Consider the following 72,089-nt stretch of genomic DNA (forward strand, 5'->3'; position numbering starts at 1 on the left):
GGCTCAGTCATTAAAGCGTAGTTAAATAGATTAAATGTGGTTTTACTTTTCATTGCGCCATGGGTTCGAATCCACCTGCGGTAAATACTTGGAAATATCTGATTTTCTTTCTTTTTTCACCCTCAAAGTGCAGTCAACACGTAACAGGAATAGGCACAGATTGTCTTAAAATAAGCAGGACTCAACAGCCACAGTTTTCCATTAAGAATACCTTCCTTTTACCAGCGGTCCAATCTGATCAAGATGATAATCCAAAGGTGATGCCAAATGATGAGATAACTATTTTGTGTACAAGCTCATTTGTGTCTTCTCCCTTATTTAAATGTAGGGCACAGTAGCACTATCATCTCTAATAAAAATGACATCTCCTCTATAGGCCTACATGTTTTTTTCTGCTTTTTTATTCAAAGTTTGAGTGTTTGATGAAACATCTCCACATGAAGTTGCCCCTTTTTTCCAAAGTATTCCTACTTTGGTTTTAGGTGTTACCTATGTTGCTGCTTTATTCTATGGTGGATATATATTTGTCAAATCAAGAACATGAATTAGGCCTACCAGAGTAAAAAGTGAAAACCACCATCACATTATACAAAACCAGGCTATGTTGTAGCCTCTTTCTCTCATATATATATATATATATATATATATATATACACATATATACACACACACACACACACACACACACACACACACACACACACACATATATATATATATATATGCATATATATGTTTATACACACATAAAAAAATGTCTTTAATGGGTTTTGAAAAGCTTTATTTCATCAAGATTGATCTCCTCTGGGCCACAGTAGTGTGACAAACTTCAGGGTGAGGAAAAAAAAGTCATCAACCACTGCAGTTGTGGGTTATCCCTAATCGGTGTCAAAAACTTGCCCTCTGACAATGAAATTTTCAGACGTGTGCGTGTGTACGCTCAGACTAAGTGCTTCATTAAAAGAAAATAAACACGCATTTAAACGGTTGGCAATGCTTTGCCAGGCAGCGTCTCGAGCTTTATTTATCGCAACCGTGTTGCCTTTTCTTGTGATAATCTCCCTGTAGTCCTCGTACAACTCCGTGAGAAGTTTCTGCTCCGCCGAAGAGAAATTCTCCGCTCTGTTTTTAGACATAATATCATCATTTCGACGATCGACACGTCTGGGCTTTTTATCTCCCCCGGACGAGCGCTTAGCCTGGCTTGGATCAGCCTGGCTTGAATAAGCGTCTCTGAAAAGGTAGTTGCTGGAGGTACGGACCCGTACTTTCCATTTGCCAATCAGATACGCGAGATCTGGTCACGTGACTCCCGGTAGACGCTGGAGGTACGGACCCGTAGCATTGGTACTACAGGTACGGACCCTAAACCTGACCCTAACACTAACCCTAACCTTAACCTTTGCTTACCTTTCAACAGTTTGCAGTGGTTAGCAGCTTCTTGACTCGCGAGACTCGCGTACGGGTCCGTATCTGTCTGGCAAATGGAAAGTGCCGTATCCGTAGCCCACAGGCTATGGGTACGGGTCCGTATCTGTAGACACTACCCTCTGAAAAACAGCTGAGCCTCGTTCGTGGAACTACTTGCAGCTGAGATTAAAGTTGCTGCTTGTTCAAGCCACGCTTACCGGCGTAAGCCCAGCCTGTTTTAGCCAGCTTCGTGGAATACCCCCTTGGAGATCAAGACAAAGAGGAACAAAAGACCAGTCATGCAGATTAAAAAATAACTATTTGATTCATGAGTTAATTAATTAAAGATTTGTTATTACAATTTTCTCGGTCGTTTTGATACATTTCTCAAATTATCCTAGACATTTACAAAACAGTACGTGCATTTCTCAAAACAATTCGTACGAATATCAAAACACCATGGATTACCTGCAAAAGCCATCAAAAGTTTTGATGACAATTATTGTAAATTGTAAGTTAAACCTTAGTGTATGTGGGAGATAGACTGGACAAGAGTCACATTTACGCTTTCACTGTTTGTGTTGTAATTTGTTGACAGACCATGTCGTTGTGATGCAGAAAGGAAATCAGTGCTGCATAGCACAAAGAAAAAAACAAAAGTAGAAATATGAACATAGGACAATCTCCTCACGGAAAACTGGACATGCAGTGCTGTAGGAATTCCAGGGCAGTCTTCCTACACGTCCTGATGTTTCTGTCTGTTGGGCCACAAATCCTCATCCACATCACGAATATTTTCTCTTGCATCTTTGAGCAATTTCCAAAAAACCCTAACTCTTTATTTCTTAGAGAAATTCAAAATTCACCTGGAAGCAATTCTCCAAGTCAGAAATGTCTAGAAATATCCTTTACATATTATGACAACTTGTTCAACCATTTTGCATGTAAAGACTTATGCGATGAGCTAATGCCTAAATGCTGTGGGGGGTGAGACTATTCAACAGAGACCCATTACATTACATTTTGATCAACATGACATAAACAATGGATCACGTAGGAAACAGCAGAGAATTATACAGAATCATTTGCATGGATGTACCAAAGCATTTGCAACATGTTCAAAGCAATAAGAAGCTGCTTTTTTGATGTCCACAAGTGACACAGTGATGTGAAGATTGAAGTAGTTTTGAGAATTTCAATTCTGATCCAAGAAATGTACCAAAGTGACTGAGAAAAACTGTAAAACTGCAATTACTGGCAAAGACATAGCATTTTTAGTAAATTGCGTAAAATATAAAGAAGACAGAGAAAGTTAAAAATCCATTATTAAAATATCAAACAGTTAAACAGATGATAATCTTTTGCAGTCTGTAATTTTTAGCATGAAGAACATTTTTGGTCAAATAAAAAATCCCAGGACTGTGAATAATTTGGGGTTTAAGTTGAACTCGATGCAATGGTTTAAATAAACTGGAGTTTTCCCTGAAAGTAAGTTGTGATGGTGTCTTTACTACAAATTAGACATCAGATAATGTCAAATCGGTGTAATAATAGAACAAGGTACAATATAAGGATTTCTAATCATACACGTGTCACCCCTGTATCTTTCCCTGGTGGTCTAGTGGTTAGGATTCGGCGCTCTCACCGCCGCGGCCCGGGTTCGATTCCCGGTCAGGGAACTAATCTTTTCTTCATGTCAAGATAAGTTTTTGCTTTTGAAAACAGTCAAGCGATACATGCCGCTAGCAAAACGGATATGTCTTTCATAATTTATTACGAACTTAATTAAAATTCTGTTTTCTGAACCGCATTCACTCACAGTGGGAAAATACAGAAGGCATGGCTGTGAGATTATGATAGAAGCAAATTAATCTTTGCTAATGCACGTGTGGAACTTCTGAGGTGGTGAAATACGTGTATCCTTTGAGCCGGATATAACTGGTTTTCAAAAGAAAGGCCGGCGAACGTGACTGGTTCTGAGAACGATGATTTGGCTGATGTGATTGGCCTCCTCTGTGCGGACGAGCGGGTGATCGGAGACGGGTACGTTCACGGTCTTTATTTTTTCAAGGAACAAAGTCAACTGAGCGAGTGGCCAGTTCCAGGTGTCTGTGTGTCATATTTATTCAAAAATTGAAGTCTTGTACCAGAAAGGGCTGCTAAAAATCCGACCAGCACACAAAAAAACACTCCTTCGAGCCGGATTCGAACCAGCGACCTAAGGATCTCTGCAATAAACGCCTACAGTCCTCCGCTCTACCAACTGAGCTATCGAAGGGATACATTTACAGACTTCAGTAGACGTTTTTTTTCGAAGGAGAAGACATATACAATCACAAACATACACGTCTAAACATACAAGCCGTGTATGTTGTATAATGTATATTAGTCAGAAATTCAAACCAGTAACGACGACTGGTTTCATTCATTCTTTCTCTAATTTTTTCATGGATTATTCATTTAGCCTAGAAAACATACATACATACATACATACATACATACATACATACATACATACATACATACATACATATATATATATATATATGGTAGGACACATTAGATACATATATATATATATATGTGAAATGTTAAAAGAAGGACATATGTGTCTATTTAGAGCCGTGTTTTAGAACTGGTGATGAAATGTGTGAAAATGAGAACATCCTTCGACCCGGATTCGAATCAGCGACCTAAGGATCTCTGCAATATGCGCCTACAGTCCTCCGCTCTAGGGGTGCATCCATTTTTTTCATGAAAGGACAAGTGCACAGCTATCTGTGTGATCCCCTTGAACCCCCCGAGTCATAAGGTAAGTCTCTCGTCTTACCTTATGATAGAGGTCGTGTCATATTTTTTTTGCCTTGGGGCAGGCCTGTTCCCAGCACTTGATGGCCAGACTCCTGTGGTGGAAAATGACCTCAGCCGAGATAGCCACTCTCTGTCATCCATGGCCTTGTGTGTCTTTTTTGAAGCCATTTTCTGAAATAACAGACCGACAAGGCAAAATATCAAGCAATCAAAAATGTGTGATATGCAGCAATGGCCAAATTAGTCCAATGTATTACCTCTGCAGCCTACAGTTTCATAAGAAAACAATAGCTAATATGCTACAGCAATAGTGGAAAGCTCTTTATATCTCAAATCAGCAATCCATGACAGCAACGAATTACAGTATGGCGACATCAGAAAGAAAGGGTAATTCACAATTACATTTCAGGGATGTGTAAGTTAGCATGCATAACACATATATAATTGAAGACACATCAGCATAGTTGTCCGAATTATCCGGGCAGTTGGTCAAACTAGCAAAACTTCGATTTGCCGTTCTGTTTAGAAAAACAGTTAATGCCACAGAGGTAACAGTATTAGCGTTCCTTTACTTACATTTACTTACAGGCAGCGACCAAAATGCACATTTTCTGTGAATTTAGACGCTGACATACCGGGCTTACCTTATCTCTCGAAAACTAAGGTAAAAAAAAAATAACGGACAGTTGTTTTGTTTTTTTGTCGCTTTCAGCCGCCTTGTACTTTTCCGTCAGTTTACTCGAACGTAAACACAGAACGGGGGGGGGGGGGGGGCGGGGGTGTGATCGGACGGTTCTGATTTGTCTGGAAAAGACTGAACAGGCAATGTGAGTGGTTTTCAAAAGAAAGGCCGGGTGGCGCGAGTGGTCGGGAAAAGATGATTTGGGCGACGCGATTGGCCCCCCGTGTGCGGACGAGCGGCCTCCAGGTGAAGGGGTGCGTTCAAGGACCTAAGTCGGCATTTTTTTTTCATGAAAGGACCACAAGAAACATCATTTTATACAAACCTAGATCCCCTCCTTTCTTTGTGTTGTATTTTAGATAGAAACTCATCCTTGTAACGGCAACTGAGTTTCTTTTGAGTTATTATTTTTTATTTGTTTTTTTATTCATTTGTTTTTGTTGTTGTCATGCATCATTCATGGCTGCATATACACAAGTCACCACTGTGAAATGGTATAATAAGCATATATGTATTCTTGTAGAGCAGAGATTGTATCAAACTAATCGTAAAACTTTTTATCTTTAGAGGTGAAAATACCAGCCTCCTTCGAGCCGGATTCGAACCAGCGACCTAAGGATCTCTGCAATATGCGCCTACAGTCCTCCGCTCTACCAACTGAGCTATCGAAGGGGTGTGTTCATGTGCATCTGTAAACTTCAATTTTTTCTTTGAGAGAGAAACTTGTTTTTCCACTAATTCTAATGTGCCCTACAAGTAAAGGTGACTAAAAATTCAACACAAAAAGCAAGTTTCATCCATTCTTTATTTTTTTAATTGTCATGTATTAATCATTCATACTCCAGCAATTATTTTTGCAGTATTTACACTTTGCTTATCATGTTCTGATACTCTGTTTCTCCTGTACCAGCACCCATGGTCACATTACTCCCACCCTCTCCTCACAGACATGCTGACATAGAGGGCCGGTGTCCCCGGACATTTGGAACCTCCAGCCAGGATGGGACAAGGTGATGGCAAAAACAAATGCACATTTTAAACAGAAATGTTGAATCGTAGCTTAGTCGAGACCCACTTTAAGAGAAACAGCAATAAAACTAGTGATATTTTATTTAAAGCCATTCTTTTAATAGCAAAAAGACAAATTAGGATCAATTGGATGAACTGATCATACAAAATCAGTGTTTCTCCACTTTCTCTTTGGGCAGTTTCTGCAAGAAAACTGCAACAACACAAGAGGAAGTTGTGATTTTAAAAACATTTTACAAGGTGTTTTTTTATTTTTTTTATTTGCTGGATGTAAAATATCCATCTACAAAACTTCTGTGGAACCTTCCAAGGTCGCAAAGGCTCCGTGCAGAAAAGATTAACAGAACAGCAAGTGTCTCAGGGTTTGGCTTTCTATTGTAGTTCAGTACATCTCACACTCAGATAAAAGTCTACCATCAAATTCCTTTTCCAAAGAAAAGACGATGCAAATCAGCTTAACGTCTGTACACAGAGAAAATTAAAGACACGGTATTTAATAATACTGTCTTTGTAAACAAACTGTAACAAATGAAAAAGGGCATAATTATTAAGACATAAATGTACAAAATGAAAAAAGGCAATTTATTCTATGATAGTGTCAAAAATATGCTAATAAAAAGCAAAAGTGTGACTACATTTCATAAAGAAGAACATAATAAAGAAGGGAGTACCATCATCATCATCATCATCAGTGGAGGGATGAGTACCAAAGTAAAGCCTGGACTGGGAGCTTGTTGGTAGTAAACACGGTGATAAAACATCATTTACTGACCCGACTCAGAGGCTGGGCGGCGGGTTTTCAGTCGGTGGGAGCAGAGGTAAGAGCAGGAGAGTGGATGACTGAAGAACATCGATCTGCTTATCGAGTGGTGATAAATTAAAGACCTCCTAATGTGAATCTTCTAAATTCTCATGAGCAAACGTGCACTTCATCAGAACAGAAGTGATAAAGGCTTAAAACCTGCGTTGTCAGAGGTTTCAGACACATTAAAAATACAGAAACTGTATTTACATGCAATTTATTCAACTTTTTTTCCTTGTCAGATATCAGAAGATCCAATTTTTCCAGTTGCTGTGGAATGCACCATTGCTTTAGCGTTTTGCTCTAACAAAAAAGAAAAAAAAAGTGTTATTTTGGACAAATTTGGAGACCCTTTCTACATTTTGCCTTTTTTGGATCGATTTTTGTAATTTTAGACAAGTTCCAAGTGATTTAGAACAGGTCATTCTGAGCCGTTTTCAACCAATTTGGACTCACTTTGTCCTTTTAGATAAGCTTCGAGTAATTTAGGACAAGCTTGTGTCATTTCAACTGAATTTTGAGTTATTTCAAATAATGTTTGAGTCATTTTGGATTATTATTTTTTCATCAATTTAGAAAAGGTTCAAGTAATTTAGGACAGATATTGGTCATTTCAAACAAATCTTAGCTTCATTTTAGACAACCTTTGAGCCTCTCAGGTCAGGTTTTTGTCATTTCAATAAATTTTAAGTAATTTAAAACCATTTTGGACTCATTTTGAATAATACCTGCATTGTTAGATATGTTTCGAGTCACTTACGCCATGTTTTTGTTATTTTAATAAAACATTTTACTTATTTTGGATAATTTTTTTAAATCATTTTAGACAACCTGTCATCTCAAATAAATTCTGAGTCTTTTGTCATTTTAGACAACTTGTGAGCCACTCAGGCCGGGTTTTTGTCATAAATTTTAAGTAATTTACAACAAATTTAGACTCATTTTGAATAATTCCTGTCAACATGTTTTGAGTCCTTTAGGTCAGTTTTTTGTCATTTTAATAAACCATTTGACTCATTGTAGATAATTTATTGTAATAAGACACAAAGTTTTAGTAATTTAGGACAGGTTTGTGTAGTTTACAAACAAACTTGGAGTCATCAGGGAGATTTTGGCCATAATATACAAAGTTGTGTCTCAATTTCATTGAATTTCCACAATAACGGTGAAGACACAACAGACACATTGTTACAAAATAAACCAGAATAATCCTTTAAAGTTGGATCAGTCCCAGTTTTTCGCAGTTTTTTCGTGCGAGTTTCTCTGTTTGTGTTTTCTCCTGCTCTGGATTTGTCCTCTCCATCCTCTTACCACCAAACTGTCTAAACCCACTGCTCAGTCTGAGGGGATTTCTGGCAGAGAAACCAACACCAACAGCACCTCCATCCACTGAAACATTCGGCGGCGACTTTGAGTTTGTCCAAACAGCGAAAATAATAACTGCGGTTCTATGTGGGAAACAGAACAATGGAGGTCTTGACAATGATACTAGTGAAAACTGCTGCTCGACGAGGACATTGACAAGGCGGAAAATTGGCATTCGTTGTCCTCTCAGAGTTCAATCAATCAGCATCGAGCCCCACACAACAGTTCTGTCAGGGCTGCTCAGAGGTACCTGGAGGAGGTATGTTTATTCCCCCATGAAAACAGCCTCTTCCTGCTGTTGGAACAAACTCAAAGGTTCGCGCCGCTCTAGAAAGTTCCTGCAGTGGAAAACGGCTTCATCAAAACCTACAAAATCAAATAAAGAACACTGGTACCTGTGCATCTAAGGTTAACTTGTACCACAGTGGCTCAACAGTAAGACTCCAAATGGGCCCCGAAAGACGAGGCCTCGGTTTGGTCTTTTGTCATTTCACACACAGCCATAAACATAGAGCTCATATAAAACCCAACGAGAGGTAAAGTATGGAATGACGTTAAATGAGGGTTATAGTAACGATGATAAAAAAGTAACACAGGTGGATAACTCAAAGGGATAGTCGTGTTTTTTCCAGCAGCTTGCAGGCTGATGTAGTTAATCAGAAAACCCACAAGAGGGCGCAACAACCACAAACAAACAGGTGGTTTGAACAAAGCGAGCTCTCAGTCTGTCTGTCTGTCTCCTTTCATGACTCTTTGTGTTTTTATTGATAGCTCAAGTACCTGGAAAGCACCATACAGGTTAGTTTTACTCTACTCCTATCCTACATTACATTCATACACCATCTTCCTCTCTTTCTGCTCTTCTCTCTCCAGTTTCCTCCCCCAATCACTCCCGACTTCTTCTCCTCTTTGTCCTTTCTCTCCCTGTTTTTAATGAACTGCTCTAACGTTATTCCACCTTTTTAAATCATTCTTTCTTCCAGTAAAGTAAACTTGTTTTTGTCCTAAGTATTAGTACCAATTCACTCTCACAGTTGTCATTTAGTACCTAGCTAAAACCTTGTTTTTGTCTTCTGGTTTTTCTTTCTGAGCTGCTGCTGTTGCTGCTTCCTCAAACTTCCACCCACTTCTGTTGATGCTTATAAAACTGCGGACAGACTCGCATTGACAGGCGACCCCGGCAATGACGTCTCAGTAAGTGGTTGCCTCTGCAAAACAAAATCTTCTAAACGTCCCTCTAAGTGCTGGCAGAGAGTCTCTCAGTCCAGGACCTCCTCTTTTTCCCTGCTCCTCTGCTTCCACTCTTTGCTGCTCTCTCGCTGGCGTCTCCTCCGTCTCCGCTGGTCGTAGCTTTCACTTTTCCATCAGGCCGTCGTCCTCCGTGATGCCTTGAGCTCGGAGCTCTTCCAGGACGTTGTCGAGGTGTCCGGGGTCGGGGAAGCCGTGGCCCGTCAGGTTGGAGCCAAACTCTGTCTTATGATGGACCTGAGAGAGAAGCCCAAAGAGTTTCAGTCTTCAGTTTACATGCAATTGAAAATAATCTAACTTAAAACACACATTTTTAATGCAGATGAGGTTAGTGTCCATTAGCGCTAAGACCATGAAACTCCGGTTTGAAAGTCACGTCAGCCTTTTATAAATCGCTAAAATTACACCATATATCGGAGCCAGAAACAGTAAAAACAGAAAGAATCATCAGATTTTCTACTTTTCTATGGCCTTGAACTACTAATCTGTGACTTGTAATTTCATTAAAAATGTAAGCTTGACATTGTGATATTTAATCAAAATCCGTTTAATCTACATGTCTCATTAAAATGTCTCCAAAATAAAATGTCCAATCAAACAAGATCCCGTAAAAAAAATAAAAAAATTCTGGACTCCTTCGCACTAATGGGAGGCCATTTCATGATTGCTCTGTTTCCATAGAGGTGCAGGACTTTATCTTACAATGAAAAATGAATACAAAGTGAAGAAAAATGCGGCAGGATGAAAAATACATGCGCTATCGGCTGCAATAAACAGACAGGACAAGGCCAAAAACTAAAGCAATTGTTTGCCTCTCGTCAAAAAAACAAAATAATAATAAGTTAACAAAACAAAGCTCATGAGGACTTTTTTTAAAATGAGCATTTCATGACTAATGATTTCATGTCAGCTGGCTTCAGTCATGTTCCAGAGTCTGTAGAAGCAGAAGAAGCTGAACCACAATTTATTCACAAAAAGATCATCATCAAGTCTTTTTCTCAAACCTCTTGAGGCAAGCACAAAAAGTTTCTCTGAATTTTGCTCTTTCCATCAGTCGTTTCTAAAGTGATACTTCAAATGCGATGATGGAAAATTTACCATACTAGTCAGTCTGAAGTTACCTCGTTCCAGATGACGGTGTCGGACTCTCCTGTAGTGCTCGAAGTACCAACTGAGAAGATCAACCGGCGGTCCCACGCTACCAGGAGCAGTCTGAGTACCTGACGGCGAGGTTGGTAAGAAAAACAGGTTAGTTTACAAGGGAATGTGTCTTACAAAGGAGATGTGTGTAACAGGAAGGCAGCCTGTGCTCACCTTGCGTCCTTTCTCGCTGTCTGGGAGGTAGCAGTGTCGGGGAAAGCCTCTGGCAGTGAAGGGCTTCCCTGGGTTCGGATGCTCTGGTCCCTGAAATGACAGGAAGAGGATTAGCGAGCGTTCACAACACGTTACAATAGATGGGCTGCAGCGATTATTTTCAGTCATTGATTATTGGATTTGTTGTTTGTCCTTTAAAATGGTGAAAAATACTTTAATAAAGCTCAATATGACAAATATCTTGTTTTGCACACAACCCAATGATATTCAGTTTACTGTCACGAGGAAAGAAAGCACAAAAAAACGTAATAAATGAAGAAATTATCCACAAGCAGGGATGTTCTGCTCCAGTCTCAAAGATCGGTATGTGGGCCTTAGTCCAATCCTTTGTTTACATCTGCTGTCCCACAGGTATCGTAAAGGGAGAGCACAGTTTTTGGTAGCATGTTAGGGATCCTAATTTTAAATAATCTTCATAGTTAATTCATAACACACATCATTTGTATTAAAAAAGCAGCTCTGTCACATGATGTTGAATCCAGAAATATTGACTGTACACGAGCTCTGGCTGGAGGTCACTAAGCAGCACTGAAGTCTTTGTCATGGTGGCCTGTTGCTTGCTAAACTGTCATGAAGCCATTGGGACTGGGACTTCTTAGTTGCAGATACTAAATATTAAATAACTGAAAAAAAAACTTGACTGGGACATTCCTTGTTGGAATAAACACTACTGTCAGTGAGCACTGTTGATTCTATTCGCCAATAATCAATGAGTTGTTTTGTCTGCAAAATAGTAAATAACATCGTTTCCGCAAATGCCTTGTTTTGTTGAAGATACTAAGCTTATTGTCATCTAGTCAAAAAGAAAGCAATAAATATACACCTTTAAGAAAGTGCAATCAGTGGCGGTTTTTGACAGTTAATCAATTATTCAAGCAGTTGTTGCAGCTGCACTTCTGGACAAAGACAATCATGTTGTGGCTGTTGACTGACTCCAGTATCGATGTGTTTCTGGCCCTGTTTTCTAACCCTAAAAAATAAAGAATAATACTGAGATGGGATACCTGAATGCCTGGTGGGATGTTGTAGATGATGCGTATGGTTTTGCAGTCGGGGTGTCCTGGTAGAGAGTGAGGGATGACGTGGTACTCCATCTTCCCCGCCGGCTGGTTGCCCGTCTTCACGCCGTAGATGGTTTTACAGGTGGGACACTGAAGACTGAGAGGAGAGGAGGAAGATGGAGCTGATGTTCTTCTAGCGTATGGGACAAAGAAGAAGAAGAAGAAGAGCCTGTTTCTGACTCACCTGCCGTCCTTGTTGCCATTATTGTACATGGCCACCAGACACTGGAAATGGTACTGGTGTCCACACTGTGCTAGTCGTCCGACGGATTCCGCCCTGGAAACAGGCCCCACCCCTGGGCCCTTATATCCAGACGGACCCCCCAGTGGCTCCATACAGATGGTACAGTCCTGAGAAACACAGAAATGGAATATGAAAAGCTTATTCTGCTTAATCTTTGCCATTATTGTGTAAAAGACACACAGACTGGTCGTACCTCCTCTGGTGGACTTTTCACTTTCTGCAGATACTTCTTTACCACCTCCTCTGGAGTTTTACCTGCACACAGAAAGAAGATATGAGGATGAAAGAATGGAAAATGGATATGCTAAACTGAGGTTTATTTATTTTTTGGGTGTTTTTTTTTTACTAGAAAGCAGTTTTGTTTTTTCTTTACTTTGTTGAGTTCTCTCTCCTTCTTCATGGTTGTGCTATGTCCAAACAAGTACAGGACTTTATATTGTAGTGAAAAATGAGCCCAAAATCAGCCTCATAACACATTAAAGGAAAGGGGGAAACCAAAGACAAGAATATGGGTTCTTTCACTGACTAACTTCCTGAGGCTGAGAAAAGTTTGACGTCCGTGATCTCAAAGTTACCCTTGCGAGCCTGCTTCTTGGTGGTCTTTCTGCAGCAGTGGCCGAAGCCTGGCACCGGTTTGATGTCGCTCTTGCTGACAGGTGGAGGATGCAGCACGAGCTTCGGAGGCCTGGTCAGACAGACGGGCAGAGCGGCGGCACTCATCAGGATTCCCGTGATCCCTGAAACGCAGCAGAGAGAGACTGAGCGGCCGAGAAAACCGTCTCTGGTTTCAAACCGTCTGCTTTGTCTTGTCTGTGCTTGGTGTTAGCTTTGAACTAGTGACTTCTTACCGGCCAGTGCAGGGTGAACAGGGCTGGATCCATTGAGGTTCTTCACTGGGACGGTGGGCACACTGCAGGAGAAGTCACACACTGATTAATCCACAGTAGGGCTGACACAAATTGTTTTCTCAGTTAATTCATTAGTTGTTTGGTCCCTAAAATGGCAGAAAATAGTGGAAATGTCAGTGTTTTCCAAATGTTTTGTTCACAAATGTTAGATAATAAGTTTACTGTCATAAAAAGTAATCAGAAAACGTTCAGGAAGCCGGTATCAGACATTTTAGATTTAGACGAAACTACTCAAACATCAATGCTGCTCGAATATAAGATGTTGGAGAACACCAGCACAAATACTCACTCAGGAAACCTGATGACAGTCATTTTCACACAGTTCAAAGCACCCAAATTCACACAGCGACAAGAAAAGCAGCTGACCAATTAAGGATCTTCTCGATTGTTTATCTAGTTTATAAAAAAGAGGCAAAAATCTGCTTCTCCCGCTTCCTTCCTTGTCTCACAACTTTGTTTGAGGGCTGAATGAATGACTCTCCCGTGCTGTGTCTGTGTTTATGTGAGCTAATCCACGGAGTTTCCATCTGCTCAGTGAGCTCAGAGAGATGGACGTCACACAGCTGCTTGCTGGGGATTACCTGCCTCGTCACAAAGCCCATAATCATCATCATCATCTCTAACTGCTTGAAGCTCACGTATCACACGTACAGATTCAGAAAGGTGGTTTTAATGGACTGTGCAGAATGCAGATTTTCTCATCTGTTAATAAATCAGTGTTTTATTCTCAGAGGTAAAAATGTGCATGTGGGTAGTGAGGAAAAAAAACAGCAATAAGGTGGTCTGTGAGAGCTTCTATATGTGGTTTTATTGAAGTCGGGTGACAGCAAACAGCCGTTCAGCTGGGGGTCAGTGACAGGTTAGTCCATTACAAACTCCACTTAGAGGCACACACATGAGATGAGATATGTGTGGAGTCTTTACCGTGTGGTGGAGCAAATAAAACGCCGAGGACGCCTGGAGGCAGCATTGAAGCCCTTATTAACTTAAACTGGAGAGGAGCTTCAAAAGGAATGCATGGGTGCTGCCTTGTAGGTGAATTATTAACCTGCTGAGCAAACAAAACAGCACCTCCTTCGAGCCGGAGTCGAACCAGCGACCTAAGGATGCCTGAACTTCCCACTACAGTCCTCCGCTCTACCAACTGAGCTATCGAAGGGGCAGAACTGAGCTCCTCTTATCACCAAAACAAACCCACGGAGGCCTGACAGGAGGGCAGGCGTGATTTGCTGTTTCCTGTTGCTGCTGTTTTCAGTCAGCGCTGTAAGCAGCTTTTACTTACAGCCGCTCAGCGACACACGACAACACATGAGTAGATGAGTCACTGGGATTTATGAATGAGGGCGTGTTAGCTCACACGTTTCAAGTAAAAACAAGATGAAAAATGTGAAGAGAAGAACTGTGAACTTACATGATTGGGTAGAATCACAGATAATAGAAGGCTGTGAACTCAGATAGATAGATAGATAGATAGATAGATAGATAGATAGATAGATAGATAGATAGATAGATAGATAGATAGATAGATAGATAGATAGATAGATAGATAGATAGATAGATAGATAGATAGATAGATAGATAATGACACTATAAAAATTGAAAGATGCATCAGATTTTTTTCCCAGATGGTCTTAACTAATCATGAATGTGTGATCGTGTGGGAAAAATTATCCAAATCTAAACCTAAAAACTTGATACTCTCATTAAAACCACTTTTTTCTACATGTCTGATTCATATGCTCGCCAAAAAAACAACAGTCTGGATCAGATCCTGCAAAAAAACCCTCAAAACTCTGAGTCAGCTGTGACCAGCAGACAAAACTTTTCGATTTTTAGGTTGAACTGCAGGCAGCGTTTTCACAGAGCAGAGAGGAGACAAGAGAGATTGAGAGGAAAAATAAAAAACAATGAAACAAAAACAGCATGGCTCAAAAACGGTACAAAGGGAAGATACATTCAGCTGGATGAAAAAGTTTATATATATCTATAAAATGTGGCACCTCCCATTGTTTTGCAGTATTGGGGACACCTGTACATGTTGAGTCCAGGTTCTTTCAGTGTTTCTAAAATAAAGAAAGAAATGCCCTTTTTCATTTTTCTTAATTATGGCCTCACAAATTTACCATACTAAACAGAAGACATTTCCGAGTTCTCTCTCGTTCTCGTCATGGTTGTGCTGTTTCCACAGAGTAGGACTTCGTAATGCAGTGAAAAAATGAATCGACAGTGAAGGAAAATGTGACCGAAGCAAAAAACACCTCTGTTGATTGCTGTCCATATCTTTTTTTAAGATAATGTCAAAGGGATCACACTGGAAGGGGCAGGGTTTCACCTCTCTAAATACACACGTGGACAAAATTGTTGGTACCCCTCAGTTAAAGAAGGAAAAACCCACAATTCTCACTGAAATCACTTGAAACTCACAAAAGTAACAATAAATAAAAATTTATTGAAAATTAAATAATCAAAATCAGCCATCACTTTTGAATTGTTGATTAACATAATTATTTAAAAAAACAAACTAATGAAATAGGGCTGGACAAAAATGATGGTACCCATAACTTAATATTTTGTTGCACAACCTTTTGAGGCAATCACTGCAATTAAACGATTTCTGTATTTGTCAATGAGCGTTCTGCAGCTGTCAACAGGTATTTTGGCCCACTCCTCATGAGCAAACAGCTCCAGTTGTCTCAGGTTTGATGGGTGTCTTCTCCAAATGGCATGTTTCAGCTCCTTCCACATATGTTCAATGGGATTCAGATCTGGGCTCATAGAAGGCCACTTTAGAATAGTCCAACGCTTTTCTCTCAGCCATTCTTGGGTGTTTTTGGCTGTGTGTTTTGGATCGTTGTCCTGTTGGAAGACCCATGACCTGCGACTGAGACCAAGCTTTCTGACACTAGGCAGCACATTTCTCTCCAGAATGCCTTGATAGTCTTCAGATTTCATCGTACCTTGCACACTTTCAAGACACCCTGTGCCAGATGCAGCAAAGCAGCCCCAAAACATTACTGAGCCTCCTCCATGTTTCACCGTAGGGACAGTGTTCTTTTCTTCGTTTGCTTGGTTTTTGAGTCTATGAACATAGAGTTGATGTGCCTTACCAAAAAGCTCCAGTTTGGTCTCATCTGTCCAAAGGACATTCTCCCAGAAGCTTTGTGGCTTGTCAACATGCATTTTTGCAAATTCCAGTCTCGCTTTTTTGTGAGTTTTTTTCAGCAGTGGTGTCCTCCTTGGTCGTCTCCCATGAAGTCCACTTTGGCTCAAACAACGACGAATGGTGCGATCTGACACTGATGTACCTTGGCCTTGGAGTTCACCTTTAATTTCTTTGGAGGTTGCTCTGGGCTCTTTGGATACAATTCCAACGATCCGTCTCTTCAATTTGTCATCAATTTTCCTCTTGCAGCCACGTCCAGGGAGGTTGGCTACTGTCCCGTGGGTCTTGAGCTTCTGAATAATATGAGCCACTGTTGTCACAGGAACTTCAAGCTGTTTGGAGATGGTCTTATAGCCTTTACCTTTAAGATGTTTGTCTATAATTTTTTTCGGATGTCCTGGGACAATTCTCTCCTTCGCTTTCTGTTGTCCATGTTCAGTGTGGTACACACCTTTTCACCAAACAGCAGGGTGACTACTTGTCTCCCTTTAAATAGGCAGACTGACTGATTATGAGTTTGGAAACACCTGTGATGTCAATTAAATGACACACCTGAGTTAATCATGTCACTCTGGTCAAATAGTTTTCAATCTTTTATAGAGGTACCATCATTTTTGTCCAGGCCTGTTTCATTAGTTTGTTTTTTTAAATAATTATGTTAATCAACAATTCAAAAGTGATGGCTGTTTTTGATTATTTAATTTTCAATAAATTTTTATTTATTGTTACTTTTGTGAGTTTCAAGTGATTTCAGTGAGAATTGTGGGTTTTTCCTTCTTTAACTGAGGGGTACCAACAATTTTGTCCACGTGTGTATGTCCATCCATCCTCTATAAACTGCTGTATCCTCACTAGGGTCGCGCCCTGGACACCCTGGACAGGTCACCAGTCTGTCACAGGGCTACAGATACAGACAAACAAACACAATCACACCTACGGGCAATTTAGAGTAACCATTTAACCTCAGCATATTTTTTGACTGTGGGAGGAAGCCGGAGTACCCGGAGAAAACCCACGCATGCTCAGGAAGAACATGCAAACTCCATGCAGAAAGATCCCGGGCTCAGGCCGGGATTTGAACCGGGGGTCTTCTTTCTGCACGGCAAAAGTGTTAACCACTACTTCCCTGTGCAGCCCTCTCTAAATATGTGTGTTATAAATTTATTCTGAAAAGCCATCACTGCCTCTTAAATAAGGCGCTTGTACGGATCAATATCACACTATTTCAATCACTAAACCTTAACGAGCAACACTTTTTCTGGTTTCATCACACGGGACTGGAGCTCCCGGCGACCTCACAACCAAGTACAACGAACCCACGTCGACTACCTCGTCTTAATCACATCAAATTTCCATCGACGTTGAGCAGATCAGCCTCGCTCCGTGATAAGAGAGCTCTGCTGTCACATGCACTCAAAGTAGTTTAAGATCTTAAACTTGTCACCAACATTTATTTATGACAACAAGCGAGGTGCTGGTAGAAATAGCTGGCCTGCTGATGACGGAGGGGAAGCACCTCTTTTAGATGGAGTCAATGAGTGACGACGACACCGATCACACAAACACACACTAATCGCTCACCACCTGTCACCGGCTCTATTAATATTTAATAGGCTGCTGTGTTGGCATGGAGGGCTTTACGGTTTGAGGTAAGGAAGCGACAGGGGAGTGTTGAGTCAGGTCTGATCCTGGATAAGCTGCACGTAGCTCATATTAACACACTTTCCGGCTGCCCCACTGATGCGCTGACGACACACACAGCGTTTCACACACCTTCATTAACCTCAGTATGTCAGTTATCACAGTGACTTTTGATTTCTGAGGGAAATATTTACTTGTCAATGTAGCATAAATGCACTATTAGTGTACAGATAATGTAGTTTCCATCACACAGTGCAAATACGCAGCTGGAAAGCCAGAGGAGTGACTTTGAGGATTGAGGATGTTTCTACAGTGTCAGGTGGTTTAAAGACAGCAAATCTACTTTTCAAGTATGGACCCATAAGAAAAATGGCACTGAACTGGTCCTGTTCTTCCTCCTGTATCTTCTAATAATGAGTCTGTTGGGTCTCTGTGGGCCATAGCTACTTTGCACTCTCCACCCACATAATTATGAGAGATAGAGGACAGAACAGTGTACAGGGAGTCATCCACTTATGTTGGAGTTCTGTTCCAATGGATCGACCTAAGTTGATTTCGCCGTAAGTCAGAGCACCGGCGAAACTATAAACAAAGCCGTTACGTGCATGACGATATTGATCAGTTCTTCTGAAAAGTTGTGAATACCAACAACTTTCATGCATGAAGTCTCACTCATTCATCACAGAGGGTCACTACAATATGTTGCACTGTTTTTACAACTCGCCCTGTTCTGAGCGTTTTGTTATATCTAATTTCACTTCCATGGAGATGGCTTTCCTTTTCTTGGAACCACTGCCATCAGAAGAGTCTGTCTTATGCTTGGGTGCCACAATGAAGAGCAAAAAGTTAGTCAATGTAGCACAATCCAAGGTGGCGTAGAACCTGCAACAACGTATTCACATATCCGCTCCTCTCGCCAACTAGTTCCACGTAGCTAGTTTCGACGTAACCATAAAATGCCGTAAGTCAAAGACGCTGTAAACGAAGGACCCCGTATGTCTGAGCATTACGTGTGATCTCCCTGCAGTTTTCCAAAAAAAACGTGGATTTTTACACAAGTTATTTTTTGTTTGTTTTCAGTCTGACCAAAAAGAAACTTAACTGCTTGGAACTGATGTTTAAATAACGACATCAGAAATCTAAATCCAGACATACTCATTCGCCGCTTTGTTTTGACGTCTAACTTTCTGAAACTTAGCAGATCAATGTAGATTGATCAACTTGTGAAACATTATGAGGACAGTTGCACGTCACGCTGGTCTTCATGGTCGACTGTATTTATGAAGCCTATTAAAAGATGGCAATACGTATTGAAAGACAGGGTGTATCTGATCTGTCTAATCTGGTGGTGTTCCTGCGGTCGTTGCTCTGCTGCCGAATGAGGAACAAAACTGTTGCCGCAAGCTCAGCTCTCCATATGTTCAGTAAAAGCTAATACAGTAGGCGAAAGACACAGTACAGTCTAACATTTTTACTAGCTACACCTTTGAACAGGGGTATTTATACTGTACTTGGTTACATATTTTTTCTGTTCATGTCACAGCTCAGTTCCTTATGAAAAAGAGGTGGATGGCGAAGTCCTGCCAAATCAAACCAACAATGATGAAGTATTTCCATGTCACACCACCTGATTTCCACATCGGATACACCTGCATTTCTTCCCTCTATGCCTCTTTTAAAGCCTCCTCTCTCCTGGAGGTGCATTTGAGTAATTGGGAGATCTTCCATGATGGTGGAGGAGCTGCTTAAAGGTCCAGTATGAGATGAATAAGTATCTTTTATAATTGTGAGTCATTCAAAGCTACTCAAATTGAATCAAATAATTAATAAGAATAATATCACTAATAATTTATGCCAGAATAAAAACACAGAGCTTGAAATGAATATAACAGATTCCCATGTTTTCTGAAGCAGCAGCGACTTCTACAACTAATACCAAATACACATTCTTAATAGTGTACTAAGGCTACATACCTATATTATCTAGAATTACCTTTAGGGATCTTTAATCCTTCAAAATCTTAAATCAGAAGAGAAGGATGTATGAGAAGATATACTAGACAGAAACCAGCGATGAAGGAGAAAGGCCTGAGACATTTTAAAAAACAAAGATCCCGTCCCTGCCTGGGGGTGGAGAACCTGAATGAAACCCCAGTCTCTTGACCCCGTGCGACCTCAAACCCTCCCTCCTCCCCACCACATCACCACCACCCCCCACCACCCCAGCTTTGTCTCACACACCACCTCCATCCCTCCCAGCCTTGGCTCCTCCTATTCCCCCAGGCACAGATGGACATCAGCTGGACTGATTTAGACGCCAGACAATAATACACTCCCACACATTCTCACACACATATTGTCACACACACCCACAGCCTAACACACTCCTACGTTTCTCGCACACAAGCAGACTTGCTTTGCTCGAGGAGAAAATAGGTTGGCGTGACATAAAGTGACAGACAAGTTCGAACTTGTGTCACAAAATCACACCACATTTTAAATCCCAGCTGCGTTTGGTGAACAAAGAAGGGCAGACTTCATTAGCAGAATTTGTAGGTTGCAAAAAGTTAATTATGAAGTTGTGTGGATGTTTGGAGGATGAAAAGAACTGACACCAGATCTGTAAGGTCATTGCTCCTTATGGCTATCGTCTAACATTGACGAATATCAAGCGTAAAGAACAACACAATCTAATTTGCTTCATGTGGATGCTGTACGATTCATGCATGCAACATTTAACATACTTTTTTTACCTTCACTACAGGCTCTACATTTATATTCACCTAAATGTCAATGTAGGTTTGTACTGTCGAGGTTGATTTCTCAGTTGGTGGGTGGATACGCTCTCAATCAGTAACATTTTCATTGTTCGGACAACTGGCGGTGTTTCTTTCACACAAAGAAAAGCTCTACAAAAGCAGCCTTCCAGGATTATTCCGTTATTTTTGGAGGCAGCAGGAAGGACTTACTTTACTAAATATTTACGTAAAGTTGCCTCCAACCTAACGGACACCATGCAAATAGGTCCAGTGATTTATTTGCCTACATTTTGCACCAGAAAGTGGAATGTAAACTTTTAAAACAGCAGTTTGCAGCTGAACAACAAACATGAAGGTCATCTAAAAACAGCAGCTAACTTGTCTGTGTTTTATGATTTTTGATAGAACTGTAACAATGTGGAACTGCAATGGTCATATCATATCAACAACAGCAAAATGACATTTTTTGGAAGAATGAGAAACAACAGATGCAAACCTCCTTCAAAGCACATAACAAAAACACAAAGTCTGGTTACATTAACAAAGTGGATGTGTGCTGCTTTATTTATTTATGTAAACGCGTTTGTTTGTGTGTTTTTCATTGTTGTGTTCACCTTAGCAACATTACTGGGGCATCTCGTGTGATTAAATTCAATATAACCCTCTTATCTCCTGGTCTTTATTAAAAACTGGCCATTGAAATGATCAGTTTGAACTGAAATTAAACAGGTTATTGCGTGTTTTTTATTAAAAACTGCAACCCTTTCTCCTTGATTTTCATCCATTTCAGGTGAAAACAGCCATCACTCAGGCCCCTAGTTCGAGTCCGGCTGGAGAGTTTTATTCTATGTTACTGAAAAGTGCAATGACGTGCACAAACTCAGAGACAACACGGCAGCCATTAACAACACACGGTGGAAACTGTTGCTCTCAAAACTATTTGACTGCTGAAGCATGTGTCACAACCGTAAGCCCATAAATGTATTATTTTCATTTGTCTCGTGCATTCAAGGATATCAGTTCGGTTTCAATGTGCATGGAACAGCAACAGCTGAGGTTAATCTGTGGTCACAGCTCCCCCTACAGGCGGTAACACCTGCAACCTGTTGGTGAACAAACAGGTGTCGGCTCATTCTCCTCCTCTCTCACGGATTTCTCTCTTATCAATCCTGTTTGAATTTGCTTTTCCCCAGTATGTGGGCCATGTACCCCCCACCTCCTCACCTCCTCACCACCCCCACTACCCCCCCACATACCCCACTCATTCATTCCCTTTGTCTCCTTTCCCATAATCCCCCACTGGAGAGAGAGAGAGACGACACATTCTTCACTGCATGTCCTGTTAGGATCGTCAATATTTACTTTTACTGCGTGAGAGAGAAGGACAATGTGGATGTGTGTGTGCACATGGTAAATAAATGCCTTCACGACCGGGCAGCGATGTGCATGAGTATGCACGTGTGTGTGTGTGTGTCGCCTCCCTCTCTCTCTCTGGCCTGATTTCTTGCACCACAGTGTGATCAATCTTTGACAGTTTGCTGACTCGTTTCTTTGTCTTGGGCTCCCCCATCTCTCAGCCTTCGTCTCGGTCGCTGTCTGAGATTGTCTGCGCACACGCACACATTTGTACATCTACACCCTCCTCCCGTCAGGTCTGTGTAATTGTCAGGGGCAACAATGCTGACTGGAACTGCACCATTGTCTACTACCCCCACCCCAAAAATATTCATCATCAACATTACCTTTATGAATATGTTGCATATGAGGGAGTCATTCCACCACATCCACAAAAAAGAAAAAAAAAAAGAAGTGCCGTAACGGCTTTAAACTGGGACTTTTTTTGAACAATTTCCTGATTTATTAAACTGAATATCAAAACTAGTAAAATCATAGAGGAAAAATGTTCAAATACAGGTTAAAAATTGGGCAAAAATTGGAAATAATATCCGCATTTTAAATCATGGTAGTTCAATCACTGAGAATGTACATCAAACTAGTCCTACTGCCACAAATATTGATATTGTTAATTAAAAGATTAAAAAAATCTGCTATTAAGGATTGAAAAATGGTGAATAATTACAGATTTTCTTCGGTAAATTACACCTACTATCTAGTATACATCACAGAAAAAATAGCAATTTACATGTTTCTTTTCAAAAAATACATGCTAAATTGTACATAATGTTTACATAAAAAATCTGTTTTTCCACATAATTTCTTCTTTCACAACGTTTGACCTCAAATTACCCATTTTTTTTTACGGCATTTAAATCAGCAAAACTATTGCTATTTTACAGATATTTGCTGTTGATTGAGGAAAAGAAGTATATTAAAGTGGTAAATAATTCTTAAACTGTTTTATTAACTGTTAAAATACAGATAATACTGAGTACAATCTCAGAAAAACTGCATTATTACACACATGATTGAAAAAATAGGCCAAAATTGCGTATGAAGTCAAAAATCTGTATTTTTAATCTGCTTTTTTCTTTTACAATGTGTAACCATAAAATCCCACTGTTTCACTGTTTTTGTACAGTCATCTGCTGCTATTTACACAGTTTCTATAGTGTTTAAATGTGACAGTATTCCATTGTCTTGTAATGTATTTTAGATGGCACCTTATGGTAAGATTTTTCCTGTTTTTTATGTTTTACAGATTTTTTTTTTCTTTTACAGTGTACTCACCTTCTGTCTGAGGCTGAGTTTGTTGTATAAAGTTTATTAACTGGGATATTAAAAGTAGCCCAGAACTCGACAGGCAGAGCAGGAGAGCTCATCAAAATCAAGAAAGATGCACACACATGAGGAAGGTAAAGGATATAAAACTGGCTGAGAGGGGGAAGGAGAAGACTGCAGAAAGTAGTGAAGACTAGCAGAGGCTCAGCATTGTGCTGCTAATGCAGTCCAGGCTTGGGTAATCCAACAAAGGTTACTGTGGAGACCAACAATGAGGCTCTGAGGGGCCCAGACTGCTGAGACGAGACGGGAGAGGAGGGAGGAGAGGAGCCAGGGAAGTAGAAGAGGGGGAGGCGCTACCATAAAATCTACATCTCAAAACCATCTGACCTCGCTTTCAGTTAGAAAGTGATCATGCGCAGGAATCCCTTTAGCCAGTGTGATAAACTCAAACTGAAAATGCATCACTTCCTGTGCAGAGGACGGCGTTTCACAGGAAACCGATACCTGCTGTTTGAAATGAAATGTTGTGTCACTGTTAGTTGGAATGGAGTTTTTTTTCCTTTCCAAATGCAGTTGCGAGGAATCTGTCAGAGGAAGTTATGACTGGAAGCTGACTAAACTCAACCTATGTGGTTGAATGAGCAACACTTTCCCCTACATGACTGAAACAACTGCAAGTTCAGGTCAGACAAAGATCTGCACACTTTCAGGCTCCAATTCATAACGTAATTCTCTTTACCACCCCTGAAATTCAAGCAGTTGCTCTGGCACATTTTCTTTTTTTTACTGCAATATATAATCCTGCACCTCAATGGAAACAGAACAAACATGGCTAGAAGAAGGACTCAGAAATGTCTTCTCTGCAGGATGACAGAATGACAAGTCATAAAAAGAGTGAAAGCAAAAGTTGAATCTCTGATTATGTTTTGCAGAAATGAAAAAAAATGAAATTAACGTGAACAGCTTTTTTCCAAGTGCTCACATGTGACCAAAAAGAGACATTTCCAGGACGATGTTTCACCATGCTGAAAGCATCTTCCAACAACTTTCTCCTCTGTATAGCATTTTAAAAACCATGGCACATTAATTTTCAGCCATAAAGAGAAGATAAGTATGGAAACAAACTATAAATGTAGTTAGTAAAATATCTATGGCTTGTAGAGTCACCAATTTTCCAGAGTTGGAAACACCTGTGGACACTTTCAAAAATGTTGGACATGTCGATTCCTTTGGTTCTTTCACTTAATTTACCAAAAAAGCAACATTTGTGTTCCGCTTTTCTCTGTGATTTCTGCCATCACAACCCATATAATGCTGAGTTCTCTCTCCTTTGAGCCAAGCTGTAACTGTTTCCATAGAAGTGAAGGATTTCATATTGCAGTGACAAATCACCCTATATTAAGGAAAAATGTGACAGAAGCAAAAACATAAGGAAACAGCTTGGAGTTCAGACGGTTGAATCATTTGAAGCTGTTGTTTTATTTTGAAATAACAACAACAGACTGTGAACAGAGCAGCAGCACTTATTCACAATATTTCTGAAAATATATCAGCCGCTGATCCAGCACAAGAACTGCTGAGGAATACAACACAGACAAGTTAGCAGCTGCTTGTAGAAGATCTGCCATGTCTGTTTAGTTCATATACCGATAATGTGCTGGTGATCGGTTGATGAGCTGGTTTCATTTTAGATTTTTAGTTAACTGCAGCTACGACCTCTGAGTAAGATACTCGTGTTTGGAGAGAACAGGAGCCTGCAGGCTGCATGCATAAAATAGCTTCAGGGAGAAGGAGGCACTGCTGACCCATGGCCTTCACTCTCCCTCTCCGTCTTCTCCCATAATCCCCCTCTGCTCTACAGATGCCACTTCACAGATGGACAACTCTCAGAAGGCTCAGCTGATTTCTGACACACACACTTCAACATACAAACACTGTTCACAGGACTCCAAGTGAAAGCCAACGAGGTCAGACTGCCTTTTCTACCGACAGCTTCCACTTTTCATGAGCATTCTTTGTATTAATCTGATTTTAGTGTGACTTAAAATGTACACAAATCAGTGTTTCATATTTTTAGACATCTGTGTTCACATTCACACAAGAAGGCTTCATTAATGGAAAATTCTTCCTCGCTGGCTCCTGCCTGTTACCTTGTCCATCACCTTAAGGAGGAATAAATTAGCCTGTGTTAACCGTGCATCATGACCTTAGTCGCCCTCTAAAAAACATGAGCAGCTTCACACATATCCTGCATCAAGTCTTAAAAGCACAAACACATGAAGTAAAATCAAGCCAAACAGATCAAACATCTCAGGATACAACCGAACAACAATGAACAGAGAACAAGGTAGGAGTGGATGTAAATCTGAAGAATCACAATTCTGAAATGAGTCACTGACACTCTGATATGATTCATTACAAGATAACTCCCAGAGAGAATCAGTGCTATACAGTATGAGTATATATTTAGCGCCTCTTGCAGCGTTTTTTCATGTTTGAACATGCAAGTGGGCATGTGCAAATATGGAGAGCATTTCTCAGTGCATGTCTGTACAAACTTAATAAATGTTTGTGATTGCAGGACGTGGGAAGCTATTGTGACGACAATATAAGAGGCATGTAAATGTTCAGTTTATTACACAGTGTTGTGAGCATTAACCCTCAGAACTCCAAATCCAGCCATTTGAAAGCGTTCTTCTCACTTTAGATTTAGATCAGCTGTTGAACTGTCAAAGTCCGTTCCATGAATGTCTGTTATTCTGATACTGCAGCTAATATCTATGGTTGAAAGCCATACTTCAATGAAGATAAGAGGTATGGTATTTTATGCAAACTGAGAGTTCACGGTCACTACCCTCATCATCCTCTGATCATGTAAACAACTGTAGAGTGTGTCTATGTCACTGTGTGTGTTTCATCCACTCACCCTGATGCTATGAGCGCTCTGGACTGAGCCATAGCAATCCTCTGTAACGCTGGTCTGCTAAGCCCGGCTAGGCTCGATCGCTGTGGTAACGGGGCATGGCACACTGTTGCTGCGGACGACGGCGTGCGCTGCGGCTTCATCACCACCGGCGACGGAGATGGCACGGGAGAAGGGGGCGTGGTCACGCTGTTGGCAGGGGTTATCAGCATGGCGGTTGGCACTGATTCGTTGGCTGAGGATGAGGAATGTTTGGGCGGGACGGACGGAGGGTTCAGACTCGGGTTGGATGACGGCGGCTGAGGGGGAGGCAGGGATGGGGGAGGCGGCCTGTTGGAAGACACAGAGATGCCCATAGAGGAGGTGCCGGCGGTGAGGGCAGCCAGCGACTGAGCGAAGAGCTGGGCGTTCCTTCTCGGAGAGGCGACGTTTTGGAGATGGCGAGGCCGTGCGGCAGCGTCTGGTAGTAGTTGGAGTTGGAGTTGGAGTTCTGCTGCTGTCCTCGTCCCAGAGTGGCCGATTTAGAGGGACTGAGAGGTTTGGAGGCGGTGAGTGCTGAGGTCTTGGGCCGCTGTATGGTCAGCGAGCGTCTGCTCAGAGTCTGTATCCCTGCTCCTCCTCCCACTGTCCCTCCGGTGTTGGTCTTCACACTGAGGACCAGCATGCATTGCTGGCAGGAGCATGGCTGACCCAGTCCGGCAGCCGGTAAGCCTCCATTGGAGTAGACAGAGCCTGAGATCCCCATGCTGGCCCCAGACACCCCAACGCCCAGCAAAGCTCCTGTCAGGCCTCCACTCCCGCCTACACCTCCTCCTTTAGGGACCGGGAGAGGACCGGACACTAAAGGATAGGCCATGTCAGCACGCCTCTGGATCCTCCGACACCTTTGGCTCTGTCTGTTCACCTGCAGACAGACAATAAAAATGCATTGCAAAAGTTAGGAATATCTCTTTTGGTAAAATAAATGAATGACGTCTTAGTAGATAACTGAAACAACACCTGTGTCATGTTCTGGAAATCAATGAGGTAGCAGAAGCCGAGCGGTGTCAGGTCGAGGCAGGGCTGCTGGCGGTTGTGGGCGCTCTCGATGGCGATGGCCACCTCCATGTCATACGGTGTCCACGTGCCTGCATCGTTTTCCCACTCCCACTGCCAGCCCTGACCCGGGGCCGAGCCTGGATCATAAAAACTCCTCCGCACCGGACGGATGGTTCCTTAAAGAGAACCACACAACAAATAGAACGTAAGTGAACTTCAGTCTTTTTGTCATGTTAAGCTTCGGTCACTGTGTTACCACATGCAGGAATTTATTGTCTGCATAAGAAGCTCTATCACAACCTGCTAAAACACTCATGGTTTGCATTGTTTACAGCTGATCGCTAGGACTGCAACTAACTAAGCGTTTTATTGTTAATCAATATGTTGATTAGTTAATTGATTAGTTGTTTGGACTATAAAATGTCAGAAAATGGTGAATTATGACAAATGTCTTGTTTTGTCCACAACCTGAAAATATCCAGATTTCTGCACAAAGGATAAAACAAAAAAAGCTCCAGTTATGTTAGATAAAATTGGCTCACTCTGTATTGGAAAACAGTTTGCCTTAATGTCTGTCCTTTTAAATGTGCTGAGTAAATAATGGAGCCTTGACTCGTTCAGGTGGATGGTTGTGTTATACAGCGTCCCCAAGTTACGCAATATGCTGCTTTCAGTCATATGTTATTAATGAAAATAGGTTGTGTTAATTTTTTCCTACTAACACAGTAGTTATGGTTGACTGTATGTCAAATGTCAGCGACACTAGAAAAATGTCCCTCAGCAGACAAAAAAGCACAGCATACTATAGAAGCCAAATTAAGCTAATCAAGCAGGGTGGTTGAAGAATCAGAAAATGATATTTGTATATATTTTCCTCACATTTTGTCTCAGAGCAACTACAAATGCAGTTTCATCATACCAAATTGTAAAAATGCTAGTGAAATAATGAAAAAAAAACATGAAAAAAGATAGACTTCTGGGTCTGGATTATGATTAGGAATGACCGGGTCAGTGCTCAGAGATCATTGGCCAGAGGCTCTCGACAAACTGAATGTCGTCACGTGCAGCAGCAGCCTGCAGGTCACAGAAGCCACATGCACAGTCGAAGTAGACCGTTGCAAAAACTGAAGGAATAAACATGCCTCCTTTTCACTGCTAACACTCTGTGGCCACCTGGTAAAGAATAAGCAGAGCACTGAGCTGTAAAATGTGTCTAAACAGTTAAAGCAGTGCCTGCTTGTTGTATACTAAGCATATGTAACACTCTAAATGGAATAAAATGAGGCGTGGGCAGGCTCCAAGCTGACTTGGTAAGAGAGCTTTCAAACACTGACAGTGTAGTTTCCTATGAATTGAAAGCCGTGCTGCAAAAAGAGCAGAAACACTGACAGAGTCTGAGAAAGGAATTTATGCAACAGCTAATGATCACAGCAGCATGACGTGGCCTTTTCTAGCTGCATGCATGATTTTCATTAAAATGCTTGCATGAGTCGATAAACCTTCCAGATCGTCCAAAAACGGTCACAAAGGGAGCCCTGCAGGGTGGTGAGTTAAACACTTTAAAGAGCACTTTGTCCACAGATCTGACAGTCTTACATCAGGGACAATCTCAGTTTGGCACATGATTTGGCTTTTAGAGGAACAGTACAGATTGTAATGATAAACAAATAAATAAAAGTGCTCTCGAAAATTTCCCAGGTTTTGCCAGTGTTTTTAAAACAGTAATGAAACAAATTCTTCTTTTGTTTTGTTCTCTGTTTGTGACTTATGGCACTATGACTCAGTCACACTGCACATGTTTGAATTATCTCTATTCCTAGCCATATGTTTGCTGTTTTCATAGAGGTGTAGGACTTTATATTGCAGTGACAGTTTGTAAAAAATGAGACCGCCCAGCAAGTGCTCAGAGTTCTAAGCGTTAAAATGATTTATTTTTAACATAATTTGGGTGACTTTATGCTCTGTGATAGGAGCTCTGCAGCATCAGTATTGATCATCCAGCTGGTTGGATGGAGATAAAAATCACAGCCTCCGGTTAGAACAAGAATAAAACAGAATGCAGAGATTTGTGAGATTACCCATGCCCAACTAATCATGAGATCACATGAGTCTGACTAAATGGAGGAGAATTGTGATTCAGATTGTAATTCTGCCCCCAAAAGGTCGTCATGTGATCTGTTGGCTGAATCGCAGAGCCCAAACTACGCTCACAAACAAAATCGAAGCACAACAGAATGATAAATAGTTAAAAAATACTGATATATAAGCAGAACAATGTCTCTCTGTCTCCCAGCGGGGCAGCAGGGTGGCAGGAGGGTCCCTAAACCAACCAACCAGAAACTATCTCTGTCTCCAGGGGTAACAGGCTATTCAGTCAGTGCCAAGACGAGGAGAGGAGGGCATGTGCGTGTGTGTGTGTGTGTGTGTGTGTGTGTGTGTGTGTGTGTGTGTGTGTGTGTGTGTGTGTGTGTGTGTGTGTGTGTGTGTGTGTGTGTGTGTGTGTGTGTGTGTGTGGTTGAGAGTGAATATTACAAAGAGGTGATACTGGCAGTGTGGCATGAGTGCACGCACATCAAAAGGTTGAATAAATGGGGGGCTGCATTTGTTTGGGAGAGACAGTGAATAACTGAACCAAGATATCAACCGCTGTATTGTGTTTAAAGCTGTACACTAGTTCATTTTCCGACGACAGGAGGATCCTAACAAGCCGACAGACACATGAAGCGACGCAGAGATCCACAGAGAGGCTTTAAAGTGAGTGAGAGAAAGGACAAACAGTGTTTGTGAACGTATACAACCCCCCTCTGCTCAGCAGGGAGCACTCGACCTGCTGATTACCATGTGAAATGTAATTTCTCTCTCAAACTGCAGCGAGTCCATTCAGAGTCCAGACAGAGGGGACGGAGCAGCTCGGCACACACTTCCCACCACGACCACAATGTTAATCAAATCATGCGTTTAGACATCTTCCACACTTAAAGCCACAGAGCTTGCAAGATGTCATAATTTAATTGCTTCAAAGTTTGTTCATGGCGCAACGCCTGTGTCTTATCTCATTATGGTGACAGAAAAAGTTCTTTGGAGTGAATTCCAACATTATCAGGACACGCACACTGAAAATGGAGAGGCAAAGGATTACATTGTGACCAAGACAGGGCTGCCTGATGTATCATTTCAGGACTGACATTGCAATGTGCACAATAGTCACAATGTAGGAGTGTGATGACAGGCAAATCAACTGCAGCTTTGTAGCTGCTTGACACAAAAAGAAAATTACAGTTCTCATTTACCCTGACTAATCTGCAAGAGAAGTCTATGTGAGAGAACATCATTTACTGAGTTTTTTAAATGTTAAAAGTCATATTTTGTTGTGCACAGAAAAAATGAGCCAAAAACAGGATTTGGTCGTAAAATGAAATGTTGCGACAGAAAAGATGATGCTGACCAAAAACAAGCACTCTGTTTGAGTTTCTTGCATTTGTTGCCACCAAACGAGGCAACATGAGTTAAAATCAGCAGCACAAGGTTCAGATAGGAATTGCATCCAAAGCAGAAACTATCTGGAAGATTTAGCCAATGTTACATATGACAAAGGTTCTAAGTGGCAGATAGAAGTCCCTGCTGTGAAAATTTTTTACCTCTCCAAATACATGGCACTAATTTATAAACACATGATCCAGTCACTTGACTAACTGGGTGGAACACCACCATCGCTCATCCCAGAGCTGTAGGAAAATACAAGGCACAAACAGAGGGGTCACAAGAGGAATACTGTGCAGCTTCATTGGGCTCATGGTCCAACCAGATAATGGAGTCCCACATAAACGTGACCATCCAATTTATTAATAACGACAAACGACTGAGAACTCACTGTTTGCAAACAACATTGTTCCATAATACCATACATGCTATGTTTACTGAGCCGTTTTTCAAATCACAGGGAAACGAAATTGTGCAATGTCACTCAAGTTGCCTTTGCTAAAAGTGGAAGAAATAAAAACTTTGACTTTATTAATCAAAACCAGCTTTGATGGACCTGCTGTGGTTTAAAAACATCCACTGCTATAAAGGTGACCACTCCAAGAGGGCTAAACCACATGAGTGCTCTTTCATATCCTCTCCATTGTGCTAATAATAAAAGGAATAATGTGCTGCTTTATTGATCCCTGAAGGGATTTTCTCTTTGTGCATATATGAATACAGCAGGAGCCATTATGGGAAAAGGGAGTTGCACGTTCCAGAACGACTGTCAAACAGCATCTGTGTATTTTGTGTGCAGCTGAAGCTTTATCTGCAGTGGAATTCTCCAAATCAGGCCAAGGTCTGATCACAGCGACGACAAGCCGCCTTTGTCTCCGAACAAAGCATCAACACCTGAACACTTGGTATGTGCAAATAAGTGTTTTATAAGGTTTCTTTAACGTATATTTTGAGGCCTGGTTAGTTCATTTCCAGACAGTTACTGCTGCAGAACATGGTAGACTAGCATAGAGAATGCATGCTTAGAAAAAAGACAATCTGATGGTTTAACAGGTTAAACTGAAACAAAACTGCAAAAAGATGCAGTTGAGAAAGTTTATTGATGACATAGCCTGCTCAGTTTAGCAACTTTCATCATTTAGCAGAAAAAAAAAAACTAGTTGGCCAGCTGGCTAGCGGGCTAGCTTATCAAGCTAAATTAAAAGCTCCTGTTTCAGTCTTGCTCTCAGTGTTAGTCATATTTCTATTATTTATTTGCAAGAAACAGACAAGTTAAGTAAAATTTGAGGTAATGACTGGATGATAAAAGTTAGAGCAGGCTTGTGACACTAGCTAACATGTAAGCTAGTTTAGCCAGTGGGATGTTAAGACAGCAAAGCAATGGTTAAATGCAGCATAGAAGCTAATGCGCATATTGTAGACTGATTTACTGAAAATGACATTTGAGAGTTTAATAAATTTGCTCATATCAGCAGTTAAAAAACTTCTTTAACCCTCTGAACCCCAAAACATGACAGCTGGTGTAAAAGGCACATTAGCTTTTATCTTCTGATAAATTACAGCCTTTATCAGAGCTATAAACTGTAAAAAGAACCAACTTTCCTTCAACTAACCAAACCTGAAGTGCAGTTCTCCAGCTTTGCCGAATTAAACCTAACCTTTAAATGGTGACATTTCATCAAAATTGTTTTGTTTTTCATGTCCAGAAGTATCATTTAACAATAAACCATTTGCATCCAATCCTGTAAAAAGACAAAAAATTCTGTCCCCGTCTGTGCTACAAAGCAGTCACTGCTGACTCAGCTGGGACCAACAACCGTGTGACTAAAATCCAGGAATTATTTGGCTGAACTGCAACCTGTGCTTCCACAGAACAGAGGAGACAAGTACAGTCTGAAAATAAATTAACAATGTAAGCAGTCAGATATCCATGGTATGTAGAGCCACTTGTTGCACTTCTTGTTGCCTTGTTTGTACTGGTTCTCCTGTTGTGTTGCCAACAGCGTTTGCGCACTTTAGTTCGTCATCATTTATTACACAGGTGCACATATATTTTCACTGACTTATCATAAGCCATAACAGCTTCCCCAATTTCTCAATCAGGCTCTAAACTGTCTTGACCTGACTGATCCATATGAACAGATCTAGTACAGCTCCTGCGTAAAAGCCTTCATTAAAATTTCGTTTACAACCGTTACGTTCTTTCAGTCGTGGCAAACCGCCAACTCTGTTTTGAGTGCCAAATCAGCTCCTGGCCTCATGTTACCTCCATGAAAATGAAGCCACTGAGCTCGGTGCAGTGAGGCTGTGGCACAGGTTTTACGTTTGAGATTATCTGCATCAAATCAGTAAAGGAAGATACCATGCGCTGCAGGATGAGCGCTGCTGTCGGCTCTTGTTGTCTTTGAACTCTACTCTTCAGTGAGCATGACAGAGTGGGTGTGAGTGTTTGTGTAATCGTGTGTTTACGTGAAGGTGGGTATGCCAGGGTGTGTCCAATGTCTACAAATTAACCGGCACTTATCAGATGAAAGCAGGTGTTATTGGCTCTGACAGTTGCAGCAGCAGGAATGAGCGTGCATGTGTCTGTCCATGTGTTGTACACAGCAATAAAGCCTTAATCCCGCTGCTCTCTCACAGCACCGCACCCCGCCTGAATTTTTTCGGATCAACACATGGCCTGCCGCTGCTTTCACTTGTCAGTCACAGTTGGAATCCAGTGCAACACGTCTGGGTGTGGTCTCTCTGGATTTCTGACTGTATGTGTTTGAGCGCACAGTTTAAAAAAAATACCATTTCAACCAAATCAACGCATCCTAAAGGATGTCTTTTCAAAGTGTAGAACTCCTCCCCTTTCAGTGGGAAGAAGAGATGAATCATCTGCTACTGAACAAAAATAAAAATTTCAATTGCAATACTACTTTTTCAATAGCATATACAACATTCATTTTAAGTACTGGGTGCAATAGTTCAATTTTCATGTGCAATATTTAATTATCTTTCTCATTTCAGGATCATTGCCAGTACTACTTCTTACTTTTCTATTCTAGTTTTATTTTCCCTTACCTATTATTAGTAATGCATCATACCTGTATCTTATTGCTTTTCTGTAAGGTGCTGCATTCAAGTTCTATCTTATTTTATCTATCAAAAACAGAGTTAAATGGAGTCAAGAAAATACTCAATCAAAGGTTAATGAGATGTTGTTGATGTGTGTGTGGCAAAGGCAGAAGTAAACATGGTGAATGTGTGTGAATATTAAGGAGCAGTCAGGGGAATTAAAGAGTGTGAAGTGTATGAGAGCGAGCACAAAGAGGCCTGAAGCAGGTGGAGAAAGAGAGTGGCCATCTGGTCTTTATTGTTCTCTCTACCACTGACCCCTCCCCGCGCGCACACACACACACACACATACTAACACACACTAACACACACATGGCTGCAGACTGACCAGCAGGCGAGCACATGTTAGGGTCAGGTCATGCTTCACGCACGGAAGGAAGGCGTTCTTTCACTTCTCGTGAAAGCCTCAACATCAGTGACTTTGTGGGAAAATTCAGCATCTGGGATGAGCCAACACTTCCTCTTCTTCTTTGTTCAGTTACTTCTCGAAAGACTTTAATAATTTATTTAATCAGTCTCACACAAGATGTAATTATACAATTTTATCTCATTACTGTGTATATTTATAAAGCTTGAGCATTTTCATTTAGAGATGCTTATTTTACAAAAAGAAAAAAATTAAATCGACATGTCCAACATTTTTGAGGCCACAGGTGTTTCCACCATTGAGGGAAAGTTTGGCTACTCACATTTTATATTTGCTCTCGTGTTTGTTTCCTCTGTGTTCTGCGTAAAATCAGCACAGTTACGCCGAAAAGTTATAGAATTTGTGTCACATTTTAAGTCACAAATGGCCTCCTAGTTGCACTAAAGAATGTAGTTTTTTTGTTTTTTCAAACAGAAATGGTCATTGCTAACCATATACTTTAGGCAAATGTTTAAATGAGACATGTTGAATACAGCGATACTGATGAAATGCAATTTTTTCCCATATAGTTGAAAATTCAATAATTTTTTCTACTTTTACAGTTTGATACCTTTCAGAGGGTTAATGCATACATCTACTTGATACTACACTGCTGGCACTACCTACATTCAACAATATATGAAACAAGACGACATGGTCATCAATATCCCCCGCCACATGTGATGTCTATGAGTCTATATCCAAAATAGTGATCAAGGGCCATAACTCTGTTAAATATTATCGCACAGGTCTCATTTTCGAACTTGATCAAGGTGTCCATGGTGTGAAGCTACACAATAAATTTTGTAATCCTAGCTGTAATGGTTTCCGAGAAAAGCTGTCCCCTTCATCTCGGATGGACGGACGGACGGACGAAGGCCAAACCTATATCCCCCTTTCCACTTCGTGGTGGCGGGGGATAAAAATTTAAATATATAAATGAAATCCATATTAGAAGTAACAGAACAATTCTGAAAGGCTCAAGATTGAAGACTGGTGTTATGGTGTTTTTCTTTGTCATATAAAACAGTAAACCCAATGTTGTTGGGTTGCAGACCGTTGAACATGGGGCTATGTGTTGCTGCTGTTTGCCACGATGTCTGCAGCTATAGAGGCTGTATTTTTGACTCCAGCCTCTTCAACCATTTCCCAACATCTACATAACACTACTTGACGATTAACAAATATTAGTTGATACCCAGCACCCAGATACACTTACTACATGTTTTAAAGACATAATCAAGTTGCTTGACAAGCAGTTTGCAACACCATCACGTCACTATTTTTCCAAAGCAGTCATCCCAGAGCTGCACGAAAAGTTGAAAATGAGGTGTCACAAGTGGACTATTCTGCAGCTACAAGGAACTCGGGGTCCAGTCCAGAGGAGTCTGAATATCCACTTTGTTAATGAGGACCAACAACTGAAAAGTCACTGTTTGCAAACACTATTTTCCAGGATGATCACAGAGTGAGAACGTGACAGTGGGGATGTGAGAAACTTTGGCTTCTTAATGGCCTCAAAAAGAGATGCCAAGTCTTTATAACAACAGATAAACAAGACCACATTGTAGTTGATAAATTAGTCAAAGTCACATTCACTAGGTTGTTTTTATATCGAAGAAAAACAGAATATCACAATGTCAGTTTTTGCTAGTATCGTAAATCTGTAGGGGCAAATGTGTGGACTTTTGCACCCCTGCAGAACTGGGCCTGTATACTTAGGACTTTTGATTTGGTTTCTGGCACATTTTATTTGAACATCTCAATAAAGAGTCTTGTCAGTGGAGCCTAGAGAGTTTCCAACACAGTTCTTTAACACTGGCAAGTAATATTTCTGTTTCTGAAGCTGCTGATGTCAAATAACCAAGCGACAACAGCAGCATCAGACTAGGACGAGGCACACCCACAATCATCTGGGGCTTTCCCTGCCCATCTGATTCTCTGAAATCAGCCACAACTCCACACCAAAACACTGTGACCTCATGGCTTTACGACACTGCATCCACCCATTAGGGGAATATTTTCCGCATCATCTCTGTCCTGGTTCTCGTCCTCAAACATGATGTGTCCCAAGTTGAACCCAGAATGATTTCCGTCCTAACCTGAACCTGGCCAGAGGCGCATACGCTGAAACTGCAGCAATTTTACAAACGATAACTTAAAGCAAAATATTCCTTGACCTCTAGCTCCACTTCTCCATTCATCATCCTCAAACAGCCCCGAGTGCCCTCGAGGTGCCGAGAGCTGAGGATATGACTGAAGTGATGGATAGTATGAGCCTCTCTGTACAGGCTAAAAATCTCAAATCAAATTGGCAACCCGAAAAGGTTGTAAGAAGACTGACTGTCTGGTAGCAGCAACAATGACAGAATAAGAACTGATATTGAAGCAGAAAACGGGAAGACGAAAAGGTGGAGAGGAAGCAGAATCAAATAGATTTCTCCAAATTATGTGAAGGAAGGGGAAGAGAGAGCCGAAAGATAAAGTAGAAACAGAAGAGGGACTGTGTGAACAAATTATTGAGAAGGTCAAGCTGACCCAGACCCGAGGTTTCTTAGTCACTTTCACACTTTCTGTTCTCGTTTCCCCTTCTCGATTAGTTTATCTCGACATCTCACCCTCCTGTGTGTTCTTCCCTTTTCCTGTTGCTTTCTCTGAACACTGCATCCTTTTACTTACATGTTTTCTGCCACACTGCTTTTTTCAATTCTCCCAATGTGAACAGATTCCCCAAATGTGATTTTACCATCATTTTTTTTTACATCTAACCTGCAATTTTACTCCAGATTCCGTGATTTAAGGAAGCAGGAAAAACAATATTTTGTTTCAGCACATAAAAAAAAAAAAAAAACAGCAATCAATGCCAATTAGACCAGAGCAAACCAGAATAAAAATGTGGACATGATTATTTTACATAGGCAATTAGCAAAATACATGAATTATATATGAGTCATGACAAAAACAGAAAGCGATGGTCATGGAAAAAAAGACGCAGATTAACATGAATGATAGTCTTTTTGTAGGAACGTCATCATGGATTTTCAACAATATTATAAACTATGCTTCAAATATAAAGATTAATTGTCTTGCCTGGCAAAATTCGCTCCTAAGCCATTGAACACACCGTCCCTGTATTTTCATCAACACCCGTAAACTCAAATTATCAGGCAGAATTGGTGGAAATCCCCTTTACCATCCGCCTTGGGGCCACATTTTGAGGCCTCATGTTTTTACTCAGTCTGGTCTCTGTCCTTGGAATTTAATTTAAAGTTCGGTCAAGATTGCAAATGATTTATTTGTTCACACCCATATTGCAAATGGAAGTAAAACTTCTTGCGTCAAATGTGACCAATAAACAAATATGTATTTCTATTTTGAGCCCTCCCCCCATCACCAGCACCCCAACATCTACAAAACAGCGTACAAAAGGAAACACACAGTAGAATGCTAATTCGGGAATACAGTGCTCATGTTCATTGTCGGTAGTTAGTTGAAGGGTTTGGAAGCAGAACGGCTGAACCCACTTTCTGTAGTTTTTGAGGAATATGGGTTCAAAGTTTTGTGTTTTTCAGTGGGGTCAAACATTCGACATGTCGCTGTGATGCCATATTTGTGTCATGTGTTAGACCATTCTGCCACTAAAATCTAGACCATAAAATATTACAGAAGTTATTTAAAACTCAATTTGGATTTTTTGTGAGTTAGACTACTCTGCTTCTAACCGCCTCAGTTAACATGTGCCTAAGACAAGCTAAAGCTACATTTGAAAGCTGATGAGTAAGAGCCACTGAGCAATAGTGCAATTTATATTACATTTCCTTTTTTTTAATAATCAATAGATGATTCCACCATTAAAGTAGTCATCAGCCGTGTGCGAAAGAAAGGTAAGCTATGGTAAGTGTACGTGATGCTAGCTAGTGTTAGCATTTCTTCAGAAATCCCTTCACAGCTCACCAAAAGAGATTTAAATTAGCTACACACATTGGCCAGTTCATGTTTTAGATGCTAGTTTCAGGATGGAAAACAGGATTCAAGAGATTTTATTTGTCACATGCTCAAGTAGTACAAGCAATGAAAAGCAAGAGGTGATAAAAACATTCCCTAGAACAGATGACAAAAAATCTGAGCTAAAGTGAGCTATACAATGGTTTGGATTTTACACGTTTTATCATAAGTGAAGCATGGCTCTGGTCTTGAACTGTCTCAGTTTAGGCTCTCCTGACTACAGCTCTACCTGCTATTGATTAGAGCAAAACGAATCAAAATACCTTCCTGTTCATAATGAGAAACAGGCCAACTTTTCTATCTCCGTGTATCAGACGCACAGTCTCTGGTACAACTGCCTTTTCTGCATTTCCATTCCTGCTTTATGCGTTTCATTTCTTTGCCTCTCCGCGAGCTGCTCTAAATCCCGTCACATGAGAGTCATCGGCCACAGGCAATCCTGCGTATGTGCGTGCTGACATCTAGTCAGTGTTTCACAGTTACGACCTGCCAGAAAAGCAGTGAGTGTGAAACTGCAGCTCGTGGTGAGGTATAAGTTAGAGGTGGTTAACTTCAGGTTTGGGTTCGGTGCATTTTAAGTCTCTCTGAGGGCATCTTTGCCTGGAACTGCACGATAAGTCAGCAGAGATACAAATATTTACGGATCTCTTCCCATGCTTTCATATACATCCTCTGCTTGTGTGTGTTGCAGAGCAGGCGAGGAGTGACGGCCCCCCCAGAGGCCTCACAGTAACAGTAACCCGACACGCAGAGTTTCACAACAACAACTTGGAGAGAAAAAGCTGTGCTCTGACCTCCAGCTCCTTCATCTGACTCTCTCTGGGCTTCCTTCTTGTGATTTATGACATGTCCACAGAGAAAACAGGGAGACAGACAGAATCTAGCACGCTAACTTGGCTTTGGTTTGTTTTGGAAATTGAGGAAGAGTGTGATTTACACGCAAAGATCAAAACACGCAACTGGATGGAAAAGTGGCTCTCACACAACCACACAAATAAATGCTTGTCATGGTAAAACACAGCTCAGTGTACAGTGTTTGAGGCCAAATTATCCATCATCAATGTCCCAGAAGCTTTAATTCTTTCATTAATCTCACACAGCTCCTTTCTACATCTTGGTTTTAAAATTGTTTTATTCCCTCTCCTTCATTTCTCATTCAATTTCCCTCCAGTAATATTCTTTCTGTTTAACTTTCTGTTGCCCTCTCCGCACTTTTTTGCACCCTTCTTCCACCCCCCCAGCTTTGTCATGCCGCCTACTCCCTTCAGCTCTCTCTCGTCTTTGTCTCTACTTTGTCTCACCTTGAAAGCGTCCCGTCCCTTGAGTATTGGGTTCAGAGTCAATTTTCAGCTTCAGAGAGTGCGAGAGAGAAAAGCAGAGAAAGAGGGCGATGACCGAGAAAAAAGAAACACCGAGCGAGAGATACTGTAGATCAGGTGAACCAGAGGAAGTGCAACACAAAGCAAAGACTTGAGGACAAAAGAAGAAGAAGAGACGCTGAATGCGATGGATGAAGCCAAACATGGTGACGGTACAAATGTGTAAAATGGTGACAAATTAAAACAACTGATATGTCAGCAAGCATTCCCACAGGCAGCACATTTCTATGCACTTCAGCTTAATGTCTGCCCTGGAAGTCGATTTCTTAAACACAATGTAGACAAGAAACTTAATTTTCATGAGCAAGAAGTTTCAATAAGAATCTAAATATTCCAGATCAGGGCTACCTCTACATTATTATTGCTATTTTTCTATTGATTAATCTATTAACTATTTTACAGATGAGTCGATTCATCTGAATGTGAATCATTTTACTACTGTTTTATAATCTGAAGTACTCCCAGACACCGAAGGCCTCACCTGAAACTGAATTGAGTCCAACTACGCAATACTTTTTGAGACTGGAGCCGACCAATGACTGAAGTCAAAAATGACTGATGTCATGACAACAATTACATGGTAGAAGAACACTGAATGAAGCATTTTAGAGCGACTATACTACTATTGCTAGCACTGACACAACACCTGTATTCTAGGGATGCTAATGATTATTAAGTAATAGATTTTTGCGGGTAATGATTAATTTAATAAAATATATTTCCTGATAAGGCAGAAGACGAAGCCTCTTATACTGTAGCAATCTGAAAAGGAGGTCACTTAGACAAGGGCAGCTCTGTGTTGGCAGGCAGAGATCATTGTGGAGGTTTAGCTAGCAACCGATCACCGAGGCAGAGACTTCTGTGACGATTAAGGACTTCCGACCAGAGCCCGCCTTTTTCGGACAAGCCGCGGTCTACTAAGACATTGCTCTTACAGCACAGCGACCAATAAATTGAGCATTGTCTACTGTAGCCATTCAGTGTTATTGACTGACAACTTCAGATTATTGGTTCAGAAAGTTGTCTAAAATTTCACCTCTACTTCATTTACACTGAAATTAACCTTTTTCAATACCTTGCCTAAGCTATTTTCCTCAAATTGGAGTATTTTTTCACTACATTATAAATTCCTGCACTTCTTGAAAACAGCACATCCATTGGTAGAAGTAGAAAAATGCAAAAAAAAAAAAAATGTGCAGGACGACTTAAGTTATTCTAACGCCATAAACCATTTGAAGGTTGATTTTTTCTGTTGCTTGCTTTACAAGAATTTAAACAACCTGGAGCCTGTACAACTTTCCTACTACTGGTGTTCCAAATACTGGAAACAATGGCTCAATGTCCTGGAGACATTTAACTATTTACAATTCTGAAATGTCTACAAACTCAGAATTTTGTAAACTAGTATTCACATCAAATCTAAAAAGATATTTCACCAAGCTAAATGTATCTTTCAACAACTTGCTACTCTGTATACTGTTCTGAGCCATTCTGCATTCATCTTATTGATCCAGTATGCTTTTATTTTCCTTTCAGTCTCTCTTGTCGTCGTCTCTCTGCTCTGTGAAAACACTGCCTGCAGTTCAACCTGAAGTCTTTCTGAATTTTTTCACTGTTGGTTCTAGCTGTCATGGAGAATCAGCTCTGTTTTATTTATCGTATTTCATTTTTTAACAGGATCCAGTGCAAATAATTTATTTTTGACAACAAGGTCCTTTTTGAGCGTCAGCTTTTTATAGAATTTGGCAGCTTCGTCAATGGACAGATTGATATCTGTCCCAACAAAGTGCTGAGTTTCAGCGTCTCATATTGACAGCAGTGCAGCAGGATGACATGCATGTAGATGGAAGACTACAATTGAAACACACTGGCACTGTAAGAAGTATGTAAGCGCTCTTCAGCTGCACCGATAAATCCCTGACACGTTGAAATGTAGGTGCAGGCTTACTGCAGTGCGTGCTTATTTCCTGTCATAACCTTGTTTGTTCCAGTAACCCGGTTTGTTGTGCCTGTAAACAAAGTCCGTCTCAATGTTTGGTGGCACTCCTTCCCTCTTTTCTTGCCACCATAATCCTCCCCCACTCCCCTCCGTCTCTAGGGAGCGCCCCCGCCTCCATCCACCTCCTGCCCTCCCTCTGCCGTGACCCTCACGCCCCGGGGCTTTGTGGGGGTCTGGGAATGTGTCTCCTTCAGCAGGACCAGCTGGAACAAGAGGAGCAACATGCTGCAGGAGCGAGGAAAAAAAAAGATGCCCTCAAAGAAACTGATGACGAGTCAGTCTTTACAAGCCCCGTGAAATAAAAACAGAGATTTTCATCAACATCACATAAAAACACTTTTTTTAATGTCATGTTGATGAAACATAAAAAAAATGTATTTACGCAATCTTCTGTTTAAAAACCACACCCTTGGTTCCTACAGTCTGAGGAGCTTGAATGCAACGGAATTTCAACTTGCTGACAGTGAGACATTTTTCTGTTGGGCTGCTCCAAGCTTTAGGGTGCTTTCACACATACGCCTTTTGGTCCGCTTAAAGCGGACTGGAGTCCGCAACACCAGCAAGTACGGTTCGTTTGGGCTGGTGTGAAAGCAGACCAGATGTTTTTGGTGTGGACTAAAGAACCGGACCGAGACCACCTCTCGAAGGTGGTCTCGGTCCGCTTCTATGTGAACTCCAGTTCGGTTCGCTCCTGGTGAGAACACAAACCTGTCTCCATTTGGACCGGCTTGATGGCGCAGCAGACTTTTTGGTCTACGGGAGCTTCCGTAGCCAAAAACGACTGTGTAATGCTCTCGTACTGAATGCGAGCTTCATGCTGGAACAACAGCAGTATTTGTGCTTGCTGCATAAAGCAATGATACTAATATGTGACAACAAGAACGAACAGGAGAGCATAGTTCATTGTTTACGAATAAACCTCGATCCATGGAATGTTTTCTTCCGGGATTCTTCCCTCTTCACATGCTGCGCCAATCAGCGTTCACCTACGTCATCTAAAACACCTTATTTTTCTGAACAGCGCCGCCAAACGACTGGGGGGAGATATAACACTCATCGTAGTTGGTTCAACTGCGAAAACACTGGTGTGAATGCAAACCGAACCAGTTGAAATTAGCAACATTGTAACAACTTTTGGGTCCAAATGAACCACTCTAACAGACTAACAGGTGTGAAAGCACCTTTAGTCTTCCAAACTTCTGTTTTATGCTCAGATGAACAAAAAAAAGTACAGCTAATTCATACATCTGTCACCACAATCAACGCAGGTTTGATCCCAGAAGTTTTATTTCAATTGGAAATGCTGCGACCAGAACACCTATTGCTTCAGCATAACATCCTTAAACTCCATGTGAAGGAAATTCAACACTGACTGAAAATGTATGAAAAGACTGAACTACAGAGCACTGAACTGTGGTTTTAGATCATTAACCTTCTGAACTCCATGTAGTTTCTGTGTTCCTGTCACATTTTTCTTCACTGTGGACTCATTTTCACTCCAATATAAAGTCCTGCACTTCTATGGAAACAGCACAATCATGGTTAGTAGTACAACAAGTTCTGAAATAACTTCTGTGCAGTATGACACCATTAGAATACCACAAATCATAAGAAAAGAAAACATTTTAAAGTTGAATTTGATTATATTACAAATATTGAAAAAAAATCAACATGTACAGATTTTCCCTCCAAGTATCTGCAGGTGTAGTCAACATTGGAAAAAAAAGTCTGCTATTCTACTACGTACATTTTTTATGTGGTTTCATACTTGTCTGATCCTCATTTTGTGTAAACACTGCCTGCAGTTCAGCTGAATAATCACAGAATTTTTGTCTGGTGTCTTGTGTAGTTTCTGGCTCTAATAAATGGTACAATTGAGGCAATTTTTTAAAAGATAACATATCTTTCAAACCTGCTGACAGGTTTTGGGTTTCGGAGGGTTAAACTGGATTACATAAAAACTAGAACGCGTTAGCATGAGTGGTTCTCCTACAGCATACCTGGAGGCCAGAATTTGCAGAGCAGCTCAGTCTCCTGATTCAAATTTCCTCAGGATGATGAGATGGAGCAGAGGTGGATTGATTTTGTGTAGAGCCGCACTGATGGAAAACTGAGGATCAACACCAACACACGCCTCCGCAGTAACCATTTTACACCTGCTAATTTTACAAATTTTCATCCGAGACAACTGGAATTCACAGATAACCTGCTATTATCAATGAAAGAAGAATATCTGTCAGAGTCACCTTTCTGTAGTTGCAAATGAAAGGAACCTCAAGCCTCAAGTGAATAAAGCTGTAACGTTGAAAGGAAGACGATGCTGATCTACTGTCAGATCTTTGTTATCTTCAGGAAGTCGTGCTTGTTACTCTCAGAGATAAACAACTGCGTGGAAGCATGCACATGATTACAAAGAGCCCATATAGCCATAACTCTCTAAAAGTCATAAGTCATAAGTGCATGATCTGATATTTTTATGTAAATATAGATTTTTGTACGCTCTCCTGCACCCTGGTACAAGCATTGCTGCGTGTTAAGGTTTTTGTTCGTTTGGGAAGAAAAAGAAGCGAGATGCAAGCATGAAAAATGAAAAGCCTCCAACAGTCGAACAGAAGAACGACCACCACCGCTCCCACAGTAATGTCCATCATATCTGACAAGTAAGCTCTGGGAGATGCAGAGCAGCAACACTACATAAATGAGTACTGCTGGTAGTGAAGATGTGAAGGAACATGAGCTCATGTGTTTTCCTAAACGCTGTGCTATCTGTGGTGACAGTACAGAGTGCGTCTGTGAGGCATTTTAACTCCAATTCTGCTGTGAGGCCCAACGTGAGGAGGAATCCCGCTCTCCTGCAACCACAACTGACAGCGCTGGGAGGGAATCTTTCCATATATAACAATAAAGGAAGCTTTGCGCATCTTGTTGCTGAGTCCAAGCGGCTTCATCTACATGTAAAATCCCGAAAGCCTTGTGTGCCTCATCAAGTCTCTTAGTGTCCACGCAGGAGAAACTTAGTAGGTACTGCATTGCTCTACATTTAAAAAAAAAAAAAAGTCAAGCAGAGCATTATATCAAATCTTAATCAAATCGGTGTATGTGAGTTTGTATCGTATCCTTTGGTTCTTTTTAGTATCTTATATTTAACCCTCTGAACTCCAGACAGATTCTGGCCGCCGTTTGCTGTATTTTTCCTGACTGTTGGCTCATTTTTCTCTACGACATAAAGTCCTGCGCCTCTATGGAAACAGCACAACAATGGCTAGAGATACTGTGAACTTAAGGAGGTCCTTAGGGACTCTAGAACTATATGATGCAGTTCTAAAGTCATAAATCAGATAATTGAAAAGCATTGAATTTCTGTGATTAACGATTGCACACAAACGGAACGTTCAACATTTCTCCAAGTGTCCACAGCTGTTACTAATGCTCCACATTTGCTTCCTCTCTGTTAGTGTAAACAGCCTGCAGTTCAGCCGAAATGTCACTGACTTTTAGCTTCAACTACACCAATAGTTATTTTACAAAGTCTCATTGGTTGAGATCATTTTATGACATCAATGGCTTTCCAGAATGAAACCAATATTTTTGGCAGCAGGAGAGACAGACCAACTGTGAACACCCCCATGTTTTTATAACGTTGAACAGGCCCAACCTAATAGAGACTGCCATGTTTAACTTATGTAATTTTTACCGAATGTTTCCGCAGAGAAATGCAAAGAGAATAACCTCCTAGACACAAAAAAGGAAAACTAATTGCAAAATGGCTACAAAGACATTTAGAACAACCACAAAGAGACCAAAGCTAATAAAAAAGGAATGCAACATGTCTACAAAGACTCACAAAATGAACAGAATGAGACCAAAACTGATTTAAAGAGACGGAAAATGAGCACAAACACTTCAAACAGCTAATGCAAATGAACAACAGCAAAGACACATGAAATCAGTCAAAACAAATGCCAAGAGCTACAAAAAAGCAACCGAGACAAACTATTACAAAGACACATAAAAAGGTCGGAAAGTGAAGCAAATCAAGCACAGAGGGACAGCCGGCTCCACACGAACTGACAGCATGTCAAAGAAGCAGTTTGCAAATGCAGCGAGTCAAAAACACCAACCCACAAACAGCAGCTTAACTTGTAAAAAAGTGAGTGTGTTTTGTACTTTTACTTAAGAAAGAATGAAAATGCATGACTTTCACTTGTAACAGAGTACCCTTACAGTGTGATATTGTTACTTTTACTTAAGTATGTGCAATGAGTTCTTGTTTAACAACTGCATACACCTATGTTTTCTATTCGCACATTAACGGATTCACTGCAGTCAAATTGCCCAAAAAAATTATTTAATGCATAAAAACATGCATGTAAAAGCACATACATTGTGCAAGATATGAAGTTCACAAGAGAAACATGCCAAATTAGCAGCCTTCCAGGATTAATACATTATTTTAGGCAGCAAGAAAGACTACCTGTGAATGTCCATTAAACTGGCTCCAACTTAAAGGAGACCGCCAGGTTGAACTTATTTAAATCATGTCAAAGTATTCATCTGTGCTGCTGCATTTTGTTCAAAACGTTGAGTGTAAATTCTGCAAACAGCAATTTGTGTATGGCTGATCAACAACCAATATGACAGACCATCCAAAAACAGCACATGAGCAACACCAACAAAAATAACCACCTGTGCGAGCTAAATCCTGCTACGTTGACATTTGCTACATCACTCCTTGTGCATAAAAAAGATCAGCAGTAAGAGAAGTATGACATTCAGTATAAAGTGCATGATCAGAGCTCAGCACATCCTGGTATTCTGCCAACGCATAGCTGGATTCTAGGTGGAAATGACCAAAAGAAGCCTGCACTTTCTTCCCTTCATGCTCCACTTTGCTGAACTTGTAACAACTCTCTGACTCTGAGATCTGCTCTGCGTCTCCTCAGACTTTCACCTCATGTCTCAAAGCCACCATGGAGGAACTCACATCTGTTTGGGAAAATCCAACAATGGCAGAGAAGCGAAAGACAAGAGAGCGTGAGAGGAGAGAGAACACGCTCTCTCCAATTATCTCACTCAGACACACACTTTCTATCTCTCCCATGTTGAAGCGAAACCCGAAAGGCCCCTGGGACTTTTGCCTATTGACGAAACTAAACACTCGTACAAGAGAGAGGACGGGGGAGAGGGTGAGAGACCCCAGGAGGAGGAGGGGGAGTGAGGGGAGGACGACTGAAGTGAACTCTCTGCTCATTAGGCCTTGAAATATTCCATTCTCTTCACAGAATCAAGGTCTCTGTTTCTTTTTCTCCATGTTGGGGGGGCTGCAGCTGCTGTGTGACTGTGTGTGGGTGTCAGTGTGGATAAGGGCTAAAGCATGCAGATAACTCAGTGTTGTGACGTTCATTTACAGCTGCTCCAGACCATCATACTTGGATCTCAACCCAACAATGTGCCACCACGTAAACACAGTTTATGACTGCACAGGAACATCTGGTCTGCATCAAAAGATTTACTCCAAGTCACAACAGCATTTGGGGTTTGTTGTGGTGACTTTTCTGTAGTGCTATTGTTTAAGTCTTAATATTGCGATCCAAATGTGAGCACAATAAGCCTAATCCCTGACAGTTACAACAGAACTGGAACTGATTATTCTCATGAGCAATTATTAGAAATTTAGTCCCAGAACCACTGGGCGAATGGTTGGTTGATTTGCTGTCATCTGAGCAAATTTTCATTGGCTGACAAGCTCTGGTGTACTTTCACAAAGAGAAAATAGCTGCACCAGCCAGCCTTTCAGAATCAATCCATTAGGAGCAGAGTAACAGACTACCTGTGAACACACTTTAAAATGGCCCAACTTCATAGAGACGGGAGGTGTAACTCATGGGGCAGCATGGCTCAGTGGGTAGAGTCTTTGCAACCGAAGGGTTGCCGGTTCGATCCTCGGCCCGTTGTACTCATGTCAAGGTGTCCCTGAGCAAGACACCGAACCCTAATTGCCCCTGATGGGTCGTGGTTAGCGCCTTGCATGGCAGCTTCCGCCATCAGTGTGTGAATGGGTGAAGGTAACGCATCTTGTAAAGCACTTTGGGTACCTTGCAGGTATAGTAAAGTGCTATATAAATAGTGCAAATTTATAAATTTAGTGTTTACTTGTCGTTAACTCAAAGAATTCATTGTTGTGGCTGCAGTTTGCTCAAACAGATGGAGAAAGTCATTTTTGGATTCATCTCTTTAGCAAAGCAAAGTCTGCTAATAATCGAAGCAGTTACATTTATAATACTACCTTGAGATCCTTTGATCTCAGCTTCTTAAATGTGAATATATTCTTTTTTCTTTCCTCCTCTATGACAGGAAATTGAACATCTTGGGTTTTGGGAAACACTAATTGACATTTTCACCATTTTCTGACACTTTATAGACCAAACAACTTCATATGAAAACAACTCACACATTATTTAACAGTGAAAATAATCATCGGCTGGAGCCCCAACCATCGCAAGTCACTGTATCTGCTCAGAAAACTCAAACCATTTCAGTCTTCTAATTCACGTTTTAGCCAAATTCTCTACATATGTCCCCAGTTATAGCTATCTGTGGTGTATAAGTTAAAATATGAAGGAATAGTACTAGGCAGTGCACATTTGGCCTAATATTTTCCACTCAGACCTGCAAATGCAAATGCTACACTATGAAAACACACAGATGGCATCACTTGATTCCACATATTGCATATTTCCCCCATATTGACCCAAATAAGTCTCATGCCAACATCTGGTAGACCGTTGTTGGACAACAGCAGGATCACAAAGCAGATCAACTAAATCTGTGTGTCAAGTCATATCCAGGTTTTCTGATAAGATGTGTGGACAGAAGTGTAAAGACCTTCATTTAGTACAGTGCAGATATACAGTGGTGTGTTCGGGGTGAAGGTGTGACCACTACAGTGTGAAATAAGTAACATCCAGGTGCCACAGATTGTGATTGTGTATTACGGCACAAACACCAAAAGCTGCTGTGACACCGTTTTAAAGCCAGCTGTAAAGCAATGGAAGTTTTATGACTATGTACATACAATAAAACCCCAAGCAGTAGAAGCTTTCACAGTGCATCATCTCCCCTCCCGTCTTACCAGTGTCCTGTCTGAACTGGTGCATGGACTGGAGGTCTATGATGTATGGCGAGAGCCGGCTGTCCACCTGGCCGAGGACCACGCTCCCTCCGCGGGGGTCGCTGCTCCGGATGGCCGCCTCTATCTGGTGGGAGACGGCGGGGCTGTAGGGCCGCCACCGGCCGTGCTCGTTCAGCCATTCCCACACCACCACGGCAGAGGCCAGGAGCATGTTGTTACTGTTGGCCCTAGAGAGCAAATTAAAACATGAAATGGCAGGAAAACACTCAGTTGCGTGCTGGAAGTGCCGCTAAGCCTCTCGGAGACGAGCCAAATAAAGGCTGGCTGCTGGAGACAGAGGCCAGCCACACTGCAAACCAGGTGCCATTTACACACAGCAGGCTTTTATGTCGCGATCAGCTGCAATCGAGCCCATTCAGAGAGTGTAAACCCTCGTGATAAAGCAATACAGGCCGACTGTATCCCAGAGCTAAAACAAAGCAGGTCTGATGTCTTACATGGAGCCGCGGCTGAAGCTAACGCCAGGGAGCAGGCGGCGCATTCCTCTGCGGAGATCCGAGCTCCTCGCATGGCCGAGGGAGACTGAAATCACGGCTGTGGCGGTTGTAACACCGTAATATGATGTCAAAACAGCCGTGAAGTGAGCAAACACCAAAGCGGCCTGGATATCGTGGTTTCTGTTTAGCTAGTCTGCTCCAGACACACGGTCGGCTTCTCCAGCGGCGGCCTCCTGCCTTTGCGGGAAGAAATTTGCTCCTTCTCGGTGTGAAAAAAAGATTACGCTTCTGTGGTTCCTCGTTGCGGAGCTGCAGCTGGATGTGACTGCTTTTAAATCCAGTCCGGGCAGGGTGTACAGATCTACAGCTAGTGGTTGTTTTTCCCCCGTAGTTTGGGGCGTAGCAGCAAGAAAGTAGTGGCTTCCAACAGCGCAACCTCAGTAGTAGCGACTCCCCAACCTCACCCGGAGAGAAGACCAGAACCGGTTGGACTGGTCTGCATCCCGGGAACGATCAACAGAACCCCGGAGCCTGATAAACACGTACGCTTTTGGCCCCAAGGTGACGCTTTTATGTGATTTATTACGATTGAACTTGCATAATCCGGTCTGATTGTGGATTTAATAACTGCAAAGCTGTTATTCTAAGCTGCTGAATATTTATCTCATCAGGTTTGCAGCTTTCTCCGAGTTTAACTTGCACATAAATAAATACAACACTCACCTGTTGATATGATCTGCGTCCACCCTCCTCGTCCAGGACTTTTGGAACAAAATCCAGGAGCGCAACGCACCTCTTCATGAATTAAATCTACCCTTTGGGCTCCACCATGGCTCCTTCTGTCTCTCCTCTACTCCCACAAAAAGGCAAACTCCTGCTTTTCCCCTTGTTTATAATAAAATGTACATCCAAACAGAGAGGAAAAAGACTCCCTGACGGGTTAAGAGTACAAAAACGGCGCGTCCATGGATGCCATGAAATGCCATGTTTATCCAACCTATCCTAACGCGTCCATCTCCACCTTGTTGGAGGAAAGCTTCAGTCTACGGAGCGGCCGGGGAAGGACAGCAAACCCGGCCACCCCCTCCAGCTCCTGCCTCCTGTCCACGCCCAGAAACCCACCCGTGGTGATCGGGGTGGACAACCCCACAAATCACTCCATGGCAGGACAGTGCCATCGAGCTCTGCTATTTATTGCACCGAGGTTTGACCTTATTTGACATACTTTAACTTGACTTGTGTGTGCTGGAATATGAGAAAATGCCACGCTGTAATCCTGCCACCTGCTGAATGTGACGGTGAAAAAACTTTCTCCGAGACTACTGTCGACTCTCGGTTTGAGTTGTGACAAGTGGCATTTTCTGACCTTTCCTAAATATTAAAATCTTCTGATTGAAACAGAAGAAAGAGTAGAACCAACTACAAAATAGGTGCACCATAAACAATAACAACCTAAAAAGCCTTAAAAACCCAACTTCAAGCCTACTCTGCCTTTGTCAAGTTTAAGTTTGAAATAACTGAGTGTGTTAATTCATTCTTCCGGTGGTTCAGAGTGGATCTCGTCGTAAAATATTTGCATTTATGTTTAAAAAAAACTTCCCCACGGAGTGCTACAGCTGTTTTTGTCTCAGTGAAGGTGGTAACATGCTGCCGCCTGCTGGATAAACGGGAACTGACGCTGATTTCTCTGAGCAATTAATCAAAAATTATTCAAGTTCAATGCAGTTCGGGTGTATTTTGACGGTTTATAAACATTTCGTGTCTTCACCTGATGTTATGTGTCTTCGTCATTTCATTAGAGGCTTCTAAAGTCTCTCTGCGGTCCCTGTTTACGTGACTCAGAGGCTGTGAGTGTCCCAGCGTGCACTGGGCGGCAGAGTGTGCCTGTTTTTCAAATACTGGAATTATAATGAAAAATCAAAGCAAACAATTAAACAATTGAAAGAATATGTCCAATAATTCGTTGACGGATGTCAAACATTTAGGTTATTGTGACGTCACTTGCGTTCGTCCCAGGCTCCATAGCTCAGGGGTTAGAGCACTGGTCTTGTAAACCAGGGGTCGCGAGTTCAAATCTCGCTGGGGCCTGTGATTCTTTTTTTCTTAACATCATTATTATCATCATTATTATGGTTTAGTAGCTTGTTTCTGAGAAACTCTTAAGGGAATGGAGCTGTAGTTTGTTGCCACGGATGCCTGTAGTAGCAGAATGCACTCTGTGCAAGACAGCATGATGGCTAACTTAGCTTATGCATCAGTTTGTTTCCAATCCTGTGTTAAACATTTAATGCTGTCCAAAACTTGTTTGCAACATTTGTGTAGCCTTCCCCCCTTTTTTCACATTTGAAGCACATTAGACTAGGTCCATATTCAAAACCACTACATAAACAGCTCAAATCTAGAATAGCATATCCTTCATTAGTCCCACACAGGGAAATTTGCAACGTCACAGCAGCAAAGTGAAAGTAAGAAAAGAAAAAAAAAAAACAACTATAAATTAAAGGCATTATGGAGGATGTTTTTTTTTTTTGTTTGGTTTAATTTATCTGATTCACATAAAATTAATATACTGACCTTTAGTGGACTGTATGTATGGGCTCTAAAGAATTTAAAAAAAAAAAACTGTGGACATGGCAGGACCTGAAAAACATCAGCCAATCAATGCGCTCGGACCGAGGCGTTTGGTTTGCTCCCTTTCCTGTCAATCAAAAATCTTCCGGCTCAGGCCGAGTTAGGCTGATTACGTACGCCTTGGACTTACGTGTTTTGTGTATGTGTTGCTTTGGTATAGCTTCGTAGTTAGCTGGCGACTTGTTTTGCTCATCTTTCTTTACATCATGGCAGATAAAGATCCAGGGGGACCCAGCCGTAAAAGACAACTTCACGAGTGCTACGCAAGTTTCTGGAGGGGGGCGTTTCTTCGTAAATGTTAAGAGGGGGAGAGGGAGAGGTTGTATGTGCGAATGCGCATGCTACATTCAAAGTCGTAGGAAATTAAAATTCCTCTAATGCCTTTAAAGAGGTGAGGTAAACACACCATAAATAAGAAAAAAATGTAAGAATATTTACATGAATCTGGACTAGGCTATGGCAGAGAGGCTGCCTGATTCTTAAGCCACAGTTTCTCATATGTGACACATTATTTATATTTTAAAAATGCAAAAAAAAAAAGAGACATTTTATCGTTCTTTATTTCACATCTGGATCACATTAAACCAGATTCAGATCTTTAAAAAAACATACAAACAAATGAAAACTATTATATCTCTCTCTTTTTTTAACATGTTTACAAAGAGAAGATTAACAAATCAAAATCGTTGTTTTAATGAATCTATAGCCTTTCTGCCACAATCTAGTCTAAATCTGATTTGTTTTCTCGTGTTTCACCGTGTTTAAAATAATCTCTCTATTTATATTCTTATTTTTGGACTTGGATGTATCGTGGTTCGGATGTGAAATCTCCCGTTACTGCGCGTTTCCTTCGCTTAAAATGGACATTAGACACCATTAAGGATTTATCTAAAATGCCTAGCACGGTTTTACATTATAAAAAAGTGGAAAAATCTGATATTCTGTTTAAGTCAGGTTTCTCTTAGCCAAACTGAAACAGAAGCCGTGAATCGGAGGGTAACTTCAGCGCTGCAAAGCTAGCTCTAACGGCAGCTAGCACGTTAGCCACTGTGTGTAACAGGTAACTGACTGGCTCAGCTAGCTAGCTAGGTTACGTTCAGTAGCTAACTGACATTTTCAATTTCACTACCAAAGAAGTTTCGAGCATTTGTCACTGGTAATTTACCGACTTTTAGTCATATTTAGAGTAGCCACATGGTAGTTTTCAGAGCCCGGATAGCTCAGTCGGTAGAGCATCAGACTTTTAATCTGAGGGTCCAGGGTTCAAGTCCCTGTTCGGGCGGTAGTATTTTTTGCCTCCGCGCCGCATAATGTCTGCTCCTTCGCTCTGTGCAGCCTTGAGTATATCTATGGCCTAGAGTACCTGTATAATCAGAGTGGCGACATGATGGGTCCAAAAAATTTTGGTCACGTGATCTATAGGAGCCATTTTGTTTCCAATTCATGAACGCCGGTTATGCCTGTTAACGTTGTTTACAACGCAGAGAGTAATTCTCGGTCTTTTTTGGCTTCATAAATACCTGAAAAATGACGGGCTGTTGTGCCTTTGGGTGCACAAATCGATCGGAGAAGGGATTACACATGTTTAGATTTCCAGGAGTAGTGAAAGAATGAAACTGTGGGAAAATAAAGTCCGGAGAGTGGGATGGAAACCGACTTCATCATGGTTTTTGTGCCAGGTTAGTCCCATGTATGTACTTTCATGTTATGATGTATGGGTGAATGGCAGATAGAAAAGTTTGATGTGATTTTAGGCAGTTGTGGTTATTTTGACTTTGACCATTTTCATGCATGGAGATGCATGAAATACGGGCCGCTGAAGTTTAACGGGGTAACCCGTTAAACTTCAGCGGCCCATCTGAGCTTCGACAACAGCCTCCCTGTTCATTCACATGATTTCCAATTCAATTAAACAGCTGACAGTTTTCTGTTTCCTATTTTCTGTTTTCCATCCAACCTGCAGTCACTTATCAGCCTCATATGACCCGAACAGGCTCCGCGTTGTTCACCTGTTTCTGGGCTGTTAGCCGCCGTTCGCATGAGGATGCTATTAGCCATATGCTTACAGCTGCAGCACCGTACAGGCGGACGGGAAAACGTATTTTACTAAATTGGCCGATGCTGCAAACTCGATGATAGAAACATTATACACCCATAGAAAGCTCCGATTCTCATGAATCCGCCGGTATAAACCACTTTCAGATGTGATTACCACAGCGGGTAATATAAACACATTTGTCCAACAAACAGCAAATAACGTAAACAGCACAACTCACCTTTGAAGGCTCAAAACTAGTCACAGATGAAAATATTCCACAAAAAACGGCCATAATCCAACCTTGGACATCCAGACAAAACAAGCCAGTAAATTATTTTGCCCAAAACATGTCTTGAAATCAGTGAACAATCTATAGTTTTCGTGAATGTGCACCTCACGCTGCGCGTCCCATATTGACTGAATGGAAACAAAATGGCGTCAAATCCCCAGTTGTCGCCACTCTGATTATACAGGCACTCTAGCGTAGCCTGCCAAAATGCGTCTCGGGAAATAAACAAATGAGCTAATGTATATTTAAAATATAATAATAATAAAAAAACAGAGACACATTGTTTCATTTTTTTTGTCCTTATGTAGTCCTATTTTAAAAAAATCTGATGTGTTTGCTCAACTTCTATCTATCTATGAACCATACTGAAAATGCTTAATTCAAACTACTGTTAAGATTGAGAATTTGATATCCTTTACGACAGTGAAAATGATATAACACATTTTCGATTTTATTTACCAAAATGCTAATTTAGAAAATTTGTATGTGTTGTTTTGCAAAGCTTACAGTATTAAATTTATTAGCACATAAGTTTGTAAATGTAAAACTTTGCAGATACAAAACGCAAGCACTGACACATACATAGAGTCTTTGAAAATGTACACAGCTATGGTTGTAAATAAACGGCTGCTGTTCCACTGGCTTCTGTTGGAGGTGTTTATGTGCTGTTGATAGAGGTCTGTTCTTTGTGAGTAATTTTAGCAGTCAGTCTTTTTCCATCAGAGTCGTAATCAGCAGCCCAAAATCCACGACCACACAGCACTGGTGGTGAGAGGGAAACCTCGAGAATTCTGAGGCTGTAACTGCAGACTTGCACAGAGGCAAAATGGAGCTGAGGCAGAGTAATTTGTTTATAAAAGCTGCATTTAATGAAATCACACTGTCATGTGTCTGCATATAATCACATATTTCCAGAGATCAGCCCCTCTGTTTATCTTTCAGTGTGGTGGGCAGAGACTTCTTCGGTATTCTACATCGACTGAGCTGCTTTTCTGATTTTGGAGGCTCTGATGATGAGCCTGGTAGCAGTTATGTGTCTGTGGTGACTTTTAATTTGTTGTTGTGGTCTCTGTAGCAATTTGGGATCTTTGCCATTCATGCTTGTGCACATAAAACACGCATCAAAAGAAGAGTGAGCTGGCCAAAGCCCAAGGATTCCAACTGGCCAGATGGCAACTATCATTGCCAGCCTTGCAGAAGGAGGTTGTGTGGGTGGTACAGAGTACAGCTCTGCCGTATGATGGAGGAACATGCAGTGAAATCTGCACCTTTAAGGGAAGGCCATTACATTTCCTACAAGCAATTGAGCATGGCAAATTGTAGAAAGAACGAGGCCTGCCTTCCAGGCTTAATCGCATTATATAAGACAGCTGTGGTTGTGATTGGCTTGTAAACTTGTCTGAATAACTTGTGTCAAAGTAAAACTAGGAATCTGAACATCCTGTAACAGGATGTTCTTACAGTGCTGCACAAAAAGTCCACATATAAACTCGCCTCAAAGCTTGGCTCTTCGCTCTACCATCAAAAGTGAGTTTCACATCAGCACATCTCCAAATCAGTCTCAGATTCTCAGCGGTTCACCACGCTAACTGAATAATCAGGCATCAGCTCAAACATAAATATGCTGTCATTAGTATCAGTTAATACATACTGTTATGTCATTACAATTTACAAAGTTACAAATGCAACCAGAGACAACATCTGCACATGACACCTGGAGACAACAAGTGTCCTCACCTTCAGCCTTTGCAACCATGTCTTTTCTGTTTAAGCTTTTGTCACTGAGAGCACAGTCTTTCATGGTTTCACTTTTGCTTAAATCAGCATTTTAACTGATACCTTCAGTCGTCCTACTCTGAGGCCAACAGGGACGACCACAGTGGAGGTAACATCTAGGTTGTGTTTGTATCAAATGTAGAAGATGTTACATCCCAGAGTGGCTGCTGAGCAAAGCTGATTTGTTGGACCTGAGCAGCAGGAACAAATCGCATCCAAAACCAAGTCATAGTGACAAAACCTAGAACATTAGTATAGTCTGAAACAAAATAAACTCCTGATGCAGATTTACTGGGTGTTTAAGCGTCTTTTATTCAGAGTCTTGTCCAGATGCTTGATCTTGATCAAAAGCAAGCTTCTGAGACCATCTCTGCAGAGGCTGTGTGAAGCTCTGTTAGAGGGACTGTTGGATTCTTATTCTCCTCCCTGACCAAGGTCCTTACTGCTCAGTTACTCAGTTTGATCTGCCTGATGGTTCCAAGCTTTTTTCCCATTTTGCAGTTATTGAGGCTCTTGTTCTGTTGAAGCACATAAATGTTTAGAAATAGCTTTATTGCCTAAACACAGTTTGATCACACAGAGTTCCTGAACATCGTGGCTCACTTTGCGTTCTCACAGGTCACTCCCTTTCTAAATTACGAATGACTGTCTCACAGATGGATCCCAGTTCAGTTCTAATAACATTTCAAAGATAATTAATCCCACAGGAAAATGTCTGACTTATAATTGAAAACGCATTTTCTCTGTGTCATTTATCATACCTTGTTAAATATAAATCTACAGTTTTAGCAAATTAAGATTAAAAAAAGGAAATCCTCTGACAACTGAATTCACTGCATTTTAGTCTAATTTGTTGATCAGTTTTGGCATCTAAAACTCAGCAGATGCCATCCGATGCCCCATCCCACTATTATTAGTATTAGTATTAGTATACCGTCTCTGGTATTCATGGTGGCAGTAATAATACACATATTATGATGATTATTAATAATAATCTATATTGTATTTATGAATTTTAATTGTTAATATTAATATTGATCTATAGTATTGAAATCAGACGCATCATTTTAATCTTTGTTTTTTCCATCTGCTTTGTTTTTTTTTCCAGGTCTGCCTGGCTGATGACGCAGCAGGTTAAAGGTTAACCAGAAGCTCGGAGCTTCATGCTGTCCACAGGAGCATGAAATGAGCCTGGACACTCCTCTGTGCTGTTACTGCTTAGTTGACGAAACTGTAACAATGACAACCTGAGCTTGTTGTGTATGAAAACCTGTTAAAACTACCAGACTGAGTTAAAGGAACTGCTGGATGAAGGAGCGATCACAGGTGAGACGCTAGTTAGCATTAGCATGTTTTCATTTTGCTCGCTACCTGTCAAACCAGCTGTCAGCGTGCGTTAGCAAACATTTAACACCGTCAACTACTATTTATCCGTTTTCAGCAAAAACTGCCTCCCTAATAAGTTACAGATAAACTGTAGACATGAATTATCTCAGTGGAGCCACAGCATTTGCTGTCATGTTTACTCACATGTTGTTTTGATTGCCATCTGATTTAGCTAAGTAGCATGCGAACGTTAGAAACTCAGCTAGCCGTCTAACAGAACTTGACACTTGATATAACGAAAAAAGGAGTTGGTATCCAATATCTGAAGCCACATAGCTTCTGACAGGAGCTCAGAGACGGTTTGTTTTCATGTGTCGCCTTTATGGTATAGCAGTGCTGCGTTTCACCGAGGTGTTTTGGTGGAAGCTAGGCTAAGGTAAGGGTTTGGCTAGGCTGGATATTTTTAGGGTTTCCCACACCTTTATGTTTAACTCTGTGGTTTTCAACGCTGAGCCAGCTACAGCAGGGGAAGGCGACGCTGAAGTTTACCTCCCTGTCTCCTTGTTGAACTAAATCAGATCTGACATGCAAAAATGTCGCGTTTGTTTGATCACAACCTGATCCGTTTTAGTACAGATAGTGCTTTTTGTGTTTCAGCATCTGAGAATGCGTTTTAAACAGCTTCTCCTCGTTGATCTAGTACGGCTTTGTCATATCTAAGAGCAGTGTTTTTATGTCTAGACCTGGTCTGTCATAGTTCAGATGGTTGAAATAGCCGTTTTGTGTGTTTTCAGAATCTAAAAGTGTATTTTAAACAGCTTGTCCTAATTAATCCAGTCCAGATCTGACATATCTACAGATGTTGTTGTTTTTTTTTTTTTTAATTTTTTAAACTAAACCTAGTCTGTTGTGGCCTTGATGGTGGAATTGCCATTTTGCACGTTTCATAATCTGAAAATGTATTTTCAACCACTTCTCCTGCTCGAGCTACTCTAGATTTGACATAATTGTGAGGTGTTTTTTTCTTTCCACAAACCTGGAACAGTTAAAACCTGAAACTATTGAGGCAGTCAATGGAGTCTACATGTTAATCAGGTTTGATAAGTATAGGTTCTGGACCCAGTGTATTGCTGTCTAAATGGACAAAAACAGTGTAATCACTCTTTTATGAATGCAATACACATTAAACAAATGTCAAAGTGACAACTTGCTGTATAAGATATGTAGAATGAAGGGATTTTGTTGATGCATCACTTAGCTTAGATTTGGTAAATTTTCCTGACAAAACGAGATGTTGCATGTGAACCATCAGAAGGTTGATGAGTCTTCCTGTTTTTATGACTCTGATAAATATTGCAAATTTTGGTGCTCTTTTTTGACAAAGATAAAATGCTATTCAAACCCACTGACAGGTTTAGGGTTCACAAGGTTAAACAGAACAATTTAACAATAACAAGTGGTACAAAACAAACAAAATCTGTCTTTTACTGTTTCAGCTGTTTCTTAACTTCCTCTCAGCTGTTGAGGTGGATGGAACCTGTGACACATAGTTAGAAAATGCTAAACCCATTGTCACTTCATGGGTTTGACACATTGTGTTTTTATGCATCAACATTTCTTAAATCCCTTGTTGTCAGTTGTGGTAGATCAGAGATGGATGTTGGTTGGCACTCATTTGAGCAACGGTAGAACTTACCTGTACGATTACACATTGCTTTTTTCCTGTATGTCCAATGCATTTACAGATCAATAACAACCACAGAATCATGCTGTATGAAATACAGAGGTTAGAAATCCTCAGTCTGCTGTTTGCCTTTCAATCAGCAAAAACTACATGTTTGACTTGCATGATAGTTGGAGAGTTATAGAGCATGGGTAAAGGAAGACTAATGAGAAGGTAACATTTAATCATCATCTAAGCAAATTAGGATAAAATGTTAGTTTCAGGAATTAATCTGGTTTCCCACTGCAGCATTGAAAAACAAGCAACTTTCCTGCGAGTCTTGGTTTATGGTGATGTTTTATACTGGCATGAATCAGCCGTGACTCTTAGGCAAGCCTCTGTTTATCACTTTGCATCAAGATTTTTATACCCATCACATTTAATTATATGCTAAGTTGGGCTGCCCCTCCCTCTGTGTAAGGTGTAATAAACTCTGGGTATCATTTATTTATAAGGCCCATTACGTTTGTGTTTTTTTAACCACCTTAAATTGCTTCACTGATTGGATTATGTTGCAGGTGCAGGTTGGTTTTACTGACCTCTGAAATCCTTGAACAACCTGCAGGACCAGCTAAAGCTGGACTAATTTTTATCCTCGGGACAATTCAGGTCTTTAATGTAATCCTCTCTCACCATCAGTTGTTCTTGCTTTGATTATTTCCTCGTGTTTTAAGTTCAAATTGCTGTGTTCATTCTCAGTGGTTTCATTATTTAACTAATTTGCCCTCTAAACAATTTTATTACTGATTCCATCTTAATTTCTTAAAATTTGTATCCCTGCATCTTTCATTTAATTGTGTCTTTGCTTGACCTTATTGTAAATAAGGGATCTACTGCAATGCAGCCTTCAAATTAAGGTAGACTGATAAATTAAACTATGAGATAGGACTTAAATTCTGGCTGAGGACTGTTTGCCCTTCTAGTTTACATCGTGGTATGAGTATATATTGTAATATTGTTTTCAGGAATTAAAATTTGTCATAGATAATGTAACACATTGGAATCTTGTTTTGCCAAATGCCAAAATTCTTGTAAAGTTAATGTATAAAGCAGTCAAACTCATTTGTTTGCAGCTTAATAAGATACCAGATCAGGTCACAGCAGAATCAACACATTTCTGTTGTCTCAGTTTTGTCAGATCGCCCAACCCTGGTCTGACAAAGCAGACCTGTTTTAGTGTTCCTGTGATCTCTTTTCTCTGTTCTGTCAGTATAGATCGTGGCAGATGTGTTCTTTACCCATTCCTCAGCAGCTGAATCTTCTACAAAGCTGATGTCAACCCTGTTTGACTGTAAAGCTTCTGTTTCAGGATGGCAGGAGTGTTCGACATTGACTTGGAGACTGAGGACATCAGTGACACAGAGGTCTGTATGCTGTTGTTATTGATTAGGCTACAGCTGATCAGTTATTACCTAATAAGGAGATAACAGTGAGTGAATCAACTGATGACTTTACCTCTCTGTCTGTTATCATGTCCCACCCACAGCACTGATTGGTTACATGCCACAAGTAATAGCCAATCATCACTGAAGGTTAAAGGTTGAACAGTAATTTTCTAATTGAGCATATGTAAGACATAATTATGCAAATTGATTTTTAATAGATTTGTGTTGATCAAAATTTTGACACCAAGGTTTTCATTTTTGCAGCAAATATATTTCAAATATCAGTTATCAGTCTCTTTGGTTAGTACTGGTCAGTAGTGGTTTTTGGACCAGAAAAAAACATTTTAGTCAATCCCTCAAAAAAACAATACTTCATTACCGGTTTAGACACGTTGTGATTTCACAATGACTTGCTATTACAACTGTGTTTAACCTCTTTGGCCCTTTGTTTTCTGCTTGTAGGACGATGTCTGTGACTTCACTGTGACAGAACCTGAGAAGTATGTTGAATTTACTAATAAATAAATAGATGCTGATGTAGTACAAAAAAAATATCACTTATTGTAACACTGTTGTTCTTGTGTGCGATTGTCATCCCAGCGTTCAGACCGAGGAGGTGGAGTTGACCAGTGAAAGTGTCAACAGAGACAGTGAGAGAGTTGGACCCGACTGCTTTGAGCTCCTAACTGTGTTGGGAAAAGGAGCCTATGGCAAGGTATGGGACTAAACCGTATGGCATGTACTCTGGTGAATCCATACATGTATTCAGAACCTTTTTAAGTGGCATCCACATATTAACCCTGTGAAGTCTGACCCATCAAAAAATAGCCAGAAAATTCAAATTGTTTGGAGCTGGGATGTTTATTAACTCTTGTAACAAAATCCACAAAAAAACAAAAGGAAAACATTGACAGTATTTTTGGGCAGTTTTGGCAACTTTTTGCTGACAACCATGTTCATTTTAGAAACAAAAAGTAATTTTGTCCTATTTATTTAGCCATGTCATGTTGATGAGATAGAAGCCTCAGAAACTCATGTAGCAAATACGAATGGCTATGTAGGGTTAAATTTGCACAATCACTCCATTTCACAGACTCTGCTTTTATTTTTTAACTGTTCAAAGAAGTGATCCCTTAACAGTATAAATAATACTTATTTTATACTAAGTGTGCTGTACGATTATAGCAGTAAATGTGAGAGGCTGTGTTACCTTTTTTGATAGAAATCTATGCAGTTTCTTGTTATTTCTGAAATATAATATAAAAAAATGGCTGTTATGTTCGAGTAAATAAACCCCCAATTAGCAAAACTAGCTAAAAACTGAGTGACTGTTTTTATTCTCAATTTGTATCATTTTGGCATTATGATTTTTCCTTTGGTGCTGCTAAAACCCCTCTATGAGGTGCCTAAAGTTCATCGGTGCAGGAAAAAAAAATAGTTTTTTAGTTGACCTGAAGAGAAAAAGTAATGTTAACAAGGTGTTCTTACTCATTCCTACAGCAACCAATCTTAAAATTTACAGTGCCGGATTGTCTTTGGATATCGACTTGATAATGATCATTTATTGCCAACCGTATGAGTACTAGCGATCAAGATGCTGTGATATTCAACACAGAAATGTGACAATCATCATATTTTAGAAGCTGGAACCATCTTTTGGTTCATATTTTTGCTTAATACATGATCAAAAAGTTCAGAGACTGTACCTATAAATATTAGAAATGGTACCAGATTTAAATTTGGTTAGTCTTCTTGTGCAAAGATACAGCACATACATGCTTTTGCAACATGTGTAACGCTCCCTGGAACTCCTGAATCTCCTACACTGTGTAAAAATGGTGACCTTTCAACTGGAATTTTATTTTGGGGAGAGGAAAGAATTTGAAGAGACTCAAATCTAGCGAGTAGGTGAAGTGCAGAGGGATTATTTTATTGTTGTGGTTAAAAATCATGTGTAGAATTACAGTTGCACCCCTCAGTAGGAGCACTCACACGCCATTACACCACAGTTCACGTCATTTGCACCAAAAATTCTCCCTCAGGTGCTTTAGAATGCCACAGTAGAACTCTGTGAGGACAGTTGGACTCTGAAGGATAAATTCACAGTGTACAGTCCTGACCTGATGCTCCTTCTGTGGTCTTAGAAACTGCCACCTACTTTTTGGTCTCATGGTGGTAGCTGCAGACCCAGCTCTTTTCACCAGGATGGTTGGATCTTCCATCTGCTGACTGACACACAATGATTTATTTTCAGAGGCAATTTCAGCTCCATTGAGAAATCACAAATGTGCACCTACCAGAGGTCACAAAACCACGCTTCACTCCGATACAGATGTTGACAGTGCAGTGTCACATGGTCTCCTGATGCGGGACAGTTACCACTTGCACATGTTACACATTCTGACTCTGAACATGATTCGTGCACATGCAACCATCTCTGAACTTCCTGATCGCACCACATAAGTGACTCAATAAGTTCCACTTTTTTTTTTTTTAACCTTTTTACACTGTACTGCTGCCTCTCGTTCTCTCTCAGGTTTTTCAGGTGAGGAAGGTTCAAGGTGCCCAGACTGGGAAAATATTTGCCATGAAGGTCCTGAAAAAGGTATTTCTACACATGGCCTCCACACTGTTTAGCCCTCCTTGTCTGTTCCTTTCTTCATCCTCCTCCACCTCAGCGCTGTTCCCACTCTTTGCCACCATTTGTCTCATGTAGGCTAAGATAGTGTGTAATGCTAAAGACACGGCCCACACACGAGCAGAGCGGGAGATCCTGGAGACGGTGAGACACCCATTCATCGTGGATCTGCTCTACGCCTTCCAGACTGGAGGAAAACTCTACCTCATACTGGAGTGTCTGAGCGGTAAGGTGGAGAGAGATGGATGGCATGAATCACTTTTGGGGCACCTTGTCTGATCCCTTTCTATTTAGATTTATAATGTGTGAAGAAGCAGCAGGGGGATCGATAATGGAACTGACAGAAGGAGAAATTACTACATTTACATGCACAATATTAATTTTTTACCCTTCTGATTATTCCTACTAAGCTATGCAGATGGCTAATGAAAAAGAATGTTCCCCTAATATTTGTGTTTAAATGAAGTGTTACATTTCCGCAAGTTCATGATGTGAGGGACAGGGATCAGGACAGGGAAGGTAACAGAAAGAAAATCTGCACCTTTGCAAAAAAAAACAAACAAAAATAAGGCTTTTGGAGGTCTAAAAAATGGAGTGGAGCTATGACTCTCCACAGCCAACCACTAATTTTGCTAGAAGGAAGCAAACTAAAGAGTCCTCAAACTAAGGCAGAATCATTTGGTGGGAGGAAAAATATTAAGCACAACCATTTCCTTGGAGATAAACCCTCACAAAACTCTAGAATTTACCCGATTAGGACATTGCACTTGGCCATATTGGATGAATATGTCGATTAATTGTTCCATTGTTGCAGAGTGTTGGTTAATTTATTTGTGGTCAACACACAGAGAAGACTGTGAACTAACAAACAGGCTGTTAGTTTAAAATCCAAATAATATGTTGATACTTTTTGGATTTTAGGAGCACATCCCACATGTCTTAAACTTCTCAATTTCAAAAGAGGCAGGTTTGAAAGGTGCTTTATAAAAAAAAAAAAACATTTGAAATTAGGTCTAGTTTGGAATATCCAAACAAAATCTACTGTTTATATAATATCTGTCAAATTTTTAGTTTTGTCATCTTCAAATTAACAATACAATATTAGTTTGCATGTAAACCGTCATTGTTTACCCCCTTTTTACTGCTGTTTATCACCAGGAGGAGAGTTGTTCATGCAGCTGGAGAAGGAAGGCATCTTCATGGAGGACACCGCCTGGTAAGGATTCCCTCTCCTCTGTGAAAGGTTTGCACATAGGATGAGTTTGATTTTAAGTTTGCACAGCTTCACCGTCATAAAGACTCTTAATAGTCTAATGTAGGTTTTGGACTTAAAGTCTGTGTGTCCATAGTTTTTATCTAGGAGAGATCACATTGGCCCTCGGTCACCTCCACTCTAACGGGATTATTTATAGAGACCTGAAACCTGAAAACATCATGCTCAGTCATCGAGGTAAACACAACTTTTTTTTCTTTTTTTCTGAGAACTGCATATTCACAGTATGTGGCAATGTATAATGAAAACAAGATGATGACAACATTTTGTGCATAATTGTATTAAATGCATAATGGTTCAAAGTGTTTGTCACATAAATGTAGCCTTGCATTGATATTTATTGGAGCTTTTGTATTATAAGGACACATCAAGTTGACTGACTTTGGACTCTGTAAGGAATCAATTCACGATGGAACTGTCACACACACCTTCTGCGGCACCATAGAGTACATGTGGGTAACGCTTTAATCTACACTTCATACAGACACACACACACACACACACACACACACACACTGCTTTTTCTGTAGCTTTATTTGCCATTTGTTGGCTGCTGCTTTCTGCTTATCCTCATACCGATGCTGCTGCTAGTCTTAGATTACAAACACAAGCTTTTCTCACTTTTTTTATTGCCCGTAATTCCCTCACTCTGTGTGTGTCTTCTTCCCTTTCAGGGCTCCAGAGATCCTGACCAGGTCAGGTCACAACAGAGCAGTGGACTGGTGGAGCCTCGGCGCTCTGATGTACGATATGATGACTGGATCGGTAAGCTACAACTGTGAGAGAAATAGTTATGAGCAAACTATGTCAAGAGATAGTGTTGGGCTGTAGTAGTTTTCATTTTTTTCTGTTAAAGGGTAAATCCTGTGTCTTTAGCCAGAGAACTATTTCCCCAATTTTGGGGGTTAACATGACCAATAAAAACGATTTTTTACCATTAGAGTCTAACAAGACAGTTATGGGCATTGATAACTGTTCAGTTTGGCTTTATCCTTTTTTGCATCTCCCACAGTCCTGCATTAAAACTCTTAAAGTATTTTATCTTGTTTTCTTTTTCTTGTTCAATGTTCTTTGATGTTGTTTTTTCCATTACTTTTTCTGACATTATTAGATTTTTACTGTGATATCATTTCATTATTGGTGTTGAAATATTTAGCTAGGTTTTGTATCAAGGTCACAATTTTGGTATCATGACATCACTAGTTGCAGGAAGATAGCAATGTCAAAGTTTACAGAATTGGAGTACAGAAAGCTTACTGTTGTGCTGAAGGTGTGGCTAGTTATATTACAAATCAATGTAAACACTCTGTATGTACATGCTGCTTTGCAGACCGTCATGTTTGCAGTACCATTTCGACTGGGCTGACTTCTGCCAGTCAAAGGGAGAAAAAATCTTAAACCGAAGCACTTTTTTGCAAAATCATTACACATGAAAGCATGGCAGGATAATGGCAAAAGCTACAAGAAAAGCAGTCAGAGAGCGCAGTACTCCATCAAGGCTGTTCAGTCGTTGTATGATTTCACAATCGTGATCATCAGCAGGCAGCTGATGTAGCGTTCACTTGTTCCTTGGCAAAGTAAGTAGTACAACTCAGTACACCAGTCGTGTGTAGAACTGTTGGGCTATATTGCAGGTGTTACGGTGTCAGTATTGGATTCATTCCAAACATTTTATTCCCTTCAACCATTAAAAGCCAAAAACTGATATTTGGGAAAATAACAACTTGCTCCAGATCTCCCTCCTGCAACCTGCACAGTGGTAGCTTTAGCATGAGCCCAGTCCACCCCCAATTTACTGCTGTTTTGATGGAGAAGTGGATGCAGAAGTCTGAAGGTCTTGATGCAGAGACTTGTATCAGCCATCTCATTCTTTTGATGTGTACCTCAAGCTCATGCTGATAGAAGACGTTTAGAAATAAGATCAACCTCTGAGGACAGCCTCAGGCAGGTTTTACCTTGACCTCCTGAATCTTCCTCTATCTTCAAATTGTTTCTTTGGGACCCTCAGGTTATTTCTCGGTGTTTTACTTTATAAATATGCCGAACAGTTCACAAACAGGGGCCGTTCATAGCAGAGGTATTTTGTTAGAGAAGAAAAAGAATCATAGAGTGACCCGAAGGTAAGCATTTATTTACTGACAAGACTAGATAAAAAAAAATGGTTTATAAACTCTCCAAGTGAAATAAAAAAGTAATGGATTTGTACAAGTGACAGATTCAGACCAATGCCATGTGCAGCTATACTTATTCCAGATGCAAGTGTTTGTTTCTTTTGATTGTGAAGCAGCTCACTGTGGTTACATTTTGCTGTTTCAAAGCATAATATTATTGAAAAATGTTCATTCTTATAGCGATGCTGTTGATCCAAACTGTGGTGGATTAACCTCTCTTTTTAATTATAAGAGAACTAGTAGTTTTGATTTCCTTTTATTAACTGTTGTCTGTGATTTTTCCACCAGCCTCCGTTCACAGCTGAAAACAGAAAGAAGACCATTGATAAGATCTTGAAGTGTAAACTCAATCTACCCCCCTACCTGACGATCGATGCCAGGGACCTCATCAAAAAGGTTTGTAACTCTTTCACATATGAGGTTCGATCAGAAAGTTGAATCTGTTCTAGGTGTGCTCAAATGAAGTGCAGTACACATGCAACATGTGGGAGTGATAATTTTCATGAGTCAGGACTCTGTGTGATGTTGTGCGATCAACGGTCACCATGAACTTTCAGAAGCAGCACAGCCTTTAGGCTTGTGGACAACCAAAGAAAATCTTGCATTGTCTCTTTAATTAACCAAACCCATTTCTGGGTAGAAAGGAATCTGTACATTATCTGTAGAGGAGCTAAATCAGTCTTCCACAATGCACTGAGTGACTCTACTAGCTAGCTTATCAGCCTAAATGAATTGTAAATCAACATAAAATGCTAGTATTTGCAGCTTATCATATCATTTGAACCTGGTTATTTTCTACAGAAATAATAAGAACATATTTGGAGCAGAGCACCTGCACATATTCACATGATTCTGAAAATATATCAACTGGGGATCCAGCTGAGATCCAGACAGGAACTTCTGAGGAATATAACACAGATAGGTTAGCTAGTGTTTTTAGATGATATGACATGCTAGTTGTTGAGCTGCGATACACAAACTTCCAACTTCCAAAGTTTACACTTTTTGAGCATCTGTTTGAACAAAATTCAGCCAAACCAGCGACAACTTCAATAATTTTGTAGCCAACTTTGAGTAAATGTTCAGTAAAAAGTCAAATAAGTTTGTCCATTAATTTGGACCATTAAAGCTGTGAAAACACGGGGGTGTTCACAGGCTGTAAGGACGCTTGATGTTCTCTTCAACATTCACTGGGTTCTGCACTGAGGGACAGCATTTGCTGCTTACCATTGCTCCAATGCGTAAAATACTTTTTTTGTTTGGCCACACCAGCACAGTTAGTGCTCTGATCCTGCACTATTCATCAGATTTTACTACCTGTAAATTCTTCCTGTAACCGAAATGAAATTCAGATTGGAGAGCTGTCATTTTTACACAGCCTATTACTGCACAAGAAGACTAGACTGACGGGGCTGATGGTCAATTTAAAGCCGTTTTATACGCACACACTCGTGTTTGATCACACCTCATAATACTGACACAGATGATGTACATGTGCTGATATACAATATTTGTTGCTCTTTTGTTTTACATGATTGGCAGGCACTAAGTTATCTTAACCCAGGCAGTTCTGAGTAGATGTGTCTTATATTACTGATTGCAGAAGAAAAACATAAAATTCAATGAATGTGTGTAAGTTTGTAGTCATGAGCGTGGGTGGCTTTCTTGCAATATTGCATCTAACATGAAGAACTCGGGGCATGTGCAGGGTTTTTTTTGTGTGGATATCACGGCTCAAGGGCTGATTTCTAAGCCTGTGGGTAATTATATTGTGGATTCACCGTCAGATCAGTGATTCTTCACAATGAATCTGTGTAGTAGTGTTGGTTATTGTGGCTCACCTCCTGCCAGCTGCCTCTCTTCTAACATTCCTGCCAAGAACAGCTCGCAATCCGTCTTCTCAGCACGAAGTGGAGACTTTCCTGCTCTGCCGCTTCACACATCTGTGTGAAGTCCATCTCTCCTTTATTCCAAAATACAATCATTGTAGAAAAAACTCCAAGATACACTCAGTGACCAAATAGTTCTAAACATGCCCAGATTTCTGATCTATTCTCTTTGTTTCTCTTGGTTTTATGTATTTTTTGTTATAGATGTATCGAGTTCAAATCAGCGCGTGGTATAAGCTTACCTTTTATCTTTTATAAATAGATGTTGTTTGTATGTAGCACCGCATTCTGCCCGCAGTTTAACCACACTGGCAGTGTTTTCTTCTTCACAGCTACCATCAATGGGTTTCTTGTTTGTGGAGTTAAAAATGAGCATTTTTCTGTGACCACAAAGCTCACAAACATCATGAAGAATACGAATGCTGAAACTATGAATGTGTTTTCAATTCTGGTACGCAATGTGAGCCAGCAGTGAGTCACCACAGTTTGACCTACTTTAACCTGCAGTGTAGGAAGGATTCATTGCATGGAGGCATGCTGCTGATTGAAATAAATGAGCATTGAACAGGGTGCATTTCATTATTCTGGATATTTTAAGCTTTGTAAATAATCACTTACATCTGAAAATCATGTGTTGGGATGTACATTTTCTAATCTGATCAGTTGATCTCAGTCGTTTTAGTTCAGCTGGGTTTTACCCCCACATTTGCAGGGTCTGTAGACACTGTTTTCTGCAGGGTCTTAAAATGTGAAAAATTTCCACCTGATCCTCAGAATCAGCTGATCTTTTTAAGTATAGAGTCTTTAGTAGATTTAATGAAGCCATGGCGAGTTTTACCTTCATACTATGAATATTTCCAAATGTAAGGCCTTTAAAACTCATGGGGGTGGGTGGAGAGTTTACACTTTTTGACTTGCATTACTTTTTTTCAGCAGTTTTAAACCCTCATAACTTGATAAGTACATGAGCTCTGTTAATAATGGCAGCCAAATATATTTTACATTTATTTCGGATGTCATAGTGTCAAGACAAAATCTCATTTTTGTATAGGAAGTTTTTCTTCGATAACCATTAGCTGATTCTAAGGCGGTCAGGAGGGAGGTCAATGTCACCTTTTTAATGGGATGGTCCACAGGTAATATTTTAACTATGACAAATCGCCCTGAAACTTCACTAGTTCATTACTCACATTAAGAAATTAAGAATTTTTTTTCTGTCTTTTTCTTTTTTTGCATTACAAGTTTTCTGAAATTTTAGCTTTAAATATACAAAGGTGATACGCATATTTTGCCTGAAATTCCAGAGCAGAAATCTGACTACTGGATGAAGTCAGCTTCAATTTTCTTGTTTTATTATGCTGAAATTTTAGAGGCAATATTTTTCACATAGGGGATTTTGGATAGCTGTTTTATCACTCTATAAATCTTGTCAACAGCTGAAAACATCTGTGTTTTTATCGTGTGTTTAGAAACAAAATGTTATGAAAATCCGACTATGGCTGATATATGAACAAACCCCTCAGTGAAAGCCTTTGGAATATAAGAGCGAATAAAAATGTGAGGTTTGTTGCCGGTACACGCAACTATCTCAGAATATGTTAAGTTAATCTGTCCCAAATATCTGTATTGGAAAGCACATCTATTCTTCAAACATAACCTAGTGATGAATAATAATAAGTCATGAATATTAAGTGGCAACAAAAGCACCTAATCATGTATCTCCATAGTGACCACTTTTATATTTTTTCAGCTGTTGAAGAAGAATCCAGCCCAAAGACTTGGTTCCAGTAAAGCAGACTGTGCTGATATCCAGGTAAGAGCCTGTTTTCACACAATTTCAGACAATGTGAGCTTTGTAACTGCTTTCCTTATTCAACAAGCGAAGAATACATCATATCCAGGTGTTAAACACCCAGTCATGTTGAACAGTCTCCACTGGACATCATTAAGTATAAATGTAACACACCAATTATAGCGGCAGCTGGCAGGCCAGGCAGTAGCACATGTTCTGTTCCATTATCAGTGAATGTGAAGAAAGACTTACAAGGTGTTACCTGTCATTGATACGATGTAATGGTCTTTTTTAAGGGTATGTATGTCACGGCAGTCTTGAGTTTCCAGAGACTCCTACAACTATTAATATTCTGTTATAAAATTCTTCATTGTAAAAAAGAAATATCATGCATTATGTTCTTTTATAGATTTTTTTTTATAGGTCTTCTCAAAATATAGCAACATCTGCTGAGTCTAAAATATACACACAGCAATGCTACTATTTGGTTCAATGTCCCTTTTCCATTTTTACCTGAACTAGGTGCTTTTGGAAGCCATCAGTGAACTTCTGGTTCTTTCTTTGACCACTCATTTTCACAGAATTGGTGGAGTTGAACTTAAAGTTGCTGATTTTCTGACACAGACTTGTTTCTTCATCACAGTCCACAGGTTCTTGATGTGGTTGAAGTAAGTACTTTGAAGAGACCAGTCTAAAACTTTAATTTCAGCCTGATTTAATCTCTTTTTTTTTACATCACCGTTGTATGCTTGAATTCATTGCCTTGTTGGAACCCTAAACTCTAAAATGTGGAGGTAATCCTCCTTCTTCTTTATTCCATTTATTTTGTGTAGAGCACCAGTTCCATTGGCAACAGAACAACCCCAGAGCATAATACTGCCACCACCATGCTAGACTGTAGGTTCGGTGTTCTTGGTGTTAAGGTTTTACCTTCTCTCCTCCAAACATATTTCTGCTCATTGTGACCCAAAAACTCAATTATTGTTTCATTTCGACAGAACTTTCCTCCAGAAGGACTTTCTTTGTCCATGTGATCAGCAGTAAACTTTAGTTGAGCCTTAAGGTGCTGCTTTTAGAGGAAGAGTCTCCTTCTTGCATGGCAGCCTCTCAGCCCATGCTGATGTAAGACGCTGTGGACACTGACAGCTGTACATGCATTTTTTTGTTCTTTCAGAATTATTACAGGTCTTCTGGAAATCTGCTGGGTCAAAAATATAGACACAGCAAATTGAGTTATCAGGTTTGATGATGTAGGAGTCGTTGGAAACTCAAGACTGCCTTGATAGATGTGGTCTTTACAAGTGTATGTAAACTTTTCTTCATGACTGTACATAGCGTTGCCACTGTAATTAGTATTAACTATAGTTATCTGTAACTTACAAAAGTAGTTACACTTCGGCAATATTTCTTGTAAATGTTCTTCTATCTCAATTTATCAATGTAAAATTAGCAATTATATTAATTCCTACCAAACCAAGCCACCAATTTTTACAGCCATTCTTTTTTTTTTTTTGGCTCCAAAAAATTGTGGGATTTTACACTGTTTAGGTGAATTGTCAAAAAAGCAGTACACTCCTGTAAGAATTTGACTGCATTTTCACAGTCATTTATTGTAGTGCAGAGAATATGTATAAATTAGCACTTTAAATCCTCTGCAGAAACATCCATTCTTCAAGCACATTAACTGGGACGACCTGCTGAACAAGAGAGTGGAGCCGCCGTATAAGCCGCAGCTGGTAGGTGCCCATTATGTTATCAAAGAGCTTGTTAAAATGATGTGTTCTTTTTATTCTCGACTGGTTAATTTTGCGTTTTTAAATTCCACCTACGGTACTTGATTTATTCTAAGCCTCTCGTTGCGTTTCTGTTACATTTTACACTTTTTTGTTGCACCTTTATCAGTCCTTTTCCCTCTTAGCCATTTTTTCTTTCGCCTTTTTATTTTTTGTCTCTCTGCAGCAGTCGGACGAGGACGTGAGTCAGTTTGACACCAGATTTAC

The 72,089-nt window shown here is 40.6% G+C and overlaps 2 protein-coding genes and 6 non-coding genes across 8 annotated transcripts in view; 4 read left to right on the forward strand and 4 right to left on the reverse strand.

Moving 5' to 3' along the window:
* The first annotated feature begins 3,017 nt into the window (after positions 1-3,017).
* On the forward strand, positions 3,018-3,089 carry trnae-cuc (transfer RNA glutamic acid (anticodon CUC)). Its single transcript has one exon. It is a non-coding gene; the product is annotated as a tRNA-Glu (tRNA).
* A 511-nt stretch (positions 3,090-3,600) lies between these two features.
* Positions 3,601-3,688, reverse strand: trnay-gua (transfer RNA tyrosine (anticodon GUA)). Its single transcript is given in 2 exon segments — positions 3,601-3,636; positions 3,652-3,688. It is a non-coding gene; the product is annotated as a tRNA-Tyr (tRNA).
* A 1,799-nt stretch (positions 3,689-5,487) lies between these two features.
* trnay-gua (transfer RNA tyrosine (anticodon GUA)) lies at positions 5,488-5,575 on the reverse strand. The gene is given in 2 exon segments: positions 5,488-5,523; positions 5,539-5,575. It is a non-coding gene; the product is annotated as a tRNA-Tyr (tRNA).
* Positions 5,576-5,690: 115 nt separating this feature from the next.
* Positions 5,691-49,757, reverse strand: LOC110967277 (E3 ubiquitin-protein ligase DTX4-like). The gene is given in 13 exon segments (XM_022216832.2): positions 5,691-9,584; positions 10,469-10,567; positions 10,662-10,751; positions 11,726-11,879; positions 11,967-12,133; positions 12,220-12,281; positions 12,602-12,763; positions 12,875-12,936; positions 26,106-26,527; positions 26,530-27,006; positions 27,102-27,316; positions 48,662-48,888; positions 49,159-49,757. Coding segments are annotated over 13 exon segments (2,313 nt in total). The 5' UTR covers positions 49,203-49,757; the 3' UTR covers positions 5,691-9,452.
* trnay-gua (transfer RNA tyrosine (anticodon GUA)) lies at positions 14,007-14,093 on the reverse strand. Its single transcript is given in 2 exon segments — positions 14,007-14,042; positions 14,057-14,093. It is a non-coding gene; the product is annotated as a tRNA-Tyr (tRNA).
* A 1,416-nt stretch (positions 49,758-51,173) lies between the features above and the next one.
* trnat-ugu (transfer RNA threonine (anticodon UGU)) lies at positions 51,174-51,246 on the forward strand. The gene has a single exon. It is a non-coding gene; the product is annotated as a tRNA-Thr (tRNA).
* Positions 51,247-52,998: 1,752 nt separating this feature from the next.
* On the forward strand, positions 52,999-53,071 carry trnak-uuu (transfer RNA lysine (anticodon UUU)). The gene has a single exon. It is a non-coding gene; the product is annotated as a tRNA-Lys (tRNA).
* Positions 53,072-57,006: 3,935 nt separating this feature from the next.
* Positions 57,007-72,089, forward strand: part of LOC110967278 (ribosomal protein S6 kinase beta-2-like) — a 21,414-nt gene continuing 6,331 nt past the window's right edge. The window contains exons 1-14 of the mRNA XM_022216835.2: positions 57,007-57,218; positions 60,251-60,305; positions 60,789-60,826; positions 60,927-61,041; positions 62,863-62,931; positions 63,043-63,190; positions 64,123-64,180; positions 64,314-64,414; positions 64,599-64,689; positions 64,912-65,002; positions 66,697-66,804; positions 70,048-70,110; positions 71,748-71,825; positions 72,049-72,089. The exon at positions 72,049-72,089 is cut by the window's right edge and continues 67 nt beyond it. Of these exons, the coding sequence (XP_022072527.1) occupies positions 60,252-60,305; positions 60,789-60,826; positions 60,927-61,041; positions 62,863-62,931; positions 63,043-63,190; positions 64,123-64,180; positions 64,314-64,414; positions 64,599-64,689; positions 64,912-65,002; positions 66,697-66,804; positions 70,048-70,110; positions 71,748-71,825; positions 72,049-72,089 (1,055 nt within the window). The 5' untranslated portion in view covers positions 57,007-57,218; position 60,251. The remainder of the gene's footprint in view (positions 57,219-60,250; positions 60,306-60,788; positions 60,827-60,926; positions 61,042-62,862; positions 62,932-63,042; positions 63,191-64,122; positions 64,181-64,313; positions 64,415-64,598; positions 64,690-64,911; positions 65,003-66,696; positions 66,805-70,047; positions 70,111-71,747; positions 71,826-72,048) is intronic.

The sequence above is a fragment of the Acanthochromis polyacanthus genome, chromosome 3 (assembly GCF_021347895.1).
Source record: "Acanthochromis polyacanthus isolate Apoly-LR-REF ecotype Palm Island chromosome 3, KAUST_Apoly_ChrSc, whole genome shotgun sequence".
Taxonomy (NCBI): Eukaryota; Metazoa; Chordata; class Actinopteri; family Pomacentridae; genus Acanthochromis; species Acanthochromis polyacanthus.